General features: G+C 39.1%; 1 protein-coding gene across 1 annotated transcript; it reads left to right on the plus strand.

The window, feature by feature from the left end:
* Positions 1-3,758: 3,758 nt before the first annotated feature.
* On the plus strand, positions 3,759-48,017 carry LOC113756903. The gene is made up of 2 exons (XM_027300374.1): positions 3,759-4,249; positions 47,762-48,017. The coding sequence occupies exons 1-2, from the start codon at positions 3,759-3,761 to the stop codon at positions 48,015-48,017; spliced, it is 747 nt and encodes a 248-aa protein (XP_027156175.1).
* The last annotated feature ends 23,589 nt before the right edge of the window (positions 48,018-71,606 follow it).

Below are 71,606 nucleotides of genomic sequence, written 5' to 3' on the forward strand. Positions count from 1 at the left end.
TAACCATTTTTGCTGAAGAAGATTGCATTGTAATTGCCGATTCCGAGCCTGAGGAGGATGGTGACCGAAATGCCTCTGTGTCTTCCTATCGTGCAGCTGATATTATCTCCGTGAGTTGGGTAACAAGTGAGGACTCAAAAGACAAAATGTTTTTGCCAGCCGCCAGTGTCATGATGGCCAAAAAGATGATTCGCGGAGGATATGAATTTGATAAAGGGTTGGGACGCAATCTGCAAGGCATGCTGAAGCCTGTGGAACTCATCGAAAAGAATGACCAATTTGGTTTGGGATTCCATCCAACTGCTAGGGATATACAAGAGATGAAAGCGCACAAAAGGGCAGAAAAGGAAGGCAAGTTAGGTGCTTTAGACATTCCGCCATTACACTATACCTTTCCAAAGCCAGCTGAAGTCATTACATCTGAGTTTAGCCCAATTGACGAAGTGGAGACGAGTCTGACTCATTTGTTTGTGGGGGCAATATCCGACAATGGCCCGTCAGATGGTGCCGAATTCCCAGACATTCCCCAAGGAGCTATACAACTGGACCGCCGAGTACTTCCCCGTTCAAAAGGAGTTTCGATAAATCTACCGGGGGTTGTCATTTACTAAAGTTCATGAAAACTTTTCTTGCATATGTAAATAGTTCAATGAAAGTATCTTTTGCACTTATGTTTTAGCTTGTTTCCGTTTTTGATTTGGAGTTTTATGAAAATGCATAGTTTGTTTTATCATTCCATTCATTCATGTGTCTATTTACTTATTGTCTCGAATTTCTTAATTCTTTCAGATGGCCAAAAGTAAAATTATTTGACCCTTTGGATATCACTGTTCTGGAATCCAATGATGACAATCTCTATATCACTCACAATTTGGAAGTTACGGAATCCGAATTTCAAAGCGAGAGTGATAGTGAGGAAGTGTGTGATTCTTTTTCAAAGGATCTTGAACAATATGAGGAAAAATCTAAACCGAACCTGGAAGAAACAGAAGTTGTTAACATTGGTACTGAAACTGAGGTTAGGGAAATACAAATCAGCATTCATTTGAATAAAAAGCAAAAAGAGGAGATGATTGAATTTTTGTCTATGTTTCAAGATGTGTTTGCATGGTCTTATGATGATATGACTGGCATTTCGACCGATGTAGTGGTGCACAGATTACCCACAAACCCAGCTTTTCCACTAGTAAAGCAAAAACCCCGTAAATTCAAACCAGATATGAGCCTCAAAATAAAAGAGCAAATTGAAAAGCAGCTTAAGACTAATATCATCATTGTATCCCATTACCCTGTTTGGCTCTCGAACCCAGTCCCTGTTCCAAAGAAAAATGGAGAAGTACGAGTCTGTGTTGACTATAGGGACCTTAATAAGGCCAGCCCTAAAGATGACTTTCCTTTGCCAAATATCCATATCATTTTAGACAACACTGCCGGACACGAAATTGAATCATTTTGTGATTGTTTTGCTGGGTACCATCAGATCTTAATGGCTGAGGAGGATAGAGAAAAGACTGCATTTATCACCCCTTGGGGCACCTTTTGCTATAGAGTAATGCCGTTTGGTTTAAAGAATGTCGGAGCTACTTATCAAAGGACTATGACTACTTTGTTTCATGACATGATCCACAAGGAGATGGACGTCTACGTGGATGACATTATAATCAAATCCAGGAAAAGTCGAGGACCACTTGATGGATTTAAGAAAGCTGTTCGAAAGGTTGCGAAAGTACAATTTGAAGCTAAATCCTGCAAAGTGCGCCTTTGGAGCACCAGCTGATAAATTGTTAGGTTTCATTGTCAGGAAGAAGGGCATAGAGATAGACCCGGTAAAGATCAAGGCAATTCGAGACATGCCAGTGCCGAAAACGCAGAAAGATGTGAAAAGCTTTTTGGGGAAAATTAACTTCATTGGAAGATTCATTGCCCAATTAACCGCGACGTGTGAGCCACTATTCAAGTTATTAAAAAAGAATGTGCCATTGCATTGGAATGAAGAGTGTCAACAAGCTTTTGACAAGATTAAAGATTATTTGTTGCAGCCCCCGGTCCTAGTGCCACCCAAACCGGGCCGACCTTTGATCATGTACTTATCTGTGCTCGACGGAGCAGTAGGGTGTGTTCTGGAGCAGCACGATGACTCGGGAAGGAAAGAGCAAGCCATCTACTATCTTAGCAAGAAATTCATGCAGTATGAGGCTAATTATTCATTTATTGAGAAAAGCTGCTGTGCATTGGCTTGGGCAGCTCAGAAATTAAGACACTACCTGCTAAGTCATACTACCTACCTTATCTCCCGCTCCGATCCTTTGAAATACCTCTTGGAGAAGTCGATGCCAACTGGGCGTCTGGCCAAATGGCAGATGATTCTTTCAGAATTTGATATTGTTTTCACTTCGCAAAAGGCCGTCAAGGGGCAAGCTATAGCCGATCATTTGGCAGAAAATCCAAAGGACGATGATTATCAACCGCTCCATACCTATTTCCCGGATGAAAAGGTTTTATTTGTTGGTGCCGTAGAAGATATGAGCGAGCAGTGCCCTAAGTGGAGATTTTTTTTTGATGGTGCAGCCAATTCTTATGGGGTCGGAATAGGAGCAGTCTTTGTATCCCCGGAAGGGAAGCATTACCCTGGAGCCGCTAAATTGCAATTTGCTTGCACAAACAACATGGCCGAGTATGAAGCATGTATTTTTGGTCTTAAAATGGCTTTGGAAATGGAGGTTAAGGAGTTAATAGCCTTCAGTGATTCGGATTTACTTGTGCACCAAACGTTGAAGCAATGGGTAACCAAAGATTCAAAAATCCTGCCATACCACTGTAATTTGCTCAATTTGGCTAAATAATTTCAAAGCTTGGAGTTCAGACATCTCCCACGAGCCCGAAATGCATTTGCAGATGCCTTGGCCACCCTATCTTCTATGATACAATATCCGGACGAATTAGGAATCGAGCCTATCCGGATTCAGCTCCAAGGCAAGCCTGCTCATTGTTGGGTCATACACAATTCTTCTGGCAATAGCCCTTGGTACAATGATATTAAGGAATTCATCAAAACCGGGTCTTACCCTCCAGAAGCTAGTACGAATGACAAGGGTTTCCTGCGCAGAATGGCCTCGAAGTTTTTCTTAAATGGAGAGGTATTATACAAAAGAACCTTAGATTTGAACCTCTTAAGGTGCGTCAATGAAGATGAAGCTCAATACATGATGAAGGAGGTGCATAGTGGTGTCTGCGGCCCTCACATGAATGGACACTTGTTGGCGAGGAAAATCATGAGAACCGGGTACTTTTGGCTTACAATGGAACGCGATTGCATAGATTTTGTCCGGAGATGTATTAAATGTCAAATGCATGGCGACGTCATACGCGCTCCTCCTACAGAGTTGCATAGCATGATTGCTCCGTGGCCTTGGTCAATGTGGGGTATGGATGTGATTGGCACAATCGATCCTCCTGCTTCAAATGGACATCGATTCATATTGGTGGCAATTGAGTACTTCACCAAATGGGTCGAAGCGGAATCATTCAAGCACGTGACTAAGAAGGTGGTGGCGAATTTCTTAAGGGATCACATCATATGCCGATTTGGGGTGCCGAAAACATTGATTACAGACAATGCCAAGAATCTCAACAATGACATGGTGGACGGACTATGCGAACAGTTCAAAATCAGACATCGCAACTCTGCCATCTATAGACCGCAGATGAATGGAGCTGTGGAGGCCGCAAACAAGAATTTGAAGAAGATCATTCGCAAAATGACTAAAAAGCATCGTGACTGGCATGACAAGCTCCCTTACGCACTAATGGCGTATCGGACTTCTATCCGAACATCAACTGGGGCAACACCCTACTCGCTCATGCATGGAATGGAAGCAGTGCTGCCTGCCGAAGTCGAAATCCCTTCATTGCGTATTCTAATGGAGACCAAGTTGGAGGAGGCTGATTGGATAAAGCAGTGTTATGAACAACTATCTTTGATTGATGAAAAGCGGCTTGATGCTATTTGTCACGGCCAATGTTACCAAAAGCGCATGGCCCGGGCCTACAACAAGAAGGTTCATTTGCGTACATTTGAGGAAAGCGACAAAGTGGTGAAGCGGATTTTGCCAGTGCAAGATGAGGCCAAAGGCAAGTTCGCTCCAAATTGGCAAGGGCCATTCATTGTTCAAAAGGTACTACCTGGCGGAGCCCTCATTCTGGCAGAAATGGACGGACAAACTTTTCCTCAACCTATCAACTCGGACATGTGCAAGAAATTCTTCATTTGATTACGCAAAACTTCTTTTAGAAAATTCATGCAAAGGATGAAATGCAAGTCAGGCCATCTTCTTTCCCATTTGAAACATTCAATCCCTAGTTGTCCCTTTTGAGATATCAGACTAATAATTTTCGTTTGGCAACCCCTGAGAATTGCAAACCCCACACCGGGGCAGATTTATTGTGAAAAAAAAAGAAAAAGAAAAAAGGAAGAAAAGAAAAAACAAAAAAAAAGCAAAAAGGGTGGGGGCAACCTTGGTGAAAACCCGAAAGGGCGCCAAGGTAGAGTTCTGCAACAAACAAGCACGAGGAGGAGCAGCTGGTGACTTGGTTCATTCGGATTTCTCTTCGTTTTGTAACACTTCCGTCAATATTGAATTCCGGAACAAAGATATCCAGAGATTCGAATGTGACATCTGTTAGCCAAAAGCTGCGTCTCACTTTGAATAGATATTCTTTTGCAAATACATTCTTATAAAATTCATTTTCCCTCAATTATTCGCATTCATGACATTTTCATTGATCGCGTTTGCGTCCTTTTGCATATTCATCCCTGCATGATATGTGAATTTATCTTACATACATCATTTGTTTAATCATTGAGTTTTAATAAATGACAATCCCCGTGATTTGTGTGAAGCATACTTTGGATTCAATCATCTTTTGGAAATGGACGTGATTCAGCAGGGCCCAGTACACAGATTTCATAATATGGCTAAAGGCATTCCCAGTCAGTCTGAGAAGAATCAGAAAGCCTTTGAAGTAATAAGTCCAACTAAATCAGATACCACAGCAAAAGTTGACAGAGGCATCAAAAGACTCATGTTTACACGATTCTCAAAGGGAACCGGATCAAATGATGGTGGCAATTTCTTTATTCTTTCATTTGTGCAGAAAATTTCATGCATAGAAGGAAACAAACACATCTCACACTGGAGTCGGTATCGGAAAGTTTTCCGGCAAACAAAGGTGGATTGGACAAGTTGCAAGCAAGTTTCATCAAAGGCACAACCAAATGGTAAGCATACTGGAACTTTTCCAACTGACAAATTCATGTCTCGGGTCAGTCCCGATTTTAATTTTTCTGTTTCGCCTGTTTCGGGTCAGTCCCGATTTTAAATTTCATGTTGGGGTTAGTCCCCTCGGGTCAGTCCCGATTTTAAATTTTGTGTTGGGGTCAGCCCCCTCGGGTCAGTCCCGATTTTAAATTTCAGTCTCGGATAAATCCCGATTTTAAATTTCAGTCTCGGATCAGTCCCGATTTTAAATTTCAGTTGGGGTCAGTCCCATCGGGTCAGTCCCGATTTTAATTTTAATGCTGGGATCAGTCCCCTCGGGTCAGTCCCGATTTTAAATTTCTGTTGGGGTCAGTCCCGATTTTAAATTTCTGTTGGGGTCAGTCCCCTCGGGTCAGTCCCGATTTTAATTTTCATGCTGGGGTCAGTCCCCTCGGGTCAGTCCCGATTTTAAAGTCCCCTCGGGTCAGTCCCGATTTTAAATTTCCTGTTCGGGTCAGTCCCGTTTAAATTTTCTGTTTGGGTCAGTCCATTTTAAATTTCTCGTCCGAGTCAGTTCTCATTAAAGAGGTCAGCCCTCGTTTCAGTAGTGACAATCATTCGAGTAGCTGCAGTCGAATAACACAGGTAAGTATTTGGTGTCTATTTCTTTGTCTCAAGTTTTCCAAAACTCAGACAAAGAGGGGCAAACTGTAGACACCAAATTTTAAAAATAAATTTTATCCTAATTTTTTTTTTATTTTATTCCATGATTTTTAGTTCTTAAACTTTTAGCATTTATATAGCACTTTAGTATTTTTTAGATTATTATTATCTATTATTTTTATTTTTATTTTATTTTTAGTTGTATTTTGCATTCATTTTTGCCCTCTTAGCTATTTATTTATTTATTTTTATAAGACTTTTTAGCATAAATTTTTGCCAAAAAAAGAGAAAATTAGGAAAAAATATGTTTTATTTCTTTTTATTGAAAAAAAAGAGAAAAAAAGTAGAAAAAGAAGAAAAGAGAAAAATCGTAGCTTTTTATTTTTTATCTTTTGGTTACTAATTTTGTACATTTTATTTAAGTTTGTTTAAATTGTTATTGTTATTTATTTAAGTAATTGAAAAAAAAGGAAAAAAAAGGAAAAACCACGTTTGGTTTCAGCCGCAGCAGAAGAAAATTGCAGCTGCGTTTTTTCAGCTATTTTCCTTGTTTTTTTTAGCTCCCTTCGATCATGTTAGTACTGTTACACCTGGCTTTCATCGACAAGCCAAAGAACAATTTAGAAGTTGAGGCCAATCCGATGGCTGAGAGAGAAACGATGACCTGAAGCTGTTTATGAACCATCGAGATGAGGTTTTTAGGGTTGGAGTCTGATATAAAGAGGGAGCTAAGGGTTTAGAGGAGCGAGAGGGGAAGGAAGATAGAGGTGCGGCGGCGGAGTTTGAGAGAAAAAGAGGAGAAAGGAAAACTGAAAAGGGGGGGTTCTTTTGAGAGGCAAAAAGAAAAGTGCAGCTTTGAGCGTGAAACAGGAACGAAGGGAAGAAAACATAGCAGGAAAGGAGAGGTTTTCGTTGAGACTAAACCTGAGGGAAACAGAAGAGGGAGTGACGGCTAGAATCTGCAACAGATAGAGAGGCCGAAAGAGCTTCGGGTGGAGAACAGTTTGGGTAAAGCTGCGAAGAAGGAAAACCAGTGGAGGAAGCAGATCTGGTGCTGTTTTTTGAGAATCAGCAAGGAAGTGCAGCGGTTCTCAAGCTCACGTATTCACCATCATCATCTGTACAACTTTGTAAGCTATTTTTCTGCCTTCAAATTTCAGTTTTTAAGTATGGATGCTTGAGGCTCTCTGTCATGTTTTTATCGCAGTTTCTTGGTGATTTTTCTACGTTTTTCTGAAAAATTACTGTTTTATTTGAGTGGGTGGAAGTTTTCTGGGTTTTCTGATAATTTTAAGACTAACCGTGACTTCCTTGGAATGGAGAAATCTGTGAAACCTTCGTTTGGTGTTTTGCCGTGAGGATGAGTGATGTCTACTTTGTTTTCTTGAGAATAATGCTTACATTCCTTTTGTTTTATGTTTGGAAAAACTGGTAAATAAGATGAACACCTAGCCTGGGTTCCGTGAAATGTTTTGAAAAATGCATGTTGTTGGCCCCTCCCTGTTATAGTTCTCTTTGTTTGCATGGTCAGCATTGTGATAGTGTTGGTGGTAAAAAAAAAAAGTGCTTAGTTTGTTTCAAACTTTCCTTGGTTGCTTGTTGCGAGTTTTTCTGGTTTGTTAAAGCAGCAGACATTACCATGTAAATGCTGAAATGTTGGCCGCTCCAAGCTTAGGTCCTTTTGCGGCCTTTTACGTTCAGTTCCATTATTGGAATTTCCGTGATTAAACCATTGCATTTGGATGATAATTAACAAAACGGGTAGAAAGCTACAACTTTGAGCTTTGGGTCATCTTTCTTGCCTTAATCTCGCCCATGCAATGCTTTATCATCGGATTTTGTTAAAAATGGTAATCTGGAATTCTTGTTTGAAGCGAGAAAAGCTGCATTTCATGGTCATGTTTTTGTTGTTTTTTCTCCTTCCCGCAATAGCCCACAAAAAAACTGGTTTTGGTCATCTATTGTGCTAGCTGAAATCTGATGTCTAAATAATTAATGATGAAGTTACATGTTCTGATCTGAAGCTACAAAGGTTTTGGTGTGACTGTTTCACGGGTTGAGGCTACGCAAATAAGAAAATTGCAGAAACCTAAAACCAGTTACGAGGAAGGATAGATGATTGTATTTGGGTGATGTTAATGACATTGGGTTGAAATCTTTGCATTTCGGTTTGGGCTGTCAAATTCGTAGAGTTTGTTTGAGTTCTCACGCACAAACATATCTAGGCCGAAGTAGAAAAAGCTGCCGCATTCATTCTCATGTTTTGCTGCATTCATTTCTTCCCGTAACCGCCCACAAATCTAGTTTAGTCATGCTCAAGCTAGTAACAATGATAGTGGTAGATGATTTGACGAGGTTTGGGTTGTGTTTTGAAGCTTTTGCCCTCTTTTCTGGTTGCCAATAAGCTGCAGAGTTCGCAGCAGGAAATCGCAGAAGCAGTAAAAGCTTTGGTCACCAAATATCTGTTTGCATGCATGGAATCTTTACAAAAATCATACTTTAACCCCCCAAGTCCCTTTTTGTTATACTACGACCTGGAAATTTAGGAAAAACGGTCAATTGAGTCCCATAAAAATCTAGTTTTGATTGGTATGCTTCAATTTGTTTTTTGCATTGAATATCTATGAGTCTTGGGATGAGATTTTGGAGATTTGACATTTTTGGTAATCTTTATAGTCCTGATTTGAATTTTTAGTAGAAACTTGGAATTTTCGTCGTGTAACATAGAAAATGGTCTCTTATTTTCATGTTTAATCATTATTTTCATGTTTAATTTTTACTTCATTGATTGTTAATTAAGTGATGCCTTGACCTTTTTCTTCATTTTGGAGGGTAAAATAAGTAATTTTCATCCCACTAGGTCGTCAATTCAAAGGAGGTACACTCTATCCCATATTTTACTTTATTTGACCCTATGTGTACTTATGTGATTTATGTGTTTAATTGCATGCCTTTTGAATGTTTCCATTCTATTTATTTATTTATTCGCTTTGGCCGTCTTAATTTCGTATATTTATTTTAGTTTATTTTGATTATTTTGAAAGGCACTTGAATGCCAAAGTTGTAATAGTTAGGTTATTATTTTTATTATTCCGTTTCCCCTTTTAGATTGTAGCAGGCCTCCCCCTCTAAAAAATGTAATAGTTATGGCTTTAATTGCTTTATGTGTTTTTGCATGCTTAGGTGCTATGTGTTTAATCGCTTTCTTAGGTTTTTGGCATCTAGATATGCATGCTTATGTGTTATGTGAATTACGTGCTCACATGTCTACTTGCTTTAATTATGCATATTACTTATATACGTGTATGATGGATGTAAATGCACGTAACCGTGGCTAGTCCAATGCTAGTCATGGTTGTCCACTCGAGCTCTTGCAAGTCCAATGCTTGTGAGAGAGCGCTAGTGAAGGACTAGTCCAATGCTAGATCCAATAGAGCTGTCCCTCGCTAGTACATTCGCATGCCTTCATCTCATGCATATTTTTTCACTTTTTAGGGCCTTTTTCACCATATTGCATGACACTTTCCTTATATATGTATACCCCTTTCCCCCATATTTTCCCTTATATGTATATTACTTGCCCCTTTTGTGTGAAACATGACATTAGACTCGCATCCCATTTAAGAATTAGAACTAGGCTAGTACATTTGCATGATTAGATTAGGGAAATAGACCCCTTGGATATGGGATATGGACGAGTTGGGCTTTTTCTAGCCTTAGCACGCTCGTATTCCCTCTATTAAAAGGGAAAATTAAGTTACGAACATTAGTCCCCCGCACCCGACATGATGCATTCCTTTAAGACATGTATATTTGTATAATTATTTTATTTCTTTTCTTTTCTTAGAGTCTCATATTTTTTGCATTATTCGTGACTTCTCCAAAGGGTCATTATTGGGCATCACAACTAATGTGATTGGCACCACTCGAGTTTTGAAGAGAAATTTTGCCCCCGATGCCCCCCTAGGTCTAGGTTTTTGCATTCATATAGCACATCCAAATGTGATAAATTTCTTGGTTAAAATAAGAAAATCTTTGACTAAATCACGCAACTAGTCTTGGCTAGGTCGAAGGGGTGCCTTGGATTTCATCCTTGCCTTCCCCTTCGTCAAATGTGACTCCCGAACCTTTTTCGTTGGTTTACGTAGACTAGGAGTCATTTAAAAGGGGTTTCTTTCTATCTTTTTCCTTTAAAAAATTCATTTTTAGGTGACTTGGTACACCTTAACTCTATACCAAGTGGTGACTCCGATTTTTATTTTAAAAACCCTTTTTAAACTATATTTTGGGTCAAATCGTCGCATTTTCAAGTCCCATTTAGACCCACTTTCTTTGTAAATCAAAAATCATTTTTCAAATCAAAAATTCACTTTTTAAACCATTTATTTATTTATTCATTTATTTTTCTTATAAAAAATGGGGCGCGACAATCTGAAGTCAAGAGAGTTGCGGGTTGAGAAAGAAGGTGAGAAGCCGAGAACTCCATCAGAGTAGGCAATTCGCTTTTGGGTGGTCCTGCGGCGTTGCTCATCCAAGGGTGCTCACGGTGATTCGACTCCCAAGGCATCAACAGAGGTAACACTGAGTTCTCCTCTTGTACATTTCTCTCCCTGAGGTTTTTGTTTATCTGCCGGGTTTGTAATCGTGATTATGCAGGCTACATTCTTTCTTAGCTTGATCAGGGTTGCACCATAATAAGTCTAGATTTGGTCCGTTCTTTGTTGTTATAGAGTAAGGAGAGACAAACACGCAAATAATTTGATTAGGACTGCATTTCCTTTAGCTTTACATGATGGCTGTCTCTGTTTTTTTATCCTTCCCCTTCGCCTGTTTCATTCTGTCCAAAGATTTGTTTTTTTATCCGTGAGTGGAGAGCCCAGATGATGCTTGGCAATCTTGTTAGCAGACTGTATAGCTTTTGGGTTCAGTGCGTTTGCAAAAGTTTTAACCAAAAACTAAGAAGGAACTTGAGGTTTTGATGTCTTCCTTATGTTTCTGAGCTTATATTCTGCTATACTTTCGACTTGGGGTTCATTTTGATTCAAGTTGAAGATGCATGCCTTTGGTTTGTGTTTTAGATTCGGTCTTCAACCTCATTAGAATGATTGGATTTGGCGCTTAAATTACTTGGTTTCTAACAAAATGGATAACGCCGATTTTTCTGTGCTTGATTAAGAAACCGAGAATTGCAGAAATTTTATTTCTAGTTTTGCACGCTTTCTCTTCCTGAATTTTGTGTTTCAAATCCAAAAGTTTTATGTTGAAAATAGGAGAAATGTTTGATAATCCTGTTGCCTGGGTTCAGTTTGCATTGCGCTTAAATTTGCGCATACAAATCTGCTGCAACAAGCTAAGCTTGAAGTTCTCGGCTTGTTGCAGCAGCATGGACAGATCCTGTTTCTTTTCTTTGTTTGTTAAAGTCTTGGCTTGTTTGAAGCTTGTGAGTTCTGTAGTGTTCGGTTTGGTATTCGGTGTGCATATTTGCCATGAGTTTTTCTCCTTGCGACTTTGCTGCATATTTCCATTCAGTCACATGTTGGAGCATGGAGTTTGTTATTCTTGGTTTTGATGATCACAAAGGACTTTGAAATGTTTATCTAACTCTCTTCAAATATAAGTGTTTTTTGCCTATCAAAGAATCAGGTACGAATATGTCAAGAAATGAAAAAGAAGAAGCAAAAATAGGACACTCATGTCGGACGTCCTAAGGAATCGGTTGGACGTCCGAAAGGATAAAGATCATTAAGAAGAAGATTCTGTCGGACGCTCGTGAGGAAGCATCGGACGTCCGGATGGATCGGACGTACTCCTCGGACGCACATCGAACGTGTCGGACGTCCTAAAAATTCCACAAAGTGTTGATGACTCTCTGCCAAGACTCTGTCGGACGCTCGTAAGGAAGCATCGGACGTCCTGAAGGATCGGACGCATGCTTCGGACGCACATAAATCTCATCGGACGTCCTAAAAATTCCACGAAGATTTGATAACTCTCTGGACGACGTTCGGACACAGATGCTCGGACGATAAAATCCCATCGGACGTCCGAACAACAACTTGACTGATTTTCGGACAATGGGATCAGACGATGACTAAGCCGTCGGACGTCCGACAGCTCCAACGGCTAGCTGACTCTTCATCTGCCTTCTATCCGTTGGAAGTATTAATGAAGTCCATTTTTGGCTCCCTTTAAATACAAACGATTCTGATTCAGAAAAGGACTTTTGCACACTTTGTTTACAAGATCTCAAGAGATATTTTAGCTAGAAAATAGTCTCCAAAGCTAGATTTGTTCTCCAAGTGGTGTGAATTTCTTGTGAGCATTTCTCTTGTGGTTGAAAGTTTCATTAGTGTAGCTTTGTTGAGGGTTTTCTGAGTCATTGTAAAACTTCTTAGCTTGTCTAAGTGAGGCTTAGGGCAAGGAGGAAGTGCTCCCTCCATTGTACATCTAGTTGATCATCTTTCATCAAAGTGAAGTTGCTCAACCTAGTGATTGGTCTTCAAGTTTGAGGAAAGCTTGGTAGACAATCGGTTTGATATTCTATCTTATTCATTTTTGTTTAATAAAATTCTCATTGCTGATCTATACTTGTTTTTCGAATCAATATTGCTCTCTTCTTCTAATCTACTTGATTGATCATTACTAGAAAAGAAGGTAAATTTTTATTAAGCAAAAATTGCATAAATTTGATTAAGATTTTAATCAACCTAATTCACCCCCCCTCTTAGGTTGTCTTTGGACCTTACAATTGGTATCAGAGCTTGGTTTCCTAGAGATTAAGCTCAAACGGCTTGGAGTAAAGATGACAACCTGTCATGCTATGTTTGTTGAGGGGCAATCTGTTACTAGGCCTCCCATGTTCAGTGGCTCCAATTATGTTAGCTGGAAAGAAAGGATGATTATCTTTTTGCAATCTATTGATATTGAGCTGTGGTTTATTGTGAGTGAAGGACCGCATGAAGCTAACTTTCTTGATGCAGATACAGGGTTGCTTCGACCAAAAACGAGAGCTGAAATGAATGCTCAAGATAGGACTAATCTCACATTGAATGCCAAGGCCATGAATGTTCTTTATAGTGCCTTAGATTCAAATGAATCAATTAGAGTGAAAGGCTGTAAATCGGCCAAAGAAATGTGGGATAAGCTAAGAGAAATCCATGAGGGTGGTGACAACGTGAGAGAACAGAAAAAGGCTATCTTGGTCACAAAATATGAATCATTTAAAATTGAACCTCTTGAGGATATTGACAAAATGTATTGCAGGTTCAATGACTTGATCAAAGATCTCGAGGTGTTGGGCAAAGAGTACACCTTGGGAGAGAAGAACAGGAAAATTCTCAATGCATTGGGCAAAGAATGGGAAAATAAAGTGACTGCAATAGAGGAGGCTAAGGATTTAAATTCTGTGCCCATTGAATCTCTCATTAACTCACTAACCTCTTATGAGTTGAAACTGAAATCTAAAGTGCAGGAGGAAGAGGATGCTAGAGCAAAGAGAAATATTGCTCTAAAGACTACTCAAAGTGAAGATGATCCAGCTCACTTGGATGATGAAGACTCGGATGGTGATGATAATGATCTTGCTCTCATCACAAGAGGTTTCAAGAGAATCTTGAATAAAAGGAAGTTTAGAAAGGGAGGACCTAGCAATCAATTTCAAAATTATTCATCAAATGCAAGGAACAAAGGAAAACAAGAATTCAACAAGAAGCTAGTGGACAAATGCTATGAATGTGGACAGCCTGGACACTATGCAAACGAATGCCCCATGAAGAAAATGAAAGATGGGAAAAGCTGATCGAAAGCCAAGATTCAACAACTTCCAGATTACTTGGAATGAATGCAACTCTGAAGGGGAAGTTGAAGAAGAGGAAGAATCAGCTCAAATGGCCTTCATGGCTATTGGAGATAATGAGGTAACTTCCATACACTCTCAATCTGAAAGTGATGATGAAAAAGATGATGATCTTGAATCCTTTGTTGAAAAACTGCATAATGCCTTGAAGGAATCTTATGATAAAAACAAGCAGCTAAAACAGAAAATTACTTTTCTCATTCATGAAAATACAAGTCTTCTCCAACAAAATAAGCAACTAAAGACTGACAATGATTGTCTTGTAAGAGCCGGATTTAATGTTCAAAATGAGCTTGATAGAAAGACAAATATTTGTAGAATGCTGAAGGAAAGACATGGTGATTTGAAGAAAAGAATGGACAACTTGGATGAGACTTTGAAAGCAAGAAAACAAAATTTTCTCAAAAAGAACATGTCATCTACCTTTCTTACTGCTTATCAAAGAACATTAGCACACAACAAAAATGCACATGGTTTCACTACATATAGAAGAAATGGATTGAGATATGTCAAACCAGTACATGTTAAGGACTCTTCCATTATGTGTGATTTTTTGTTGTCAAAAAGGGCATTTGAAAGGAGATTGCTATGTGAAAAGAAATCTGAACAGAGGGATGAAATGCATGTGGTTAGTGAGATACAATGCTAACTATTATGGACCCAAAAATTAAAAAGGGTACCAAACATTTTCTTTTTTCAGGAAAAAGGCTCAAACAAGTCCAAATGGTTTATTGATAGCGGCTGCTCAAGGCATATGACCGGTGATCCCTCTTTGTTCATAAAGCTAAAATCAAAATCAAGTGGAAAGGTGACATTCGGTGATGATGTGAAAGCTAAGACAATTGGAATAGGTGATGTTGGTAAGGATGGTGAAACTTTTGTTCATAATGTGCTCTTAGTTGATAATTTAGGTTATAACTTGCTTAGTGTTAGTCAATTGTGTGACAAAGACTTGAATGTGTTGTTTAAAAAGCATGAATGCATTGTGCTTGATTCCAAATATAATGTTGTGTTCAAAGGTAAGAGGTTTAACGACATATATATTGTGGTTCTTGATAAAATTGATTCTTCTAGCCTCAAATGTCTTAAAGCTTCAAATGAAGATCCTTGGTTGTGGCATAGGAGACTTTGTCATTTTAACATGGATTTACTAAAGGAAATTTCGAAAAAGGAGCTGGTTAGAGGCTTGCCAAAAATCTGTTTTGAAAAGGATAAAATTTGTGATGCATGTCAATTTGGAAAGCAAACAAAAGTTTCTTTTAAACCAAAGAAGTGTGTTTCAACTTCTAAACCTTTAGAACTCTTGCATCTTGACTTATTTGGTCCTACTCAAATCACTAGCTTGGGAGGTAAGAAATACTGCTTTGTGATTGTGGATGATTATTCTAGATATACTTGGGTGATATTTCTTGCTCATAAGGATGATGCCTTCAAGAATTTCACTTCATTGTTTGCTAAAGTGCAAAATCTGCTTGGCTTAAAAATTGTTAGGATTAGAAGTGATAATGGAACAGAATTCAAGTATTGTGGTTTTCCAGATTTCTGTGATCATAATGGCATAACACATGAGTTTTCAATTGCAAGAACTCCACAACAAAATGGTGTTGTAGAAAGGAAAAATAGGACACTACAAGAGGCTGCTAGAACTATGTTAAGTGAATGTAGCTTGCCAAAATACCTTTGGGCTGAAGCGGTAAACACTGCATGTTATGTGATGAACAGAATCCTTTTGAGACCCATTTTGAATAAGACATCTTATGAACTGATTTTTGATAAAAAAATCTACGGTTGGATATTTCAAAGTATTTGGTTGTAAATGTTTTATTTTAAATTTAAAGGAACATCTTGGTAAGTTTGAGAAAAAATCTGATGAAGGAATATTTTTGGGTTATTGTGAGAACAAAAGAGGATATAGAGTCTTTAATAGAAGGACTCTTGTGATAGAAGAAGCCATTCACATAACATTTGATGAAACTAATGATGATAATTCCAAAAGGTCGTGTGAGGATGATGATGTAGGTGTTCGTGAAGGAATGGAAAAGCTGAAAATTGGTGATGAAGGAATTTCTAAACCAGCAGCAATGGAAATGATGGATGAAGCTCATAATGATCAAGAAAAGGGTGATGAATATGAGAATGATGATTCAGTCAAAGACCTTCCCAATGCTTGGAAATTTAGCCAAAATCATCCAAGAGAGCTTATAATTGGTGATCCATCCGAAAAGGTAAAGACTCGTTCTTCATCTAGAAAATTGATAGACAATTTTGCTTTAGTTTCTCTTTTTGAACCCAAAAATATCAATGATGCTTTAAAGGATGATAACTGGATTTTGGCTATGCAAGAGGAACTTAATCAATTTGAGAGAAATAAGGTTTGGACACTTGTTGATAGACCTCAAAATCAACCTATCATTGGCACAAAGTGGATATTCAGAAATAAATTGGATGATAAAGGTGTTGTTGTAAGAAATAAAGCCAGATTAGTTGCTAAAGGATATGCACAAGAAGAAGGAATTGATTTTGATGAAACATTTGCTCCCGTAGCAAGATTAGAATCTATTAGAATGCTTCTTGCTTTTGCTTGTTTCAAAGGTTTCAAATTGTTTCAAATGGATGTGAAAAGTGCCTTTTTAAATGGTTTTATTGATCAAGAAGTATATGTGGATCAACCCCCCGGTTTTGAAAATACAAAATTTCCAAGTCATGTGTTTAAACTATCTAAAGCATTATATGGTTTAAAACAGGCTCCAAGAGCTTGGTATGAAAGATTAAGTGGTTTCTTGATTGAAAATGGTTTCAAAAGAGGTATTGTGGACACCACACTTTTTACTAAGCATGTGTTACATGACCTTCTTATTGTGCAAATATATGTTGATGATATTATTTTTGGTGCTACTAATGAGTATTTATGCAAGGATTTTTCCACCACTATGCAAAGTGAATTTGAAATGAGTATGATGGGAGAATTAAATTTCTTCCTTGGTCTTCAAATACATCAAGCCCTTGAGGGAATTTTTATAAATCAAGCAAAATATACCAAGGAATTGCTGAAAAGGTTTGGCATGGAGGACTCAAGGCAAGTTGGAACTCCAATGTGCACTTTTACAAAACTTGACAAAGATGAAGAAGGTAATCATGTGGATGAAAAGCACTATAGAGGTATGATCGGAAGCTTACTCTATTTAACCGCAAGCAGACCTGATATTATGTTTTCTGTTTGCTTGTGTGCTAGATTTCAATCTTGTCCAAAAGAATCACATTTAAATGCTGTTAAAAGAATTTTTAGGTATTTGAAAGGTACATTGGACTATGGTCTTTGGTATGCTAGATCTTGTGAATTTGCTTTATATGGATATTCGGATGCGGATTTTGGTGGTTGTCGTGTGGACAGAAAAAGTACTAGTGGAACTTGTCACTTTCTTGGTAATTGCTTAGTTTCTTGGTTTAGCAAAAAACAAAATGCAATATCTCTGTCTACAACCGAAGCGGAATATATTGCTGCTAGTGCATGTTGTGCTCAACTTTTATGGATGAAGCATACCTTGAATGATTTTGGATTGTTATATGACTGCATGCCTATATTCTGTGATAATACTAGTGCTATTAATTTGACCAAAAATCCAATTCAACATTCTAGGACAAAGCATATAGATATAAAGCACCACTTTATTCGAGATCTTGTTCAAAAAGGTGAAATTTGTGTAAATTATGTTTGTTCTAAAGATCAATTTGCTGATATTTTTACCAAAGCTTTGCCATTAGATCAGTTCATTCATCTAATATCAAAATTAGGAATAATCGAAAAATCATCTTAAAATTTCTTAAAGTCTTCGGACGTCCGATAATGTAATGTTCTTCAGCTATTTTTTTGAAAACACCTGTTCGGACGAAGCTGTCGGACACACGACTTCGTTCGGCCGTCCGACAGTGCAACGGCTCACTTTTTAAAATAACTTTCTCCCTCAGTTGCTTCAAACTCTTCTTCTTCTATTTCCTCTCGGACGAAAACTCTCTCATTTCTCACTCTCAAATTCATACCATTATGAAGCTCTCATTCCCAAATTGACTCAAACAAATCTTTTCCTGGTTGATTGCGATTCATTTCTCCTGATCATTTCACCGAATCGCATAACAATTCGTAAATTCCCAAATTTCCCTCAAAACCCTACTTTCTCATAACCGCTCTGTCAAATCTTGTTCAAGGTCTTTTTGTCCCAAAATTTCTGTGCGATTCACTTCCCTACTACTGTGTGCATCATTTGCATCCTTCATTCCACACATTTCGCACAATGGTGAATCTAAGAGGAGGAAAGGTTACTGCCGGATGCAAGCATCCACTCAGGGATGAGGATGAGGATCTTCCTACGGTCAAACGTTCATCCAAGCGCTTCAAGAGAGGAGCCGTAAAGGGTCAAATGTCACGACCTACTCCACAACCCACCTCTCAGCCTGAATCTGGACAGGGAACCTCTTCTCAACCGCCTCCAAAATCAGCCACACTCCCTACATTCTTTGATGATGCTGCTAAAGACAAACACTCCTGGATATCCCAGAAAGGTGTCATCCCTCAACGCACCATAAATCCTTCTGAATTTCGCCAAATAGGTTTAGAATCCATTCTGAGTCTATTTGGTTTGCAGAAATGGTCACATCTCATTTCTATGCCCAATGTCTATTATCCTGAATTGCTGCATCAATTTTTTGCCAATCTTAGGAAAGGCACTGACCAAACTGAGATTAGGTCCAGGGTTAATGGGGTAGACTTAGTATTTGATTCTGAATTTGTGAATGATATTTTAAAAACTGCTATTGAACCTGGATGCAAAAATAAAATTGCAAATTTCTTTTCCTATGAAGAGCATCCTACTGCTGATAATCATTTTGATGGGGCTAAGATGTTGACTTATTTTAAAAGAAGTTTTTCCTCCCCTGCGGATGCTAAACTGAATGATCTTGCTCCTGTGAATCTAATTGCCTTTTCAATCATTTCAAACCTGCTTGTACCCACTGATGGCCATAGAACTGATGCAAACAAAATGGAGTTGTATCTCTTTTACTGTTTTCGAGAAAAAATTCGTATTGATTTTGGTTTTGTCATGTGCAAGTTTTTACTTCGCTACGCCACTGATTCTCGCAGAAAATTATCTTATGGAAAGTTTCTTCAAAAGATCTTTGAGTTTTACAAAGTTCCAATTCTAGGTGTTTGTCCCAAAGAAGCATCTTCTTATGCCTTTACCAAAGGATATTTTGAAAGGAAAAATCTTGTTTTTAAAGATAATCTGTGGGCTTATAAGGGGGCATCATCTAGTGAACAGAGGTCTAAGACTGTACATGATCCTTCATCTGTTTCACTCACTCCCATTCATCCCAGGAAGTCTGCCACTAAAGCAGCTTCCTCCTCCAATGATGAAGTGATTGAGTTCCTTCGTGAACTCAAACAGCATGTTCTTCTTCTAGAACATGGTCTAATGCTCACCATGTCCTCTGAGCAACAAACAGCCTTCCTAGACAAAAAGAACCTTCTTTTTCCCCCACCTGTGGTTGAGGAAGTTTCCCATGACAAAGAACCACACCCCACTGATCCAAGCTCATCAATTCCAGACCCTGGTTCATCAACTCCTGTGACTCCTCATGGCCCTTCCACATTAGATAAAGGCAAGGCACCAGTTGAAGAGACTGCTGCAGATGATGAAGAAACTGAAGAGGAGGACCTCTCCCAATATCAGCTCTCTCGAAGAACACCTGGATCCACATAGTTCACCATTTAGGACATTTGCATTTTATTTGTCTATTTCATGTGTTTGTGGTTTTCAACAATGGATATGTAGATGAATTCAACATTTGGTTATGATTATGTTTATGTTTCTTTTGGTACTGTTTAAGTATTTTGAATGATGATTGTGTGGATGTAATGAATTTTGTGGATGATTGTGTGGATGTTCAAGTATTTTTGAATGATGTTTGTGGATGAGATGGATGTGATTGATTGCCCTTTTGTGATGACAAAAAGGGGGAGAGGACTGGATTGATTGATGATTGATGATTGATTGATTGATGATTTGATTAAATTTGGATTGGCTGATGGATTGAATTGGTAAAATGTTGGATGTTGGCTGCTTAATTGTCATATTTTGGATAATTGTTTAAATCGGTTGGGCAGCCAAGTGAGGGGGAGTTTTTCAAAATTTTTTATGATTCACTAAGTAAGGGGGAGTTCTTGTCTATTGAGAAAGGGGGAGTTTTTATTGCAATCATCAAATCTCATTTCAAACCTTTGTTTTGTCATCATCAAAAAGGGGGAGAATGTTATTCTTGGTTTTGATGATCACAAAGGACTTTGAAATGTTTATCTAACTCTCTTCAAATATAAGTGTTTTTTACCTATCAAAGAATCAGGTACGAATATGTCAAGAAATGAAAATCAACCAAAAGAAGAAGCAAAAACAGGACACTCATGTCGGACGTCCTAAGGAATCGGTCGGACGTCCGAAAGGATGAAGATCATTAAGAAGAAGATTCTGTCGGACGCTCGTGAGGAAGCATCGGACGTCCGGATGGATCGGACGTACTCCTCGGACGCACATCGAACGTGTCGGACGTCCTAAAAATTCCACAAAGTGTTGATGACTCTCTGCCAAGACTCTGTCGGACGCTCGTAAGGAAGCATCGGACGTCCTGAAGGATCAGACGCATGCTTCGGACGCACATCAATCTCATCGGACGTCCTAAAAATTCCACGAAGATTTGATAACTCTCTGGACGACGTTCGGACACAGATGCTCGGACGATAAAATCCCATCGGACGTCCGAACAACAACTTGACTGATTTTCGGACGATGGGATCGGACGATGACTAAGCCGTCGGACGTCCGACAGCTCCAACGGCTAGCTGACTCTTCATCTGCCTTCTATCCGTTGGAAGTATTAATGAAGTCCATTTTTGGCTCCCTTTAAATACAAACGATTCTGATTCAGAAGAGGACTTTTGCACACTTTGTTTACAAGATCTCAAGAGATATTTTAGCTAGAAAATAGTCTCCAAAGCTAGATTTGTTCTCCAAGTGGTGTGAATTTCTTGTGAGCATTTCTCTTGTGGTTGAAAGTTTCATTAGTGTAGCTTTGTTGAGGGTTTTCTGAGTCATTGTAAAACTTCTTAGCTTGTCTAAGTGAGGCTTAGGGCAAGGAGGAAGTGCTCCCTCCATTGTACATCTAGTTGATCATCTTTCATCAAAGTGAAGTTGCTCAACCTAGTGATTGGTCTTCAAGTTTGAGGAAAGCTTGGTAGACAATCGGTTTGATATTCTATCTTATTCATTTTTGTTTAATAAAATTCTCATTGCTTATCTATACTTGTTTTTCGAATCAATATTGCTCTCTTCTTCTAATCTACTTGATTGATCATCACTAGAAAAGAAGGTAAATTTTTATTAAGCAAAAATTGCATAAATTTGATTAAGATTTTAATCAACCTAATTCACCCCCCCTCTTAGGTTGTCTTTGGACCTGACAGAGTTGCTGATGCTTGTAGTCTACTGCATCTCTTGCTGTTGTATGTGTTTTGTTCATCCCTATTGCCTTTCTCTTGCATGTTTACCAAGTTTTTGGATGATAAGCTTATGTAGAACTTGGGATTGTTTCTGGTTTGAGGTTATTGTATTAAAATTTGTCGTATGAAATTGCTGAAATCTCAAAGTAGCAGAAAGAAAACCCATGAACTGTCCAGATTTGCATGCCCTTTTGTCCGACTTTTGGTGTTTAAATCTAAAGTTTTATGTTGCAAAGTGAGAGAATTAGGTGGTTGTCTTGTTACTTTAGTTCATATTGAATTTGAGTGTGTTTGAGAGCTGCGGAGAGCTTGCGGATAAAAATTGCAGAAGGATAGCTTCATAGCTTGAGTTGCAGAAATAAGAACAAAGAAAGCCTCGTAGCATGCATGAAAAACTTTCCAAAATTGCAGTTTGATCCCTCAATTTTCTCTTTATTTTACTATGGCCCAACTAATTAGATAATTTCGATCATTTTTGTCCCTTTAACATGCCATTTTTCTCTAATATGTCTTAGCATGATTTCTTGAATAGATTTTAATGAGTCTTAGAATAAAGTTGAAGGTTTTTAAGAACATTTTCTAGATTTTCGTTTTGATTTGGATTCTTAGTGAAATTTTGTGTATTTTGTGCTTTGAATGTAACAAATTGATTTTCATTTATTTTTTTGTTAATTTTATCATTCGATTGGAGGGTTTCACTTTAAGTCCTTAATTTTAATTTATTTTCTTTTAGACCCCTAGTATTTATAATAATAAATTGACCGCCTAAACTTTATTAATTTCGCAATTAAGTCATCGCTTGTTTTAATTTCTTAAATATAGGTCATTTACATGATTCAATTGATTCAATTTCACATTCATTTTCATTTTTTATGATTAATTGTTAATCAAAGTGATGCCTTGACCCCTTTTATTATTTTGGAGGGTAAATAAGTAAATTCGTGTCATTAGGGCCCCAACTCAAGGGAGGTACATTCTATCCCTTATTTTTACTTTATTTGACCCTATGTGTGCCTATGTGATTTATGTGTTTAATTGCATGCCTTTTGAGTGTTTTCATTTTATTTATTTATTCGCTTTAGTCGTCTTAATTTCGTATATTTATTTTAGATTCATTTTGGTTATTTAAAAGGCATTTAAGTGCCAAGTTGTAATAGTTAGGTTTATTTTATTTTATTTATTTTCATTTCCCCTCTTAGATTGTAGTAGGCTTCCCCCGAATGTAATAATTAGGGCTTTATTTGTTTTACTTGCCTTATGTGTGTTTTGCATGTCTATGTGCTATGTGTTACCGCTTTCTTAGGGTCTTGCATCTAGATATCATGCTCGTGTGTTATGTGCTATTTGTGATTTATGTGTTTATATGCTTTTATTAGGTCTTACATGATTTATTAGATTATAACAAATGTATGTCGCCACCACACTAGTCCAACGCTAGTTGTGGCCGCCTTTCCCGAATCCACACTAGTCCAATACTAGTTGTGGCTCTTTGTTCCGATTGCCCACTAGTCCAATGCTAGTGAGGATTCATAGACATGGGCTAGTCCAATGCTAGACCCTTAGGGACCTCCCTCGCTAGATCATGTTTGTATGATTACATTACACTTCGTGCATATTTTTCCATTTTTAGGATCTTTATCATTTTCACATAATATTTCTCCTAATAAAATATCCCTTACCCCTATGTATATATAACATTTAGATTTGCATCTCATCTAGAAAATTAGGGGATAGATTAGTGCATTTTGTCTGATTAGACTAGAGATTACCCCTTGAGTATGGGATATGGACGAGTTTGGCCCTCTGGCCTTAGCACGCTCGTATTCCCTCTATTAAAAGGGAAAATTGACTCACGAACATTAGTCCCCCGCACCCGACATGATACATTCATTTAGGACATGTATATTTGTATAATTATGAATATTCTTATTTTTCTTTTCTTAAAGTCTCATGTTTCTTGCATTATTCGTGACCTCTTCAAAGAGTCCTTGTTGGACATCACAAATTAATGCGATTGGTACCAATTGAGCTTTGAAGAGAAATTTCGACCCCCCCGATACCCTCTTAGGTCTAGGGTTCGCATTCATATAGTACATCCAAATGTGATAAATCTTTAGGTTAAAAAATAAGAAAATCTTTGACTAAATCGCGCAACTAGCCTTGGCTAAGTTGAAAGGGTGCCTTGGATTCTTATCCTTGCCTTCCCTTTCTTCAAATGTGACTCCCGAATCTTTTTCTCTGATTTTCATAGATTTGGAGTCGTTTAAAAAGGGGTTTTCTACTTTTTTCTTTAAAAATTCATTTTTAGGTGACTTGGTACACCTTAACTCTATACCAAGTGGCAACTCCATTTTTCATTCAAAAAGCCTTTTTTTAAACTATATGTTGGGTCAAATCGTCGCATTTTCAAGTCCCATTTAGACCCATGTTTTTCATTTTCTTTACCCATTTTTCTTTTAAATCAAAAATCACATTTTTAATCAAAAATTCACTTTTTTAAACCATTTATTTATTTTTTCAAAAAATGGGGCGCGACAGAGAGTCATAAGGTGATTTTTGGTAATGTTAAAGTAACATTCACACTACTAGAGCGAGTTAAAGAAGCTCAGAAGGAAGATGCAATGGTACGGAAGTGGGGAGAGAAAGTGAAAAAAAGGGAATTATCGGATTTTAACTTTAGTCCCGAGGGGGTTTTGAAATACTGAAATCGAGTAGTGGTGCCAAAAAATGAAATGTTAAAGAAGGAGATTTTAGAGGAAGCTCATCGGTCCAAGTATCCGATCCATTCGGGTAGTAGCAAGATGTACCAGGACCTAAAAGGAGCCTACTGGTGGGACAACATGAAGAAGGAAATTACTCAATACGTGCAAAAATGTCTCATTTGCCAACAAGTTAAAGCGGAGCATAAAAAACCATCGGGCTTGTTACAACCTCTTGAGATACCCGAATGGAAGTGGGAAAACATCACAATGGATTTCGTTTCAGGTTTGCCGCGAACACAACGAGGACATGATGCCGTTTGGGTAATCGTCGATCGGTTAACCAAATCGGCCCATTTCTTGCCGATAAGCATGAAGTATTCTATGGACAAACTGACTCAGTTGTTTATGGACGAGATCGTAAGGCTACATGGAGTTCCTGTGAGCATCGTTTCAGATAGAGATCCCCGCTTTGTATCTAGGTTTTGGCAGAAATTTCAAGAGACTTTGGGGATTAAGCTCAACTTAAGCACCACCTATCACCCTCAGACAGATGGGCAATCCGAGCGAACTATCCAGACCCTTGAGGATATGTTAAGAACTTGTATATTAGATTTTGGGGGTAGTTAAAGCCAACACATGACCTTGGTAGAGTTTGCCTACAATAATAGTTACCACTTGTCGATCCAAACGGCACCTTACAAAGCACTTTATGGGAGAAAGTGCAGGTCACCGATCTATTGGGATGAAATTGGCGAGAGGAAGGTCCTAGATCCAACGGCTATTCCATGGATGGAGGAGGCCCGAGAAAAAGTCAAATTGATACGACAAAGACTCCAAATAACTCAAAGCCGACAGAAGAGCTACGTGGACAATCGAAAAAAAGATCTGGAGTTCGAAGTTAGGGACTGTGTTTTCCTTAAGGTCATACCATTACGAAGTGTCACAGCGGGTAGAGGAAAGAAACTTCAACCGAGATTCGTCGGACCTTTCAAGATTCTCCAGAGGGTTGGTAAAGTAGCGTATCGACTTGAACTACCGTCAAGTCTATCCAAAATTCACGACGTCTTCCACGTCTCGATGCTTAAGAAGTATTATCCCGACCCATCTCACATCTTACAACCGGAGGAAATTGAGATAGACAAATCACTCACCTACGAAGAGAAACATGTACAGTTGCTTGACCGAAAGGTTAAGGAGCTGAGAAACAAACAAATTCCTTTGGTAAAGATCTTGTGGAGAAATCATGGGATAGAAGAGGCTACCTGGGAGGTGGAAGAAGAAATGCAGAAGAAATACCCTGAACTGTTTGTGAATTAAGCTGAGAAATTTCGAGGACGAAATTCTTTTAAGGGGGAGAGAGTGTGAGACCCGAAAATTTTCTAACTTTCTAGGCTTTATTTTATTTAATTGCACACTTTTCTACATTTTCTTTATTAGAAAAATTTTCTAGATAATTTTTATGAGTAAATATAGTTTTTAAATTATTTTTCTAGTAGCAGTTAGTTTTTGAGAAATTAAGAGTGTATACCGGATGTGGGACCCGCTAGTGCAGTAAGTGCGGTAAAATTTGGCCAATTAGGTTAAGTTTTGTATACCGGGAGTAATTTACTAGGTGCTAAGAGATAATTAGAGATTACCTAGATGGATTAGTATTGGAGAGACAAGAGGATAAGTTTAAGCTTAAAAGGTGACAAGTGTCACCATCCTATTCAATCTTAGACTTTGACCATTTAACTTTACCTTTACCATATATCAAAATTGACCCAAAAATCATTCTTATTTCAAGCTTCTTTGCCCGGCTCTCTCTAGGAAGAAAAGAAAAGAAACCTTCAACTCTTTTGCTCTCAATCTTGCTCAATCTTGCAATCCAACCGATTAATCTTGAGATTACTCCATAAAAACCCTTAGCTAGGTAGGTTTGAGGAAGTTGATGGGTTGTTTGGGAAGCAAGAGACCTAAGCTACAACCTTTTGGGAGGTATCAAGGTATGGTGTGCAAAGATTCCTTGTTTGGTTCCAATAATGGCTAATTCATGACTTATGGTGGCTAGTTATGTGATTTTGTGGGTTATTTCATGACTTTTGGTAGAGATTGTGGAATTTTTATATTTATTCATAATTTTTCTGTTTTATATGTTTAATGTTGGTTGGCCATGGATGATGGCTTGTTTTGGTCTAGAATGAAGCTTTGGTACGCTAATTGTAGCTATTTGCGAAAAATTTCCGCTTTGTACGGAAAATTTCAGATTTAGGGTTTTGAATTGGGGCTTTTCTAGGGTTGCTATAGAACTCTTGAATTGGCTTTATTTAAAGGGTATTGTGACCCTAATAAGTTGTATTGAGTATCTTATGTCTTGCTATGGTAATTGTGGTTGTGCTTGAGAAATATAAGTGATTGATTGTAGGATGGAAAGTTACAATTTTAAGGGGAAATGCTGTCCAAATTGTGGGTTCTTAGGTTTTATTGGATTTGGGTTGTTTTAGGGGTAATTAGAGACCTTAAGGTGGTCAAAAACCTTAATACCGAGTGATCCTTATTTTGTTTGCAAGTTCTTTTGGTTGTACATTAATGATGTGTGGTTCGGATTTATGACTCGTAATTGAGTCTCATTGTATTTGCTTGAATGTTTTAGGGCGTGACGTGGACTCAAGACGCTCATCGGGTGGAAATTTGTGAAACTCCCTTTTGTTTGATTGGTGGGTTTATTACTCACATACTTGTTACTTCATGGCTTCGCTATACTTGAAATCTATGGCTTGAATGCTTGTGTGTACTGATGAGTTAAGGGTGTACTTTATCACTCTTACACTCAATGGCTTATGTGACTGTTACTGTATCAACTGAATGTCTTTGAACGTACTTGAATTGGTGTCGTTTGGACGTGTATCCAATGACTCTTATTGTTTACTCTGAGCTCAACCCTATTGGCGGTTGATTGACTCGAGCCAGCAAGGGCATGGTCGAGGAGATTGATAAGCCGTAGGGACTGTTTCTATGGAATCATTGGGTATGAGACCCTTGATTCCGGTATACTCGAGTATTACCATTGTAAACTAAATGGAGTTCGGGCCCGGTAGGGGTATGTGAGATGGATGGAAATTGGAGAAAGTGGGGTCTACGGTATTGGTTATTTCCTTAAGCGTTGACGGAGGGTCAACGGGGTGAGATCAAGTACGGCAAGCGAGGAAAAGGGCTCTTGAGAGCCGTCCGTATCCTTTTATTGAATTTAAATGTGATGTTAGTTCGGATTACTTGTTGAACGTTTGACTGAGCAGCTTTGTATTTATGTGAACTTTACTTATCTGCATGAGTGTACCTCATTGGGCGAAAGCTCACTCCATTGCCTTTGTTTTCCTTACAGGGATGTGAATACCTTTTGGAAACTGTGAATTTGAAGCCGAGTTGAGCTAGTTTAATATACTTTTGTATAGCTCCTCGATGGTTGGAAAACCTAAATGTATTTTGTTTTAACACTATCTTTTGAGTTATTAGTTGGGAACCTTACATGTATAAATGTGATTGGCACTGTTCATGTGCGGCTCTGATATTCCATTTTCGTTTCGTGGTTTTGATCTGTTTGAGCACGCTAATACCTTCCGGAACGTTTTAGGCTGTATATAACCGTGCTAGTAGTCTTGGCGAGACCTGGGCAGGCAGTCTGCTAACCCCTTTGGTACGCCTTAGGGGAAGGTGGGGCTGTCACAGATTGAGTACACCACTTGAACACCACCTTATTATCTTAATCCTCTTGTTATTATTGCATAAATATCATCCCTTAATCAGCCAAGAGAGGGCCGAAATTGTTGACCAAGAAAGAGGGGAAAAAAAGAAAAATTTGAGCTTTGATCTTGAGGCGACACTTGGCAACCATCCATGGGTTGTTTGACCAACCAATTTCCTTCATTTTTATCACCAAATTCACTTCCTTTCCTCTTCATTTCTGTATATTCTGGCCGAGCTTAAGGGAGAGAAAAACCTAGTGAGCAAACTCCAACTTTCACCTTGAATCATCTTCATTTGAGAGAAATCACCCAATCCAAACCGATTAAACTTTCATTTTAGTACTTAGGAAGTTTTGTGTGGTAAAAGTTGTGGATGAAAGCGGTGTGGTTCTCATCTACAAGAACTTTTTGGAAGTTATCATGGCTGTCTTTCCTTTCTCTTCCTTAATCTTGTTTAAGTTTGGATAGAAACTCATATTCTTGGCTTATGATGGTTAATTAGTTAGTTTTGAATGATATGTTGAAATGTTTGGCTAGGGTTTGATATTTACAGTTGTAATTATTGTTTTCATCTAGTATATGATGTTGATGAGCTTGGATAGGGACTTGGGGTAGTGATTCAAGACATAAATCTGATTTTTCGAGTATTGAATCATCAAATTCCAAAAATTGTAGGCCAATCTGTCCTGTTTCTGACCTGTAAATTCGAGTATGATAGAGGCTGAATTACGCTTAGGGAAAAACGTAAAAGTTTTAAGGAATGGAGTTATATAGCTGCCTGTAAAATTTCAGCTCAATCAGAGCATTGTAGCTTATGAAATGACTAAAATACTCCTGACTGCAAATGCACTGTTTCGCGGACAGTTTTTTGTTTTCTTTGAGATTTCACATTTTGACCTTGAAAATGTATGATTTGGGGGTTGATGTCTTCATAGGAAATGTAGTTCTCTGTTTTAGCTTCAAAACGGTATAAAGTGTACCCCAATCCGATAAGCGTAGCTTCAGTGGTGATCGAAACACTAAGAGACGTCAAACCTGTAACTTTGGCTCTGTTTTTCACTTTGATCCGTATCAAATCAGCATTTGGTCAAAACACGAAAATTTTAGTTCTATGTTTCAGCTTTCCCACGCATATTAAAGTGCCTCAATTGGACTTTTTTAGCTTGAGTTAATGCCATTTGAATCCAGTGCAGACAACCAGACTGACAATGAAATTCTGGTTCTGTTATCTGTAAATTCGACCCGGATCAACTATGAACTGGGTTGACTTGTGTTCATGAAAGTTGTAACCCTTTGTCTTAGTTTCGAAACGCTACCTAGTACACCTTAATCCGATAGCCACAGCTCCAGTTATGGTCCAAACTGTGCAACCCGTTCTCTTACCATTTTCATTTCCGAGCACGTGCACATGCATTTAATTGCCGTTTTTGCTACTTTGCCGTTTTAGTCTTTATTTCCATTGTGATGGTTGTTTGACTGATAGTTGAGTATAATCTTCTATTACAAGCAGTGACAACCCAGACGGAGTCGGTGGACCTGTATAAATTGCCTTGGTTTACGTGCTAGTTATTTTGGGTGAGTAATTGGATATGTTTATCTAATAAATTGTCAAAGTACTTTGTATATGTTAATGGATACTTAGGCAAGAGTGTACTTTATCTCACTCGACCTAAACCCATTCTCTGTTCTTGATTCAATATGTGAAGATACATGCCTTGTGTTGAATTGAACCCCTTGTGCTGTGTGCTGTTGGGGTGATTACTTGACTTGAGTATTTTGATGAGTACTTTGTTGAGAGATATCCTTTGTTGAGAGATTGGATATCTCAGAGCTTGATTTCAGCCCGGTTCTAAGGGTAGACGGACTATTCGAACCGGCCGAGACTTGGTTGAAGTTAGTCCTATGCTAACCTTGGGATTTTATTTTTTGTTAAAGCAAAATGATTTTGCTTTTGCTCGAGCTGTTGTGTGCTGTTGACTGGCCAGCGGGGGTGGATAAGGTGAACGGAAAAAGTAAGTGGAGTCTACGAACTATGAGTATTTTGGTTGACGGAGTGTCAACAGGTGGTCAAGCTCGGGGAATTGAACTGGTTTTGAAGCCACTTGTATCCTACCATTGTGATGTTGCATTTCAATTTATTGATGCTAAATATCTTGGTTTACATGTTTATTTGGATGTGATTTTATGTTTTTATCCCCAATTATTCACTAAGCATATAGCTTACCCTATTCCATTTGTTTTTCTTAGCAAGGGCCGACGCGGGGATCGCTCGAGAATGTGTATAGTATATGTGACTTTTGGTTTATAGAATAGTTGATTTTGCCCTAATCTTGTTATAAGTTGACTAGTAAGATATATATATTTGTTGTGGTGGTTATAGTTAGTAGCTTTTCTAGGGTTTACTTTCTAGTACTAGTGGTGTGTATGGCTTGATGTAATAGTTTACACAACTTTTGAAGATGTAATAGTGTAAATAGAACTTTCTTTTAGCGTAAAATCTATTTTCTCATTTTTGGTATCGAGTCCTGACGCGAGTTAGGCAGACAATCCACTAAGCCCTTTGGTACGCCTCTGGGTTGTGAGAACCCTGAAAATATATATACAAATATCATTGCATATTTTATTTGCACTTCTAATTCTTTAATAAATTTTAGCATTTAATCTAATTGTTTTTAAATAAGTGCGTAAAAATAATTTTTATGTGCAAAATAAAAGAATTGTGTTAACTATTAAATTCCTTGGCTTTATTATATTAAATTAATATTTCGAAGGTAAATTATTTCATTTATTTAATAACTAATTTCTCCGAATTCTGTTAGCTAAACTTTAATCGTTAATAATGTTCAAGGTTAATAGAAACCTTAGCATTAAGATGCAATCAACAAATTATAGATAAACATGACACAGGTATACTAAACATACTTAAGACATAAAATTTCGATAACTGAAGCCTTGCAAAATTAGTGTATTGTTAGGAGCTTAATTTGGATTCGAGATAAATTTTGGGGTTAAGTTAGAACTAAGGAACTTAAGTGGATATTAGAAGGAGATGTGAAAGACTAAAATGCCCTCCATACAATCTCAAAATGACCATGCAACCCCAAAACCAATTTTCGGACAACATTATAACCAACCTCTCCATTCGGCCAATGCAAAATTTATCCACTTCAACACTCAATCAATCACACACTTCACCTCCCTCAATCGAGCACCATCTTCTCTCCAGTACCTCACTTCAGCTTCGCACCACCATTTCACCACCCTACCTCACCTCGTGAGTACAGACGAAAGAAAAGAAAGGGAGCCGCGTGAGAGCTGCAATATTTCAGCTCTGTCCGAGAAGGAGAAGCGAGAGAGAGAAAGGAAGAGAGGACTGTGCGTGAGTTTCATTCTGCACCCTTCACCTTCACCTCCACCAGTTGTGACCAGTCTCAACCGCCATCAGCTGCGATCATCTATCCACTTCAACACCCCAGCTGCAACATCAACCAGAACCAAACCTGCGCGCGAGCCGAGAGAAAATTTTGCAGCTTTCTTATGCGTGAGCTAAGTTACAAGCCGAGGTACATCTTGGATTTAGATTGCTTAATTACGAGTAGGAGATGATGTTAAGGAGCTTGCATGTTGATCTTAACCGTTCGGATGATGATTTAGGAAAGAAAACCTGATGTGCGCAAAAAGAAATGGTTCGGCCGAGAGCTGATTAAGAAATGTAGGACTTAATTTGCTTTATTGTGATAATCTGAACCTGCCATTGTGATTAGCTAACTAAAACTTGGATGATTAAGCTGGTTATGGCCGTGCATGTTGAGCTTATGCATTCGGATGATGAAATTGAAACAAGAGAAAGTCTGATTTTGGGAAGAAATGGAATGTGCCGTGAGATGATCCAGAAATGTAGCTTCTAACTTGTTAAATTCCGATAATCTGAGCCTATAGTTGTGATTAACTAGTTAATAACTATGTATTTAAGCTTTGCATGCAGTTAATCACCTCGGCTAAAGAAAAAAAAAACAGAAAACTGCTACATGCATGATCAACCAAGGCCAGCTGAAACCATTTCTGGAATTTGGATGACTTTTGTTGTTGATCGAATTTAATTTCTGAACTAGATATGTTAATCAACGAGTTAAGCGCTTGTATGTTGGATTTGAGCACTTAAAAACTCTGTTTTAGCCGAGGAAAAGTTAGATTAAGAACATCTAAGTGCTGGAAAATTTTCAGTTTAGTCAAGAGAGGAAGAAAGGAATTTTCCCAAATTTCTTTTGGTGAATTTTAGTTCTAAAAATGCTGTTTTGAGCTGTAAAATATTTCAGGCTTATTGACCCCATTCAAGAACATATTAAGAGGGCCGTGCATGTGAAGTTTGGGGTGACAATTTGATTTTATCATGGCTACAAGGATGAGTTGAATTTATCGGCATTGGAAGGAATAATTTTAGAATATAATTATTGAGAAATGTCTAAATCTGCATTTGGTTAAGTGTAATGAGATTCTGGTTGAGATCTTGGACAAAATATGATTGCAAATCTTGCCTTACATTCATATACCTGTTAGTGATTCTAAACGTTCGAAATTCTGGCTCTATTGTAATAATAAATAATTGTTGGATGCTAAGGGCTAATGATTGATGAAACCCTTGGCCATTTGAGTGATTTTCACAAGTGTTAAAGCTTTGATAATAGCTACTGGTTATTACATCTATTTGGATTAAATCGTGATTTGATATAAGCGTGCCAAAACCAAGAGCTAATGATTGACGAAGCCTTGGTTATTTGTTTTACTTTTGATCAAAAATGAATCTGTTGAAACCTAGGGCTAACGATTGACAAAGCCCTAGTGATTTGCTATTTGAAATGTGATTTTGGCCATGACGGCAAATCCGAGTTATAATGCGCTTGTGAATTGGAATCGAGAAATGCGTTTCGACCCTGTGATCTTGAGTAACTTTTGATCAAGCGAATTAAAGATATTTTGGCCCTGGTATTGAACGATAAAATTTAGTATTGAGTATGTTCGCCTTAAACACTGCCAACTCGACATTTTCCCCTTTAGCTTAAACTAGCTTAATATTTATAGAAAATGATTTTTCTAGTTTTTAAAACCCTAAATCTTGTCTTATTTCCTTTTCTTTCTTTAAGATTTGTCCTTGGCTAGTTACCTATAGGAAAAGTTCCAAAATGCGAGTTTTACTAACTTTAACTAAAAGCATAGAAAACTTGTTCGGCAAGAAACCTTCTTTCACGTAAAATAGTTCTAGTAACATTTTTACAAGAAAAAGTAACTTTAAGGAAACTTTACAAAGTATTTTTCTAGTTCTAATATTAAATGGTTGTCGACTTATTTCAAGAAAATAAATTAGTTATACATACGAGTAATTTTCCTACGTAACCCTAGAAATGGTATAGCCAACTTATAGTTTCAAAATTTAAAATTTTAGGGTTTAGCGAGGACGCGGATTTCGATTCCCAACTTGATCTGTAACTTCACTCTTGGTGAATGTCCCTGCTTGTTCTGTGCTTACTTGATTAAAGCGCTTTCGTGATATCATATGTAATAATGGCAAAATGATTTCTGATCCATCGAAGTGAGCGGTGTGTACTTTATCGCACCAGCCTTTCGAGTGGTGACTTGTGTGAAATGTTTTCGTGATTATCTCAGTGTTGTAACGTCGTTGGGTGAATCCCTCGACTAGTGAATCAGTGTGAATCAGTGAGGTATACTCGAGTATTACCGAACTACAATTGCGGTGTGCGGGCCCGGTAGGGGGTTGATTGGTGGACGGAGATCGGTGAAAATGGTGTGCGGGCCCGGGACAGGGGTATGATTGGAGGGCAGGATTAAGAGGAAGAATGAACAGATCTAAATGGACTGTAGGTAGTGAGAGTTGACGGGGGGTCAACTACGATAAATTTTGGCCAAGCACGGAAATGGCTCCTGAGAGCCCTGTATCCTACCTTGTGCTGTTATCCGCTTTCTTAATTGTTGAACTTAAATACTCGTTACTTGCCTTATGTGATTGCATGTTTTGGGGCACCACTGAGCTTTAGTGTGAGAACCCGTAAAACCCTCATTATTTTCCTAGGGTTTATTTCCCCTTAATTGCATGTTTTCTGCATTTTCTGGCTTAGACATATTTTCTTAGTGGATTTTATGAGCAGTTATAGTTTTAAGATGATTTTTCTAGCATTGGTGAATTTTTAGAAAATTAAGAATCTATATTGGACGTGGGACCCACTAGTGCGAAAAGTTCGGAAAAATTCGGCCAATAAGGTTAAGTTTTGGATACTGTGTAAAATTTGTCGGGTGTTAAGTGATAAGTAGAATGTGTGAAGTGATTGATGTGAGAGAGAAAAGAATGATAAGGATGCATTTAATAAGGTGACAAGTGTCACCTCCTCATTGGTTGCACTTTAAGAATTACTATTCAATTTCTTGACTTTTTTGACCCAAGGATTAAATATCAAAAAAATGCCCAAAAATCACCATTTTTCTTCTCTTGTTGGCCGGCTCTCTAAGCTCAAGAAGGAAGGAGAAACTCTTCAAGTTCTAGCTTCTACTTGGTGCAAATCAACCCAAAACATTTGCTTCCATCCATTTCATTCCATAAAATCCTATCTTCTAGTGCTAGTAAGGGTTGTAGTGAAGTTTGTTTGAAGCTCTAAGGTGTCCACAATCTCTCTTTCCCTTGTTTCTTGGTAAGTGATGCTACAACCTCTCCCCTAAACCTAATGAGGGTTATATTATGCTTAATGGTGGCATGAGTGAAGGAATATATGATTTATTTCTTGATTTGAAGAGTTTTGGTGAATTTTTTATTTTATTGGGAATTTTTCTGGTTTAATATGAATGGGATGTTGTGGCCTTGTATGATGAATGGTAATGGCTGATAATGGCTCTATGAGGTGTATTGGATAAGAAAATGTAATCAATTTTGGATTTGGATGGAAAATGAAAAGTTAGGGTTCATATTTTTCCCAATTCTGTCCGGTTTTGGATCATAGGGTTAGAGGCCGAATTGGACTTTTCTCAAAACATGAAAGTTGTAGGTATTGATGAGTAGGAGGTTCCTGAAAAATTTCAGGGCAATTGGACAAGTGTAGAGTGAGTTATGCCGTTTTTACTGTTGCTGTTTTTGGTGCACAGAATGTCCGAACTGCGATATAAATTTCCTGTTTTGACTGGAATTGGTTTGGATTTTGAAGTTGGTGTCTTCTGAGGAAATGTAGCTGGATGTCTTAGCTAACTTATGCCTTTGGAATTTCGGCATTTGGACCTATGTAGGCTGAGATTGACGTATTACAGTTTTCTGCGTTTTGCAAACCTGTTTTGGGAATTCTGGTATAGTATTTCGTATATTTGACCTAGTTGTGTTAGGAACTGGATTGAGTGACCTTCTACATTGTTGTAGTTCTGTTTCTTGGCTTCGAAATGGTGGGTCTTACACCCCCATCCGATAATTGTAGTGAGAGTTGTGCCATTACCGCATTATGAGGTCAAATCCGGTTTTCATATCAAGGCCTTAGTTAAAGCCCTTTCTTCATTTCTGGTTTCCTTTAATGTTTGTAAATGCTTATGGAACTTTATTGGGGTCATGTTTGGCCTTGGTTTATGACTCGTTAGCGAGTCTTATTGTATTTGTTTACATGTTTTTAGGTCGTGACGGTGGTGCAACGTTCTTTTGACTAAAGTGCTTGAAACTACATTTGCTAGCTTGGTGAGTGTATTACTCACTTATGTGCTATTATATGGCTTTGATATTTGAACTTGAGAGGTTGAATGTTAATTAATTGAAGTGAGAGTGTACTTTATCATTCTCACTTATTGTATCGCATGTTATTGAAAAGTTATTGGAATTTTACATGAAATGTTATATGAAATGAAATACATGACTTCAAATGTTATCCATGAGCTCAACCCCATTGGTAGTTGATTGAATCGAGCCAGCAAGGGCTTGGTCGTGACAATTAATGAGCCTTGGGTAAGGTTATATGGAATCGTGTAGTATGAGAGACTCTCGATTCCGGTATACTCGAGTAATACCACAATGCATGCGTTTGGATTTCGGGCCCGGTTGAGGAATGTTAGGAGGAAGGGAATGGAAGTTAAGTGGGTCTACAGTTGGTTACTTTTCAAACATTGACGGAGAGTCAATGAGACCGATCAAGAATTCAAACGAGGAAAAGGGCTCTTGAGAGCCACCCGTATCCTTTTATCCTCATTATTAATGTGTGGCTTTATTTATTTTGGTAAATTGGACTGTTAAGCTTGATGTATCCATGAACTTGGTTGCTTGAGTTGTATTTTCACTGGGCAATTAGCTCACCCCGTTCCTTTTGTTTTCCTTACAGGAATATGACTCTTTTGGAATGAATTTTGATAAATGGTTGCCGAATGAACTAGATGAATGACTCTTTTGTATTGTATATAAAATGGGACCCTAAATGTATCATTAGGGCCGTTTTCACTTTTGTTTTGGCAAACCATATATGTAGCGACTTTTGTATCACTTTTAAATGTCATTTTTGGTTTGTAAAAGCTAAATGTTATGTGGTTTATGTAATTCGATGTTTGGTTGGGTTCGGACGAGTCGGTTACTATTCATGGCCGACTCCGGATTTTGTTTCTTTTATTTTGGGTTATTTTGCCCTTTTGCCTTATTTGCGCGCGTTATAAGTTCCGGAACGTGAAAGATCGCTCTATACTGCACCGTTAGTCCTGGCGAGAGCTGGGCAGGCAGTCCGCTAACCTCTTTGGTTCGCCTTAGGGGAAAGTGGGGCTGTCACAGGTGGTATCAGAGCCACTTCGCGTGGTCTCTGCGCGGAGTGAGCCTAGGGCCAAGTGGTGTTATGGTCCTGATTTCATGGAGATGTCTAAGTGCTCGTTTGAGCGTAAGTTATGAATGGGGCATGTTATAAGTGTAAAAATCTTTATTATGCAACGTTGAGGAAGATAGATATGTATGTCGGGTAGGAATCTATAATATGGATGATTTACGCTTGGGACCGGCCGGCTCGAGTTGTGAATTATCTTAAATGGGATTCTTGCGCCCGGATACGAAAGACACGAGAGTCTAGGTTAGAAAGAATGGGACGAAATCTAAGGAGGCAGCTCGAGTGTATTCACTGGAGCCACAACAGGTCCCCGATTCTCCTGAGAGTGAGGAAGGTACGATTGCGGTATTTCTGCGGAAATATTAGTAGATCCCGGTGTTACTCATCCATTTATCAGTCCCAATTCTGATGGATGAAATGGATATCACGCCTACCTGAAAGTAGTAATACTTTGGGGAAAATCATCGTTTGACTCTTGGTATGGTTTGTAAGGATCGCAGGGTTTGGGTAGGAGAGAGAATAGTGTTCGCGAAGAAAAAAAAATCATGGGATAGAAAAGGCTACCTGGGAGGTGGAAAAAAAAAAACAATACCTTGAGCTATTTGTGAACCATGATAAGGAATTTCGAGGACGAAATTCTTTTAAGGGGGAGAGAGTGTGAGAACCCGTAAAACCCTCATTATTTTCCTAGGGTTTATTTCCCCTTAATTGCATGTTTTCTGCATTTTCTGGCTTAGACATATTTTCTTAGTGGATTTTATGAGCAGTTATAGTTTTAAGATGATTTTTCTAGCATTGGTGAATTTTTAGAAAATTAAGAATCTATATTGGACGTGGGACCCACTAGTGCGAAAAGTTCGGAAAAATTCGGCCAATAAGGTTAAGTTTCGGATACTGTGAAAAATTTATCGGGTGTTAAGAGATAAGTAGTGTGTGTGAAGTGATTGATGTGAGAGAGAAAAGATTGATAAGGATGCATTTAATAAGGTGACAAGTGTCACCTCCTCATTGGTTGCACTTTAAGAATTACTATTCAATTTCTTGACTTTTTTGACCCAAGGATTAAATATCAAAAAAATGCCCAAAAATCACCATTTTTCTTCTCTTGTTGGCCGGCTCTCTAAGCTCAAGAAGGAAGGAGAAACTCTTCAAGTTCTAGCTTCTACTTGGTGCAAATCAACCCAAAACATTTGCTTCCATCCATTTCATTCCATAAAATCCTATCTTCTAGTGCTAGTAAGGGTTGTAGTGAAGTTTGTTTGAAGCTCTAAGGTGTCCACAATCTCTCTTTCCCTTGTTTCTTGGTAAGTGATGCTACAACCTCTCCCCTAAACCTAATGAGGGTTATATTATGCTTAATGGTGGCATGAGTGAAGGAATATATGATTTATTTCTTGATTTGAAGAGTTTTGGTGAATTTTTTATTTTATTGGGAATTTTTCTGGTTTAATATGAATGGGATGTTGTGGCCTTGTATGATGAATGGTAATGGCTGATAATGGCTCTATGAGGTGTATTGGATAAGAAAATGTAATCAATTTTGGATTTGGATGGAAAATGAAAAGTTAGGGTTCATATTTTTCCCAATTCTGTCCGGTTTTGGATCATAGGGTTAGAGGCCGAATTGGACTTTTCTCAAAACATGAAAGTTGTAGGTATTGATGAGTAGGAGGTTCCTGAAAAATTTCAGGGCAATTGGACGAGTGTAGAGTGAGTTATGCCGTTTTTACTGTTGCTGTTTTTGGTGCACAGAATGTCCGAACTGCGATATAAATTTCCTGTTTTGACTGGAATTGGTTTGGATTTTGAAGTTGGTGTCTTCTGAGGAAATGTAGCTGGATGTCTTAGCTAACTTATGCCTTTGGAATTTCGGCATTTGGACCTATGTAGGCTGAGATTGACGTATTACAGTTTTCTGCGTTTTGCAAACCTGTTTTGGGAATTCTGGTATAGTATTTCGTATATTTGACCTAGTTGTGTTAGGAACTGGATTGAGTGACCTTCTACATTGTTGTAGTTCTGTTTCTTGGCTTCGAAATGGTGGGTCTTACACCCCCATCCGATAATTGTAGTGAGAGTTGTGCCATTACCGCATTATGAGGTCAAATCCGGTTTTCATATCAAGGCCTTAGTTAAAGCCCTTTCTTCATTTCTGGTTTCCTTTAATGTTTGTAAATGCTTATGGAACTTTATTGGGGTCATGTTTGGCCTTGGTTTATGACTCGTTAGCGAGTCTTATTGTATTTGTTTACATGTTTTTAGGTCGTGACGGTGGTGCAACGTTCTTTTGACTAAAGTGCTTGAAACTACATTTGCTAGCTTGGTGAGTGTATTACTCACTTATGTGCTATTATATGGCTTTGATATTTGAACTTGAGAGGTTGAATGTTAATTAATTGAAGTGAGAGTGTACTTTATCATTCTCACTTATTGTATCGCATGTTATTGAAAAGTTATTGGAATTTTACATGAAATGTTATATGAAATGAACTACATGACTTCAAATGTTATCCATGAGCTCAACCCCATTGGTAGTTGATTGAATCGAGCCAGCAAGGGCTTGGTCGTGACAATTAATGAGCCTTGGGTAAGGTTATATGGAATCGTGTAGTATGAGAGACTCTCGATTCCGGTATACTCGAGTAATACCACAATGCAAGTGTTTGGATTTCGGGCCCGGTTGAGGAATGTTAGGAGGAAGGGAATGGAAGTTAAGAGGAGTCTACGGTTGGTTGCCTTTCAGACATTGACGGAGAGTCAATGAGACCTGATCAAGAATTCAAACGAGGAAAAGGGCTCTTGAGAGCCACCCGTATCCTTTTATCCTCATTATTAATGTGTGGCTTTATTTATTTTGGTAAATTGGACTGTTAAGCTTGATGTATCCATGAACTTGGTTGCTTGAGTTGTATTCTCACTGGGCAATTAGCTCACCCCGTTCCTTTTGTTTTCCTTACAGGAATATGACTCTTTTGGAATGAATTTTGATAAATGGTTGCCGAATGAACTAGATGAATGACTCTTTTGTATTGTATATAAAATGGGACCCTAAATGTATCATTAGGGCCGTTTTCACTTTTGTTTTGGCAAACCATATATGTAGCGACTTTTGTATCACTTTTAAATGTCATTTTTGGTTTGTAAAAGCTAAATGTTATGTGGTTTATGTAATTCGATGTTTGGTTGGGTTCGGACGAGTCGGTTACTATTCATGGCCGACTCCGGATTTCATTTTCTTTTATTTTGGGTTATTTTACCCTTTTGCCTTATTTGCGCGCGTTATAAGTTCCGGAACGTGAAAGATCGCTCTATACTGCACCGTTAGTCCTGGCGAGAGCTGGGCAGGCAGTCCGCTAACCTCTTTGGTTCGCCTTAGGGGAAAGTGGGGCTGTCACAGGTGGTATCAGAGCCACTTCGCGTGGTCTCTGCGCGGAGTGAGCCTAGGGCCAAGTGGTGTTATGGTCCTGATTTCATGGAGATGTCTAAGTGCTCGTTTGAGCGTAAGTTATGAATGGGGCATGTTATAAGTGTAAAAATCTTTATTATGCAACGTGAGGAAGATAGATATGTATGTCGGGTAGGAATCTATAATATGGATGATTTACGCTTGGGACCGGCCGGCTCGAGTTGTGAATTATCTTAAATGGGATTCTTGCGCCCGGATACGAAAGACACGAGAGTCTAGGTTAGAAAGAATGGGACGAAATCTAAGGAGGCAGCTCGAGTGTATTCACTGGAGCCACAACAGGTCCCCGATTCTCCTGAGAGTGAGGAAGGTACGATTGCGGTATTTCTGCGGAAATATTAGTAGATCCCGGTGTTACTCATCCATTTATCAGTCCCAATTCTGATGGATGAAATGGATATCACGCCTACCTGAAAGTAGTAATACTTTGGGGAAAATCATCGTTTGACTCTTGGTATGGTTTGTAAGGATCGCAGGGTTTGGGTAGGAGAGAGAATAGTGTTCGCGAAGAAAAAAAAATCATGGGATAGAAAAGGCTACCTGGGAGGTGGAAAAAAAAAAACAATACCTTGAGCTATTTGTGAACCATGATAAGGAATTTCGAGGACGAAATTCTTTTAAGGGGGAGAGAGTGTGAGAACCCGTAAAACCCTCATTATTTTCCTAGGGTTTATTTCCCCTTAATTGCATGTTTTCTGCATTTTCTGGCTTAGACATATTTTCTTAGTGGATTTTATGAGCAGTTATAGTTTTAAGATGATTTTTCTAGCATTGGTGAATTTTTAGAAAATTAAGAATCTATATTGGACTTGGGACCCACTAGTGCAAAAAGTTCGGAAAAATTCGGCCAATAAGGTTAAGTTTCGGATACTGTGAAAAATTTATCGGGTGTTAAGAGATAAGTAGTGTGTGTGAAGTGATTGATGTGAGAGAGAAAAGATTGATAAGGATGCATTTAATAAGGTGACAAGTGTCACCTCCTCATTGGTTGCACTTTAAGAATTACTATTCAATTTCTTGACTTTTTTGACCCAAGGATTAAATATCAAAAAAATGCCCAAAAATCACCATTTTTCTTCTCTTGTTGGCCGGCTCTCTAAGCTCAAGAAGGAAGGAGAAACTCTTCAAGTTCTAGCTTCTACTTGGTGCAAATCAACCCAAAACATTTGCTTCCATCCATTTCATTCCATAAAATCCTATCTTCTAGTGCTAGTAAGGGTTGTAGTGAAGTTTGTTTGAAGCTCTAAGGTGTCCACAATCTCTCTTTCCCTTGTTTCTTGGTAAGTGATGCTACAACCTCTCCCCTAAACCTAATGAGGGTTATATTATGCTTAATGGTGGCATGAGTGAAGGAATATATGATTTATTTCTTGATTTGAAGAGTTTTGGTGAATTTTTTATTTTATTGGGAATTTTTCTGGTTTAATATGAATGGGATGTTGTGGCCTTGTATGATGAATGGTAATGGCTGATAATGGCTCTATGAGGTGTATTGGATAAGAAAATGTAATCAATTTTGGATTTGGATGGAAAATGAAAAGTTAGGGTTCATATTTTTCCCAATTCTGTCCGGTTTTGGATCATAGGGTTAGAGGCCGAATTGGACTTTTCTCAAAACATGAAAGTTGTAGGTATTGATGAGTAGGAGGTTCCTGAAAAATTTCAGGGCAATTGGACGAGTGTAGAGTGAGTTATGCCGTTTTTACTGTTGCTGTTTTTGGTGCACAGAATGTCCGAACTGCGATATAAATTTCCTGTTTTGACTGGAATTGGTTTGGATTTTGAAGTTGGTGTCTTCTGAGGAAATGTAGCTGGATGTCTTAGCTAACTTATGCCTTTGGAATTTCGGCATTTGGACCTATGTAGGCTGAGATTGACGTATTACAGTTTTCTGCGTTTTGCAAACCTGTTTTGGGAATTCTGGTATAGTATTTCGTATATTTGACCTAGTTGTGTTAGGAACTGGATTGAGTGACCTTCTACATTGTTGTAGTTCTGTTTCTTGGCTTCGAAATGGTGGGTCTTACACCCCCATCCGATAATTGTAGTGAGAGTTGTGCCATTACCGCATTATGAGGTCAAATCCGGTTTTCATATCAAGGCCTTAGTTAAAGCCCTTTCTTCATTTCTGGTTTCCTTTAATGTTTGTAAATGCTTATGGAACTTTATTGGGGTCATGTTTGGCCTTGGTTTATGACTCGTTAGCGAGTCTTATTGTATTTGTTTACATGTTTTTAGGTCGTGACGGTGGTGCAACGTTCTTTTGACTAAAGTGCTTGAAACTACATTTGCTAGCTTGGTGAGTGTATTACTCACTTATGTGCTATTATATGGCTTTGATATTTGAACTTGAGAGGTTGAATGTTAATTAATTGAAGTGAGAGTGTACTTTATCATTCTCACTTATTGTATCGCATGTTATTGAAAAGTTATTGGAATTTTACATGAAATGTTATATGAAATGAACTACATGACTTCAAATGTTATCCATGAGCTCAACCCCATTGGTAGTTGATTGAATCGAGCCAGCAAGGGCTTGGTCGTGACAATTAATGAGCCTTGGGTAAGGTTATATGGAATCGTGTAGTATGAGAGACTCTCGATTCCGGTATACTCGAGTAATACCACAATGCAAGTGTTTGGATTTCGGGCCCGGTTGAGGAATGTTAGGAGGAAGGGAATGGAAGTTAAGAGGAGTCTACGGTTGGTTGCCTTTCAGACATTGACGGAGAGTCAATGAGACCTGATCAAGAATTCAAACGAGGAAAAGGGCTCTTGAGAGCCACCCGTATCCTTTTATCCTCATTATTAATGTGTGGCTTTATTTATTTTGGTAAATTGGACTGTTAAGCTTGATGTATCCATGAACTTGGTTGCTTGAGTTGTATTCTCACTGGGCAATTAGCTCACCCCGTTCCTTTTGTTTTCCTTACAGGAATATGACTCTTTTGGAATGAATTTTGATAAATGGTTGCCGAATGAACTAGATGAATGACTCTTTTGTATTGTATATAAAATGGGACCCTAAATGTATCATTAGGGCCGTTTTCACTTTTGTTTTGGCAAACCATATATGTAGCGACTTTTGTATCACTTTTAAATGTCATTTTTGGTTTGTAAAAGCTAAATGTTATGTGGTTTATGTAATTCGATGTTTGGTTGGGTTCGGACGAGTCGGTTACTATTCATGGCCGACTCCGGATTTCATTTTCTTTTATTTTGGGTTATTTTACCCTTTTGCCTTATTTGCGCGCGTTATAAGTTCCGGAACGTGAAAGATCGCTCTATACTGCACCGTTAGTCCTGGCGAGAGCTGGGCAGGCAGTCCGCTAACCTCTTTGGTTCGCCTTAGGGGAAAGTGGGGCTGTCACAGGTGGTATCAGAGCCACTTCGCGTGGTCTCTGCGCGGAGTGAGCCTAGGGCCAAGTGGTGTTATGGTCCTGATTTCATGGAGATGTCTAAGTGCTCGTTTGAGCGTAAGTTATGAATGGGGCATGTTATAAGTGTAAAAATCTTTATTATGCAACGTGAGGAAGATAGATATGTATGTCGGGTAGGAATCTATAATATGGATGATTTACGCTTGGGACCGGCCGGCTCGAGTTGTGAATTATCTTAAATGGGATTCTTGCGCCCGGATACGAAAGACACGAGAGTCTAGGTTAGAAAGAATGGGACGAAATCTAAGGAGGCAGCTCGAGTGTATTCACTGGAGCCACAACAGGTCCCCGATTCTCCTGAGAGTGAGGAAGGTACGATTGCGGTATTTCTGCGGAAATATTAGTAGATCCCGGTGTTACTCATCCATTTATCAGTCCCAATTCTGATGGATGAAATGGATATCACGCCTACCTGAAAGTAGTAATACTTTGGGGAAAATCATCGTTTGACTCTTGGTATGGTTTGTAAGGATCGCAGGGTTTGGGTAGGAGAGAGAATAGTGTTCGCGAAGAAAAAAAAATCATGGGATAGAAAAGGCTACCTGGGAGGTGGAAAAAAAAAAACAATACCTTGAGCTATTTGTGAACCATGATAAGGAATTTCGAGGACGAAATTCTTTTAAGGGGGAGAGAGTGTGAGAACCCGTAAAACCCTCATTATTTTCCTAGGGTTTATTTCCCCTTAATTGCATGTTTTCTGCATTTTCTGGCTTAGACATATTTTCTTAGTGGATTTTATGAGCAGTTATAGTTTTAAGATGATTTTTCTAGCATTGGTGAATTTTTAGAAAATTAAGAATCTATATTGGACTTGGGACCCACTAGTGCAAAAAGTTCGGAAAAATTCGGCCAATAAGGTTAAGTTTCGGATACTGTGAAAAATTTATCGGGTGTTAAGAGATAAGTAGTGTGTGTGAAGTGATTGATGTGAGAGAGAAAAGATTGATAAGGATGCATTTAATAAGGTGACAAGTGTCACCTCCTCATTGGTTGCACTTTAAGAATTACTATTCAATTTCTTGACTTTTTTGACCCAAGGATTAAATATCAAAAAAATGCCCAAAAATCACCATTTTTCTTCTCTTGTTGGCCGGCTCTCTAAGCTCAAGAAGGAAGGAGAAACTCTTCAAGTTCTAGCTTCTACTTGGTGCAAATCAACCCAAAACATTTGCTTCCATCCATTTCATTCCATAAAATCCTATCTTCTAGTGCTAGTAAGGGTTGTAGTGAAGTTTGTTTGAAGCTCTAAGGTGTCCACAATCTCTCTTTCCCTTGTTTCTTGGTAAGTGATGCTACAACCTCTCCCCTAAACCTAATGAGGGTTATATTATGCTTAATGGTGGCATGAGTGAAGGAATATATGATTTATTTCTTGATTTGAAGAGTTTTGGTGAATTTTTTATTTTATTGGGAATTTTTCTGGTTTAATATGAATGGGATGTTGTGGCCTTGTATGATGAATGGTAATGGCTGATAATGGCTCTATGAGGTGTATTGGATAAGAAAATGTAATCAATTTTGGATTTGGATGGAAAATGAAAAGTTAGGGTTCATATTTTTCCCAATTCTGTCCGGTTTTGGATCATAGGGTTAGAGGCCGAATTGGACTTTTCTCAAAACATGAAAGTTGTAGGTATTGATGAGTAGGAGGTTCCTGAAAAATTTCAGGGAAATTGCACGAGTGTAGAGTGAGTTATACCGTTTTTACTGTTGCTGTTTTTGGTGCACAGAATGTCCGAACTGCGATATAAATTTCCTGTTTTGACTGGAATTGGTTTGGATTTTGAAGTTGGTGTCTTCTGAGGAAATGTAGCTGGATGTCTTAGCTAACTTATGCCTTTGGAATTTCGGCATTTGGACCTATGTAGGCTGAGATTGACGTATTACAGTTTTCTGCGTTTTGCAAACCTGTTTTGGGAATTCTGGTATAGTATTTCGTATATTTGACCTAGTTGTGTTAGGAACTGGATTGAGTGACCTTCTACATTGTTGTAGTTCTGTTTCTTGGCTTCGAAATGGTGGGTCTTACACCCCCATCCGATAATTGTAGTGAGATTTGTGCCATTACCGCATTATGAGGTCAAATCCGGTTTTCATATCAAGGCCTTAGTTAAAGCCCTTTCTTAATTTCTGGTTTCCTTTAATGTTTGTAAATGCTTATGGAACTTTATTGGGGTCATGTTTGGCCTTGGTTTATGACTCGTTAGCGAGTCTTATTGTATTTGTTTACATGTTTTAGGTCGTGACGGTGGTGCAACGTTCTTTTGACTAAAGTGCTTGAAACTACATTTGCTAGCTTGGTGAGTGTACTACTCACTTATGTGCTATTATATGGCTTTGATATTTGAACTTGAGAGGTTGAATGTTAATTAATTGAAGTGAGAGTGTACTTTATCATTCTCACTTATTGTATCGCATGTTATTGAAAAGTTATTGGAATTTTACATGAAATGTTATATGAAATGAACTACATGACTTCAAATGTTATCCATGAGCTCAACCCCATTGGTAGTTGATTGAATCGAGCCAGCAAGGGCTTGGTCGTGACAATTAATGAGCCTTGGGTAAGGTTATATGGAATCGTGTAGTATGAGAGACTCTCGATTCCGGTATACTCGAGTAATACCACAATGCAAGTGTTTGGATTTCGGGCCCGGTTGAGGAATGTTAGGAGGAAGGGAATGGAAGTTAAGAGGAGTCTACGGTTGGTTGCCTTTCAGACATTGACGGAGAGTCAATGAGACCTGATCAAGAATTCAAACGAGGAAAAGGGCTCTTGAGAGCCACCCGTATCCTTTTATCCTCATTATTAATGTGTGGCTTTATTTATTTTGGTAAATTGGACTGTTAAGCTTGATGTATCCATGAACTTGGTTGCTTGAGTTGTATTCTCACTGGGCAATTAGCTCACCCCGTTCCTTTTGTTTTCCTTACAGGAATATGACTCTTTTGGAATGAATTTTGATAAATGGTTGCCGAATGAACTAGATGAATGACTCTTTTGTATTGTATATAAAATGGGACCCTAAATGTATCATTAGGGCCGTTTTCACTTTTGTTTTGGCAAACCATATATGTAGCGACTTTTGTATCACTTTTAAATGTCATTTTTGGTTTGTAAAAGCTAAATGTTATGTGGTTTATGTAATTCGATGTTTGGTTGGGTTCGGACGAGTCGGTTACTATTCATGGCCGACTCCGGATTTCATTTTCTTTTATTTTGGGTTATTTTACCCTTTTGCCTTATTTGCGCGCGTTATAAGTTCCGGAACGTGAAAGATCGCTCTATACTGCACCGTTTGTCCTGGCGAGAGCTGGGCAGACAGTCCGCTAACCTCTTTGGTTCGCCTTAGGGGAAAGTGGGGCTGTCACATTTAGCTCACCCCACGGTCATTTATTTTCCTTGACAGGTCCTGGCTCTTGAGCAAGACTTGAAATCTGATTTCACTTTTAAGCATGTAGTTTGAGTTAAACATTGTGTCTTCTATTTTGGATTGCCTCTTGAAGCTGGAGAAGTGTAAAACCTGGATTTGTTGTTTGGCTTGTACTAATGTATTTGGATTGTATGTTTTTGTTGCCTGGTTTGTAACGCGTGAGGCATTTAAGAATCGACGATTGGCTATCTTATAAATGTTGTTATCTTTGAAGTTAATGATGATTTAGTTATCAGTCTATTTGGAAGGAAACTGTGTTGTAATAGTTTAGTTTATTCTTCGGAAGGATTTGGGCTAGATCGCTTGCGTGAGTCCTGGCGAGAGCTAGGCAGACGGCCCTCCAACCCTCTGGTTCGCCTTAGGGGGAAGTGAGGTCGCCACAGGTGGTATCAGAGCTTAGGTTAGAAAAGTTATTCGAAAGACATATTAGATGTGTTAAAAAAAAAACCCTAATCCTTTCTAGAGGTAAGGATTGAGACTATTAGCTATACCTCAAGTGATATCTGAACCCGTTAGCCATTTAAGTTTTAACCCTTGGGTTTTAATTATTTTGCTGGTATGGAGAATGGTAACGGACAATGCTAACGGTACTGGAGCGTCTAATGGACATGTAGAAGCCGCTTAGATCCATTTCCTATTGGCCACGAGGCAGGGGAGATCGAGTACGATACTCACCTGTTGATAGATACCCTCGCTGCCAGTGTAGGGCATGTACGCGTAACCCTAACGACTTGGTGCTGATCCTTAGATGATGAGGCACCGCCATTTGTGGGATGCTAACCACACCTGACCAGGATGTGGAGGAGCTAAGTATCATGGTGGATACCAGTTGACCGTATAGCCGATCGGAGATTAGGCTAGCTGCTGAGCATAATAGGTTGGAGGCTGCTCGTTTGGAGATTGAGCGACAGAGGTCTAGGGTGATTCGACTAGCTAAGGGGATCCGTGATAGGAGTGCCGGTATCAGGGTCGATGCCGCTATGTTGATGGACGAGGCCACTAGTTTTCTTCAGGGTAACGAGCAGGCAGACCCGGAGGAGGATCCGGAGGAGGATCCGGCGCAGGACGTTGCTCCTGATAGCCCTGCTGAGGGTTAGGCTAGGATCGACTTGATTATACTAGATATGTAGGGTTAGGAAAGGGGGACATTAGTTAAGTCATCAAATTTTGTCTAGGTGGATGACTTGCTTCCGAGGCACCATATCCCTAATTTTTTTTGTTTAAGGGATTATTTGTATGTATTTTGTTAACTCATGTGCCTTATTTTTTTGAAAATGTCCCAACCTGTTATCTGTATGACTTTCACACGCGAATATATGCTAAGTGCTTTATTTTCTTTTCCCTCCATTTCCAAGTTGATTTTAGTTACAAAGAGAATAATAATAGTTATAAATAAATAATCAACTCGCCTAATTGCATTACTTTTCATAATAGGCATAATTAAACTATGGACCGCCAAGTGATAGGAAGGGGACGTGGGAGACCTACTAGACAACACCCAGAAGCGGGTAGTGATAGGGAACCCTGTGACGGCCCCACCTCCCCCTAAGGCGAACTAGAGGGTTCGGCGGGCAGCCTGCCCAGCTCTCGCCGGGACTCAAAATTTTAAAACAATAAAATTAAATAAACCCACAAGCATACCATTCACAAGATATCTAACGCCAAAAGAGTTCTATTTACATCTTCAAAAGTATCGAGTCAAACCACTCTAATACATTAGAATAACAACCAGCAGAAGGTGGACCCTATGGAGGGTTCTTATACAAACCACCAAAACAAAAACAAACATCCTAACTGTTCGACTGTTACAATCAAACCTAACTATACTAGTGTATGTGTCAAAAGTCCCCGCGTCGGCCCCTGCTAAGGAAAACAAAAGGAAAGGGGTAAGTTATATGCTTAGTAAGTAAACAGGGGCAAAAGCGTAAATCTCACGTAACAACAATTGCACAGTAAGAGTAAAGCAAAAGCAGAAAAGTAACATCACATAATAAGGATACAGGTGGCTCCAAAGCCAAGTCATTTGCCATGCGTGATCTCCTGTCGACACTCCGTCGACCATAAATAAGGTCCGTAGAAACTGCACTTGTACACCCACCGAACACCTTATCACCCTCACTGGCCAGTCACCTCACAAACTTGCCCGGGCGAACGAAATCACAAACTTGAGCTTGAGTCACAAGCTCAGGTCACAAACTTGGTCCACATTCTCGGTGAACCGGATTCACAAACTTGGTGACCTCAGACTAAGTTGGACTGGCTTCGACCAAGCCCTGACCGGCTCGAATAGTCCATCTCGGTCGGAAGATCAACCCCAAACTCACAAACTTCACAAAATTATTCAAAAGTCACCCCGAGCCACAAGGTCAAGGGGTTTAGTTCCAAAATGATTCATATACATATGCCATATACAAATGTGTGCGTAAATTAGGGTTTAGGTCGAGTGCGATAAAGTACACCCTCGCCTAGGTACCCTTTTCATACATATCAAAACACATAAGCAACTAACACATAAGAGCGGCCTGAATACTTACACAATGAACAAAAGAGCAAAAGTACGAAATTCGTGCCGCGAGGAGTAGCTAGTAGGCCCCACCGGCTCCACCTAGCTCACCAACGTCTGAAATTGAAGATTGTGTCACAATATATCACAAACGGCTACTAACATACTTAAAACAAGCAAAACGGCAAAATCGGCACATGCAAGTGCGGAAACGGCAAAACGGGTGCACGCGCCCGCGCGGAACGGCAAATGGAAATGGCCAAATCTGCCTTCTCAAACCGTTTTGATCAAAAGTTAGCCTAGGAATGTCGGATCAATGTACATGAGGTACCGTTGCGAAGCTAAGAGGAAGGGCTACTATTTTCATGAAGACACCTAAGTCTGGATCTGAACAGAAATAGGTCGAAAGTATGGAAAATCGTTCCAGAAATTCGCACTTTAGAGTGACGAACAGGGTATGTTGACTGGACCATAACTCCCAGCTCACAAATCGAAATCAGGAAATTCCAAAGGCATTTGAAAGCTGAGACATAAGGCTAAAACTTTGATGTTTTGGCCAATACCTGAATCCATTCAGAACAGAACGAAAATTGAGTGCCAAAGTACCCGTCAGAACTGTCCAGATCAAAGGCAGTTCTGACGATCAATCTTGTTTTGGTCATAACGGAAGCTACGGAACTCGGAATTCGACGCACTTTATACCATTTCGAAGCTAAAACCAAGATATACATTTCTTATGAAGGAGTTGACACCCAGATCGTACAGGATCAAAACCGAAAAATGCACGGTCAGAGGCTGAAATTCAAAACGTACACAATTTCAGGGTACAAAACAGGTGCGAGTGTTTTAGTTATAACTCGAGCTACAAAGATCCGTTTGACCGGAAATTTTGCAGATATATTCAGGACATAAGAGGGTACAATATTGAAGAAGGCCACTCAGTCCAGTTTCGAGGTTAACTAGGTCAAACATGCAAGAAACTACACCAGAACCGGAAAAACAGATTCACAAAATGCATTCCAGCGGAAACATAATAAATCAGGCTATCCAAGTCCAAATCCAGAAATTCCAAAACCAGCTGAAAGCTAAGAAACAGGGTTACATTTCATCAGAAGATCTCAACAACCAATTCGGAAGCAATTCCAGCCAAAACAACCAATTACAGGCGCAATTCTTACATTTGGGTAAAACCAGAACAGCAATAGTAATTTCGACTTTTCTCACTCTACACTACTCCGATTGACCTGAAATTTTGCAGGCACATCTAAAATATCATTTCCTACAACTTTCATGTTTTAAGCCAAGGCCAATTCGGCCTCTAACTAGGAGCTAAAAATTCGGGCAGAATGTTCCTTCACAAAACCTAATTTTCTGAAATTTCTTCCAAAACAGAAATTGATTGCAATTGTCCACTTTTTCCACCTCCCAGAGTCATTATATACCATTTCTAATCATCATAGATAGCCACACAATCATGCTTATATTAAAACATAAAAATCCCCAAAAATAATAAAACTTCATCATTTCAACCACAAATCAAGAAATAATCCATAAACTTGCATCTCATACTACCACTAAGCATGATTTAAGCATCAATTAAAGAAGGAGGGTGGTTCTTCACAACTCACCTTAGAAACAAGAGAGAGAGAGCAATTGGTCACCTTAACTTTCCAAATAACTCCACAAATCAACTCACTAACACTAATTGAAGAGGTTTTATGGAACAAAGACAAGTTTAAATGGTTGGTTTAGTGATTTGGAGCAAGATGGAATCAAGAAATTGAAGAGGTTTTCTTTCTTTCCTTGCTTAAGAGATTCGGCCAAGAGGAAGAGAAGAATGAGGGATTTTTGGTGAATTTTTAAGATATTTAAGTCAAGTGGTAAGACATGCAATAGTAGTCAAATGGTCCAACCAATAGCCAAGTGACACTTGTCACTTAATTAATGCAAGTCTATCACTTTTGTCTCTCTTATACCAATCCACTTAGCCTCCTCTAGTTATCTCTTAACACCCGGTAAATTAATTCCAGTATTCAAAACTTAACCTAGTTGGCCGAATTTTTCCGAACTTTTCGCACTAGTGGGTCCCACATCCAGTATACGCTCTTAATTTCTCAAAACCTATTCGATACTAGAAAAATCATCTAAAAACTATATCTGCTCCTTAACAATATCTAGAATTCTTTTCTAATCACGAAAATGCAGAAAACAAGCCATGAAAAATGCGAAAACCTAGAAAATGCAAATTACGGGTTCTCACAAACCCGAGGTCAATCAAGACCAAGGGCAAGAGGGTGTGGCCGGAGATCGAGTGGCCACCGCAATTAACCGTATCACTGATGTCTTAGAGTGCTTGACTGAACACCAAGCCTCTGGACCAGTGCATCACCAAGTAGGTCCGGCCGATACTGATGATCGGGCACTGGAGAGATTTCTGAAGTTCGGACCCCCCAAATTCTACGGAGGACCCGAACCGGAGGTAGTTGAAGGATGGTGGGAGAGAATCTCCGACATCTTCGCAGCTTTAAACTATACGGATGAGCGACAAGTGATTTTCGCCGCATTCCAGTTTGAGGGAGCTGCTCGCTCCTAGTGGAACCTGATGAGGGTTAACTGGGATAGGAACCATACTCCGAGGACTTGGGCGAACTTCACGAGTGAGTTTAACGCCTAGTTCCTCCCACCTCTCATCCAAGAGAAGAGAGAGGATGATTTCATCAAATGCAAGCAAGGGGCGATGAGTGTCGCCAAATATGAGGTCCAATTCACGAAACTGTCCCGTTTTGCTCCGGAACTGATAGCCACGGAGCAAAGGCGTGTCAGGAGATTCGTGCAGGGATTGAACGTGGAAATACAGGAGGGACTAGCCGCAGTTCGGATAGACACTTTTGCCGAAGCGATTGAGAGAGCCCAACGGGTTGAAGTAGCTAGAGCCCAAGTGAAATCTTTTCTGGCCAAGAAAAGATTTGCTCCTAGTAGTAGTCGGGAGCCGAATTATGGGAATGCTCCACCAGCCAAAGTAGGACGAGGAGCGAGTGGAGTGATTAGTCCTGGAGCCCCGCGAGGCGCTATAGCAAGAGGAGCTGGGGCCAGAAATGCAGGGGGTAGAGATAATGGGACTAGAGGAGGATCAAATGGAAGAGGTCAACCTAGGAATGCCTCGCAAGGAAGTCGTGCAATAACCCCACAGACAACTTGTGTGTACTGCAAGAAACCTGGCCATACTGTGGATGGTTGCTGGAAGAAGCAAGGAAAATGCTTAAAGTGCGGAAGCAGTGAGCACCAAATTTCCGGTTGCCCAAAAATGCAAGACGGTGGTATCCTGAATGCTAACACAGCCAACTCTGGAGGGAGCAGGCCAAAAGTTCCTGCCAGAGTATACGCTATAGATGACCAACCTGTACTTGACTCCTCGGAAGTTGTGGAAGGTACTCTTCCCATCTTTCATCAATTAGCCAAAGTATTAATTGACCCTGGTGCAACTCATTCATTCGTAAATCCAACTTTTATGTCTGGAATTGATATGAAACCCATTAGATTACCCTTTGATCTTGAAGTTAGGACACCAATGGGCAATAAGAATGTAATCACTAGCTTAGCTTATAGGAATTGCGAATTTTGGATCGGAGAGCGAAAAATGCTAGTGGATCTAATCAGTTTGGACATAAAAGGTTATGATGTTATCATAGGAATGGATTTCCTTGGCCACCATCATGCTAAGCTTGATTGCCGAGCGAAAGTGGTAGAATTTTGTATAACTGGAGAAGCAACCCTGAGGTTAGATGTTAAAGGTAGGTTAGCATCGTCCGCAATGATCTCAGGAATACGGGCGAGGAAAATGTTGTCTAAAGGAGCGCAAGGTTTCTTAGCCTTTTTGATTAATGCTCCCAGTGATCAAGTGAAGTTAGAGGATGTACCAGTGGTACGGGAATTTCTGGATGTGTTCCCCGAAAAACTAAAGACTTTACCGCCGGAGCGAGAAGTGGAGTTCAAGATTGACTTGGTGCCGGGAACGGCTCCGATTTCTAAGACTCCGTACCGAATGGCTCCTGCCGAGCTAAAGGAGTTGAAAATTCAACTGCAGGACCTGTTGGAGAAAGGTTTTGTGAAAGAGAGTGATTCCCCATGGGGAGCACCCGTTCTATTTGTTAAGAAAAAGGACGGAAGTTTGAGGCTATGTATCAATTATCGAGGGCTAAATGAGGTTATAATTAAGAATAGATACCCTCTACCGTTGATTGATAGCTTGTTCGACCAACTGCAGGGATTAGTAGTTTTCTCTAAGTTGGACTTGAGGCAAGGGTATTATCAGTTAAAGATTAAGAAGGAGGATATACCCAAAACTGCTTTTAGTACAAGATATGGACATTTTGAGTTCGCAGTCATGCCTTTTGGATTAACTAATGCACCAGCTGCTTTTATGGATTTGATGCAGAGAATTTTTAAGAGGTACCTGGATTAGTTTGTAGTGGTGTTCATTGATGATATTTTGATATACTCTAAGACTCGAGAGGAACATGTTAAGCACTTGGAGATAGTTTTGCAGATATTAAGAGAGCATAAGCTATATGCCAAATTCAGTAAGTGCGAGTTTTGGCTGGAAGAAATTTCATTTCTAGGACATAAGGTTTCTAAAGACGGAATTGTCGTGGATCCGGCAAAAGTTGAAGCCGTTATGATGTGGAAACAGCCAGGAACTCCAACTGAAGTTAGAAGTTTCTTGGGATTAGCAGGTTATTATAGGCGGTTTATCAAGGACTTTTCGAAGATTGCTGGACCTATGACCGAGCTAACCAAGAAAGGGAACAAGTTTATCTGGACTCCGAAGTGCGAGTTAAGTTTTCAAGAGTTAAAGAAGCGTTTAACCTCCGCTCCTGTCTTAGTACTACCTGATAGAGGAGAAGGTTATGCCGTGTACTCCGATGCTTCTAGAGAAGGTCTAGGATGTGTTTTAATGCAAATGGGTAAGGTAGTTGCATATGCTTCTAGGAGATTGAAGCCCCACGAACAAAATTACCCAACACATGACCTAGAACTAGCTGCAGTGATTTTTGCCTTAAAGAAATGGAGACATTACTTGTATGGCGTGACTTTTGAGGTTTATACGGACCATAAGAGTCTCAAGTACTTGTTCTCCCAAAAGGAATTGAATTTGAGATAGAGGAGGTGGGTGGAATATTTGGAAGATTATGACTGTTCGATTAACTACCACCCAGGAAAAGCCAATGTGGTAGCAGACACTCTAAGTAGAAAGGCCCAAGTAGCAGGGTTAATGGTTAAAGAATGGGACATGTTAGAAGAAGTCAGTAGTTGGAACCCTCGTTTGGAGAAACTGAAGATAGTATTTGGGAACTTGACATTGAAATCACCATTATTAGAGCGTATTAAGGAGACCCAGAAAACGGACCCTATAATCCAGAAGAACGTGGAGAAACTGCAAAAAGGGGAAACCCTAGATTTCAAATTAGGGTCGGAAGGTGTGTTAAGGTTTCGAGATCGAATTGTGGTTCCAGCAGATGAAAAGTTAAGAAAAGAAATTTTAGAAGAATCACATCGATCGAGGTATACTATACATCCAGGAGTAAATAAGATGTATCATGATGTGAAAGAGTTATACTGGTGGGACGGTTTGAAAAAGGACGTGGCAGAGTTTGTACGAAAATGTTTGATCTGCCAACAAGTAAAAGCTGAACATCAGAAGCCCTCTGGTCTGTTGCAACCATTAGAAATCCCCGAATGGAAGTGGGAACATATAACAATGGATTTTGTAACGGGATTACCTCGAAGTCAAAAAGGATTTGATGCGATTTGGGTGATAGTTGACCGACTTACTAAGTCCGCATATTTCCTACCTGTGAGCATGAGCTTCTCTTTGGAGAAATTGGCCAAGTTGTACACAGAAGAGATCATGAGATTGCATGGTATTCCTGTAAGTATTGTATCTGACCGAGATCCAAGATTTGTCTCGCGTTTCTGGCAGAAATTTCAAGAATTATTGGGGACCAAGTTGAAATTTAGCACTGCATATCATCCCCAAACCGATGGGCAGTCGGAAAGGACAATTCAAACTTTGGAGGATCTGCTGAGGTCGTGTATATTGGATTTTGGAGGTAAATGGAGTCAATATATGACCTTAGCAGAATTCGCATACAATAACAGTTATCAGGTCTTGATTCAGATGGCACCTTATGAAGCTTTGTACGGGAGGAGGTGTCGATCTTCAATTCATTGGGATGAAGTTGGAGAAAACAAAGTTGTAGATCCAACAACGATACCTTGGATAGTAGAAGCCCAGGAAAAAGTGAAATTGATTAGAGAAAGGCTTCAAGTTGCCCAAAGTAGACAAAAGAGTTACGCCGACACTAGGAGGAAAGATCTGGAATTCGAAGTAGGAGACAAGGTTTTCCTAAGAGTTAAACCCTTGAAGAGTGGAGGAGTATCCAAGAAAGGTAAGAAGCTAAAGCCAAGATGTCGCGCCCCACTTTTTGATGTAGTGAAAGTAGTGTGTGGAATATGTATGTGAACGTGTGTGAAAATGAAAATAAAAGGCCGTGAGACTTGAAAATGCGACGATTTGGCCAAACAAAGTTCAAAAAGGGTTTTTTAATGGAAAAGAGAGTCGCCACTTGGTATAGAGTTAAGGTGTACCAAGTCACCCAAAAAGTGATTTTTGGAAAGAAAAGTAAACAAACCCTTTTTAAAGAACTTTTAGGTTTACGTAACCAAAGAAAGGGATCGGGGGTCACATTTGATAAGGGAGAAGGCAAAGGCAAAGCCTAAGGCGCTCCCTTACCCTAGCAAAAGCTAGTTGCGTGACTTAGCCCTTCTTTTCCTAATTTCTTCTACCCAAAGTATGTTTTGCATGTTGGACATGACTAATGGATGTTAAAAAGATGCAATCCTAAATCTAAAATGTCTCTTATGAAGCTTTTTGGTCCCAACCACATGAGTTGTGGTGGCCAATAAGGAAAAGTCCTCATAGAGGTCACGGGCAATGCAAATGAAGACTCAAGTATGCGTGTAAGTGTGCAAATGTAAGAAAAGTGCAAGTGTGCAAATGTAAGAAAAGTGCAAGTGTGCAAATGTGAGAAAAGTGCATGTGTGCCAATTGAGAAAAGTGCATGTGTGCCAATTGGGAAAAGTGCATGTGTGTCAATTGAGAAAATAAAGGTGTTTGTATGCTAGTGGATGAAAATATAATAGTAGATACATATAAGTGCAATTGGGTGCAATTTGTGAGGTAGAAAATAAATGATAAAAGAAGAAAAATGTACAAACATGGCATGTGGATTGAGAAAAATATGAGTTGTGGAAAAAAGGTGGATAAAAGAGTGAGGAAGTGATATGATAAGAATGAGAGTGCATGAACCTAGAGGAATGCATCAAGTCGGGTACGGGAATGACTCCTAATTTCACGACTTTAATTTTCCCTTTGATTAGAAGGAAGAACTAGCGTGCTAAGGCTATTTTGTAGCCACACTCGCTCATTTCCCTTATCGAAAGGGGACTCTCAAGCAAATGTATCCTATAACTAGCATGATGATGCAAAAACCTAAAATGAAGGGGAAAGGATTGGAGGAGCATGCCAAATGCTAGAAAACTAAGAAAAACGCATGAAATGTAGTGAAACATGCAAGTATGAACTAGCGAGGGAAATCCCTAAGGGTCTAGCGTTGGACTAGCCCATATCTATGAATTCCGACTAGCGTTGGACTAGTGGAAAACGGGATAATGAGCCACAACTAGCGTTGGACTAGTGTGGTGACGTGCATTCATCCATTACATTCATCTATGACTATAGAAAGCAAGTAGACATGCCAATCACCTATAAACACGTAGCACATAACACTTAGCATGCTCGACTAAATGCAAGAGCCTAATAAAGCAAATTAACACGTAGCAACAAAAGCAAGCAATCAATCTAATGGACCTATTACATTTGCTAACTAAAACAAAAGGGGAAGGGGAAAAATGGACCAAAATGCTCTTCAAGCCCTATCTATTACAAGCCAAGAGGTGTACACATACCCCATAAAGAATAACTTAACAAAAGCAAAAGTAAATGACATAAATGAAAGGAATTAAGGAAAGGCAAGGAAAGCAAAGTAGGCATGCAATTTTCACTTAGCACGTTGGATCACATAGGAGAGACAAAAAAGGATAAAAGAAGTTATACCTCCCCGTTTGTGATGTTAGTAAAGTGAACAAGACTCAACTTGGGCTAGAGTCACCAAAGAAAGAGATAACTTGGGCTAAAACCATCAAAACAAAGGATTAATGCACCAATTTAACGGTAAAAATGTAAATAAGACAATTTGAATCCACCAAAGCATCGAATCCTTCCTCAAGGGCAACTTAAATGAAGCCAAATAATGCACGAAAACCAAGGAAACGGAATAACCCATCCAATTCCCAAATATAGCATCTACTAGGGATCCAAAAGCAAACATTACTCAATCATTCGAGTCCAATCGAAACATTTAAGAATTTTAGAAGTTCAAAAGCCAAGAACGGGTCAGGTAATCACAAATAATCACATAAATGTTAAAGCATTTAAACAACTTAAACATCCATGTTCGCAAAGCTGGGCCTAATTGAAAGGAAAAAGGAAGATTGAAGGGTCAATTTGATGGATTTTTCAATTTCTTGGGCCATAGTAAAACAAAGGGAGACTTGGGGGCCAAAGTGCAATTTTCAGAGGATTATTTCATGCAAATTCATGCAAGCTACGTGGGCAAACATTCTGCAACAAAAGACACAAACAAAACTGCTGCACTATAACGGGTTTCTCAGATGCAATCCCAACGTAGCTAGAATATCAGCCAAACAATCAAAACCGCAACACTAAACCAAAGACAACCACAACCCAACAGGTCCACAACTAAAAATGAAATCATGCAAGTTCTGGCAACATAAAGAAAATTCGGAACTTTCTTGTTCTCTGCTGCACTTTTCATTCAACAATTTTTGCAACTCCAAGAAACTTTCGGCCAGCCAGATTCATGCCAAGCCTTGACTTCCAACATGGCTACAACTTGATAACAATGAGATTCTTGGAAGACTTTCATGCAAGTTTTATGCAACAAAAGAAAACAAGAAAGTTTCTGCAACTAGAGCTCACAGGTTTCTGCAACCGAAAAAACATCACTGCAACCCCATTTTCGTGCACAAAACAACAATCTTAAACATGAATTTGATCAGAACTTTTCCGACCAAACATCCCAAAACTTAATCTAAGCCATAAGGCTCACGATTTCAGCATCCAAACAAACCAAAACATAAAAGGGAATTTGCACAAAAATGCTAGAAAATGGCTCGGTCACTCCTGGTTTGTCCATTTTTCAGCAGGCATCGAATCATGACTCAAGTGTTTTTGAAGACTCAAACGTGCAAACTTCACACAAAATCAATCATTGCCCCTTTCCACACCAAGTCAACTATCAAATTAGGATGGCCAAAGTTTGGTGAGTGGTCACGGAGAAGAACACAGCAAAACAGACGCAGTAGCCTACCGTGTTTCATAACCAACCCAAACATTAACTTTTGAGTCAAACGATCACAAGACACTCCCCCAATCATCAACCAAGCCAAATATCACATTTTTATTGCAGGATTAGGAAAAAAAATCTGACTTGACGACTGTCAGGGATATAAGAAATAACAGAAAAAGAAAGACGTAAAATGCAGCACGCGTTTTCTCTGTAACTTTGCCATTTATTAACAACCCCTGGAAGATTGCAAAGACTGTAAACATAACTTCGGACCCAACCACCACTAAACAATAAGCGAAACTCAGACGAACAAGATTTCAAATCATTCCAGAAGCTTCGGTAACCCAAAGATCGAATTTTTATTGACATTGCAGCAACGAAGTTGAGCATTCCAGCTCTATTGCAGCAAGTTTTGGCTCCCGGTAAGGGTTCCAACATATTCAACTAAGAAAGACCCAAGACAAGTTCTAACTTACACAAACATAAAGTGCAAGAATTTAGGGCAAAGGAGAGAGGGAAGATTTAACAGGGCTCATGAACATGAAATGCAGCAAGTAATGGAACAGATTCTCCTAATCCCGGACGAAGTTCAACAACAATGCAAAGTGATTATGAACATTCTACTTCTCTGACCACTAACTCAAAACTTCAAGACAACATTTTAAAACCCAAGGATGACAACAAAACTCACAACCTACGGCCCCTACCTGAAAAACAGAAAAAGTTGAAGGCTTTTTGGTTCACAAGCTCTCATTCACATGAATTCAAACATAACTAGGGTAGCCGAAAGACTTAGCCTTTTTCCACAGACAAAGCCACAGATTCATAGTGAACATTAAACAAAAGGGAAGGGAAAGAAAATAGACGATAAAATAGTACACATCCCATAGACAAAGATGCTGAATACATGCTTCAACAGACTTGAGCATCTGCGCGTGAGGATATGCTGAAGTTTAAAGGACAAGACTAACTTACAGGGCTCGTGCTCTCTCTCTCGGTGGAGATCTATGGCTGATGATGGCGTGATGAAGTGATCAAGCTCCTCGCGTGAGAGTCAGCAGCTCTCTTTTTCCTTCGTCTTTTTTCTAAAGCTTCCTGCTTCAGTTCCTCTTCTCCCGCACTTCCTTCTTCCCATTTTAGTCCACCCTCTTTTTTTGTTTCCTCCCCAAACTCACAGCCCAAGTTCCTTTTTCTCAGCTCCACCCTTTTCTCCAACCTAGCCGTCATGCCTTATGTTCTCCCTCAAATTTTTCCGTAGCTTTTCTGGTTCCAAAGTTTCTCTACGTTTTCCTCCCGCCGCCCACTCAAAAACCTCCTCTTTCTCTGCTGTTTTCTTTTCTTTTATATGGAGAATCATACCCCTAAACCCTCACCTCAAAGGTGAGGATGAAGGGTTGATTACCATATACAATTCCAGCCATTCGATCCAACCAAAACCTCCCATGACAAAGGACCATTTTATGCCGCTGCATGTGCGGCCTTTCCTTTTTTTTTTTTTTTTAAATAATAATTTAACACAATATAAATAACTAATTAAGAAAAATAACTAATGAAGAAAGATTGAATAAAATGAGCGGAACTAGGCATAAAAAGATAAAAATGAAATGCTAATTTTTCTTTCTTTTTCCTTCTTTTTTCCTTTTTTCTTTTTTCTTAAATAGCCCAAAACCCGCAATCGGGTTTCCCCCTTTTTTCATTTTTCATATTTTCCCAAGAAAACATTGAATTTAAATCAAAACAACTAAAGCATAATTTTTGAATGCTTTTCCTTTTTTTCCGAGAAATTCTATGCTAAAACTTAAAAATAAAATAATAAAATAAAAAACTAAAAACTGAAAAGTGAATAAACCTAGCATGACAAATAAAAACAAAGGTAAATGAAATTACACTGAAAATTTGGTGTATACAGTTTGCCCCTCTTTGTCTGAGTTTTGGAAAAACTTGAGACAAAGAAGTAGACACCAAATACTTACCTGCAAACTTATCGACGACTGTTCATTTGTTGAAATGAGGAATGACCCTCTTTGATGAGACTGACTCGGACGAGAAATTTAAAATCGGGACTGACCCGAGACAGGAAATTAAAAATCGGGACTGACCCGAACAAGAAATTTAAAAGGGAAGTGACTCGAACAAAATTTAAAATCATGGGACTGACTCGAACAAAATTAAAATCATGGGACTGACCCGAATAAAATTTAAAAGTCATGGGACTGACCCGAATAAAAACTTAAATCATGGGACTGACCCGAATAAAACTTAAAATCATGGGACTGACCCGAATAAAATTTAAAATCATGGGACTGACCCGAATAAAATTTTAAAATCATGGGACTGACCCGAATAAAATTTAAAAGTCATGGGACTGACCCGAATAAGATTTAAAAATCATGGGACTGACCCGAATAAAATTAAAATCATGGGACTGGCCCGAATAAAACTTAAAATCATGGGACTGACCCGAATAAAATTTAAAATCATGGGACTGGCCCGAATAAAACTTAAAATCATGGGACTGACCCGAATAAGATTTAAAATCATTCCCGAATAGGAATTTAAACGGGATAGACCCACGGGATAGATCCGAACAGAAATATAAATGGGATAGACCCGGACAGAAATGTAAATGGGATAGACCCACGGGATAGACCCGAACAGAAATGTAAATGGGATAGACCCAGACAGAAATGTAAATGGGATAGACCCACGGGATAGACCCGGATAGAAATGTAAATGGGATAGACCCGGACAGAAATGTAAATGGGATAGACCCGGACAGAAATGTAAACGGGATAGACCCACGGGATAGACCCGGACAGAAATGTAAACGGGATAGACCCGAGCCTGCCTTTGATGGAATAAAACACACACGTTAGTGAGATAAACTCGATGCTAACGATGGTAGAATAAAAACGCACACGCTAGTGAGATAGACTCGATGCTAACGGTGGTTGAACAAAAAATGCACACGTTAGTGAGATAGACTCGATGCTAACGGTGGTTGAACAAAAAATGCACACGTTAGTGAGATAGACTCGATGCTAACGGTGGTGGGATAAAAACGCACACGTTAGTGAGATAGACTCGATGCTAACGGTGGTGGGATAAAAACGCACACGTTAGTGAGATAGACTTGATGCTAACGGTGGTAGAATAAAAACGCACACGTTAGTGAGATGGACTCGATGCTAACGGTGGTGGAATGAAAACCAAGCCCAACGTGACTTTTGTGAAGTTGGCGGCACAAACTCCAGGCCCAACGTGATGTTTGTGAAGTTGGTGGCACGAAAACCAAGCCCAACGTGAACTTTGTGACGTTGGCGGCACAAAATCCAGGCCCAACGTGGTATAAGCGGTCAGCGGGATAGAACCCAGTTCTGCCGAGGTTGGCGGGATAAAACCCAGTTCCAACGTGATATAAACGGCCAGCGGGATAGAACCCAGTTCTGCCGAGGTTGGCGGGATAAAACCCAGTTCCAACGTGATTTTTGTGAAGTTTGTGAATGGTCAGGAAATTGAATTTGATTTGTCAAAAAACCAGAAATTAAATTTGATTTTCCAAGAAACAAGAATTTGAACTTGATTTTTGATTTTTGAATTTTGAATTTTTTTGATTTTCCGAGAGAATCTTTTTCAAAAATAATTTGCCCCAGTTTCCACCAATTATTAAACTGATCAATTGATTTGTATTACGGCGTGGTCGCTCCTCCTTGAGGCCTTGATTCGTAAGATTTTGACTTACGCTCCTTCGTCAATTTCAGCCCTGGATACCTGCACAGGGGGCTTACCAAAGTATGACATGCACTTGAATTTCATAAAAAGAAACAGCGTGATTGATTTGAAAAATGCATTATTTGATTCTTGGACGAAATCCTCAATTGGACTACAAAAAATTTGCCCCTATGTGGGCTTATTTTGCTAAATCTTACAAATAAAAATTTTGCCCCAGTGTGGGCCCGTTTAATTGCAAAAATTGATTTGGATGCCTCTCCATTTATTTGAATAAAGTAAGAAACTGTGTTTCCTATATAGTGTGAAGAAAATGGAACGTCTTGCTTAACTCATACAGAAAATTTCATGATGAATTTCTCAAAATAATGCCGAAAAAGATTTCTTCCTCACTTTAGCATCGATGCTTTGGGTAATGGGTCACTATTTCCTGTTGGCTCTCTTTTAGGACCAATCAAGTGGGCGTTATGTCTGATTTGGCAATGGGAGGTCAAGATTTGTCTTATTCTTGTGCCCAAATGGTATGTAATCCCTTCAATACCATATCTTAGTGAAAGCAAATAGTTTGCCACCCTTATTTCTTAAGAAAACTTAGTCAACGTATAAGCTTTATAAGCTTGCAACGTATGGACAGAAATAATAGCTAAACATACGAAAACTGGTTATACCCTTATGATCATGAGTGATCGACGGATTTCTTATGAGCATAATCCTCACTTTGGGTTGTCATGAAGGAATAAGTCAATGATGGACTTTATGAGCTTGTAATGTAGCTTGAAAACGATAGTTAAAGAATAAACTTTCAAGGACATTGCACCGAAGATCGCATTTTTCCAAAATGACTCTTATTTCATACTCAAAGATCTCGGACTTTGTTTGCATTTTTCTCATCATTCACCAGGGACTTCAGCATCGAATTTTCCTGCATTTTCTTGTATTTACTTTTCTTGCTTTGCTTTTTGCCTCTTTTTCCTTTCCCTCAACTTGGTGGGTTTTCACATGGTGAGTAGCGTCAACCCCATACCCAGGCAATTCAGAAATACAGCTAAAATTTTCCGGCATCAGAACTTTTCTTGCCAGGGCCATTGCAAAGAACAGAAGTCAGGACTTTCGGCTTTTGTAATGGGGTCAGGTGGGGTGTTTAGAAAAGTTAAGGCTTGAAAACGGATTTCAAAGCGGTTTGAAGAATCCGAGATCGCATTGTCGCGCCAACCCTATTTTAGGGTTAAATCAGGATTACCCCAGTTTATGCTCACTTGAGGCTTTTTCTGTGAGAACCCGTAAATTGCATTTTCTAGGTTTTCGCATTTTCATGACTTGTTTTCTGTACTTTCTGTATCCGGAACATTTTTATGAGTAAATATAATTTTTAGATGATTTTTCTAGTATCGAATAGATTTTGAGAAATTAAGAGCGTATACCGGACGTGGGACCCACTAGTGTGAGAAGTTCGGAAAAATTCGGCCAATTAGGTTAAGTTTTGGATACTGGTTGAAATTTATCGGGTGTTAAGAGATAAGTGGAGGTTGCGATGTGATTGATGTGAGAGGGACTTAAAGGATAGAGATGTTTTAAAGGAAGTGACAAGTGTCACCTTAAGAGTGGTTGTAACTTATGACAACTATTCACCTTTTTGACTTATTTGACCAATTGATTAAATATCTCAAAAATTACCACAAAAATCACCATTTCTTACCTCCATTGTGGCCGGCCACCTTGAGCAAGGAAGAAAGAAAAACTCTTCAAAGTTTGGCATCCATCTAGTGCAAATCACCCAAAGCAATCACTTAGACTTGTTTCTACTCCATAAAATCTCTTCTTTAGGTGTTAGTAAGTGGTTTGGTGAAGTGTTTTGGGAAGCTAAGGTGACAAACAACTCTTCCTCTCTTGTTTACTAGGTGAGTGGTGATTGAACTTTCTCCTTCACTTAATGAAGCTTAATTAGTGCCTAGTGGTAGTTAAAGTGATGAATTTTGTGGTTTACTTCTTGGTTTTGGATGAATTGATGAAGTTTTCAATTTATTGATGAATTTTATGGTTTAATATGAATGTGATGTTGTGGCTATCCTTGATGATGGGAACTGATGTTTAATGACTCTAGGAGGTGGAAAAAATGGAAGATTGCAATTAATTTCTGTTTTGGAAGAAATCTGGAAAATTAGGGTTCTTGGTTCTTCATTCTGTCCGAAATTTTTGGTCCTAGATAGAGGCCGAATTGGCCTTACCACAAAACATGAAAGTTGTAGGGAATGACATTCTAGAGGTTCCTACAAAATTTCAGGTCAATCGGAGTAGTGTAGAGTGAGAAAAGTCGAAATTACTATTGCTGTTCTGGTTTACCCGAAATTGGGATTTGCGACTGTAATTGGTTGTTTTGGCTGGAATTGCTTCTGAATTGGTTGTTGAGGCCTTCTGATGAAATTTATCCCTGTTTCTTAGCTTTCAACTGGTTTTGGAATTTCTGGATTTGGACTTGTAGAGCCTGAGTTATGATGTTTCCGCTAGAATGCGTTTTGGTGAATCTGTTTTACGTTGTTGATGAAGTATCTTGCATTTTTGACCTGTTTCCACTCAAAATGGGGTTGAGTGACCTTCTGTGATGTTGTAACCCTGTCGTTTAGCTTCGAAATGGTGGGTCTTTCACCCTCATCCGATAATCGTAGTGCATTTGGTGCTATTACCGCAAAGTAAAGTCAAAACCTGTTTTTTTCAGGGCCAAAGTTAATTGCATGTCCGAAATTTCTGGTTTTCTTTAATGTTTGTATATGTTTATGGAACCCTATTGGGGTCATACTTGGCATTGGTTTATGATTCGTTATCGAGTCTCCTTGTACTTGTTTGCATGTTTTAGGGCTTGCTTTCATTCCGGTCATTTCCTAGCTAACTTTTGTACTTGTACTACTTTGAGCCTCGTGAACGGCTTTTGGGAAATGAGATGACTTTTGTGTGAGATGTTGGGACTGATTTGAGGAAATAATGAAGCCTTAATGGCTGGAAAAGTAAGAAATTTAGGGGAAGTGCTGCCCGATTTTCTAGGCCGTTTGGTTCTTTTAAGTTGAATTTGCCTTTTGGTAGAAATGAAAGGGCTTTTGGGTTGTTGAACCTAGGTCTTCATGTTATCTTTTTATTCCCAAAAATCATGTTTTGTACCCTTGCATTTGTAATTATTTGGCGAGGCATACGACTAGTAGTCGAGCCTCATGTGCATTTTGTTTACTCGATTATGGATGTGAAACCTTCAATTGGTTTATTTTGATTATTTTAGGGTTTCTTGGCGATTAAGGCCAATCTGAAGTAAAAACTTTTGAAGTTGAATCGGTGAGAGTATCACTCCCCTCCATTGCTGTTTAACTTGATTTCTGCTCTGCAATCTGTTTATTTGTTCGAGACGAGGGTGTACTTTATCACACTCGTTCTCTTGTCTGTTCATATGCCAATTTACTATACAAAATTTGAATCTGTTATCTGTGTCTGCATCTATTCGGATTTCTATGACCTATGAGCTCAATCCTGTGGCTAAGTTATTCGAGTCGGGCCGGCAAGGGCCTGGACGATTAGATAACGAACCACGGTAGTCTGTTCGGGGATTTTGGGTATTGAAACCCTTGATTCCGGGTATACTCGAGTATTACCATTTATGTTCGAATACGGTGAGCGGGCCCGGTAAAGGGGTGTTTGGTGGACGGAATTCGGTGCGAAGTGAGGTCTACGGACGCGTTGGTTCTATATACGTTGACGGAGAGTCAACCGGTTTGGATCAAGTATTGCGCTGGAAATTTGGCTCCTGAGAGCCACCTGTATCCTTCTGATTTGAATCATTAGTTACTTTACTTTACATCTGGCATGTGTATCTGATTTGTTAAATGTGAAATGCCATGATTTTCTGATTTATGTTTGGTACCTCATTGAGCGCAAGCTCACCCCTTTCTGTTCCTTTTTGTTTTCCTTACAGGAAAATAAATACTTTTGGACTGGATTTGACAAATGGTTGTCGAATTGAGCTAGTTAGACATATCTTTTGTATAGCTCATTGAGTTAAACCCTAAATATACTTTTGGGACCGTTTCTCTTTTGGATTTGGCAAACCGTACATGTATCCACTTTTGAATCACTTTGGTATGCCCTTTGGGTTGTATATGCTAACTTTTGAGATGTAAATATTTGCTTGACGTTTGGTTGGATTTTGCCATGTCGGTTCCTATTCATGGCCGACTCCGATTTCGTTTTGTTTTATTCTGGGATTTTGACTTGTCTATGCGCGTTGTACGGTCCGGAACGTATTCGATCGCTCTAATCTGAACCGTTAGTCTTGGCGAGAGCTGGGCAGGCGGTCCACCGAACCCTTTGGTTCGCCTTAGGGTGAGGTGGGGCTGTCACAGTTGGTATCAGAGCCTGCTTCGCGTGGTCTCTGCGCGGAGTGAGCTTGGACTAAGTGGTGGATAGGTATGAAGGATTAAATGCTCGTTTGAGCCTAAGCACTGAATTGTGAATGTTATAGGCTTTAAATTTTCTTGTGGTATGTGAGGACCATAGATAGGTACGTCTGGTAGGAATTTCGATTTTTGATGATTTACTCTTGGGACTGGCCAGCTCGAGAGGTGAATTGTCTTAATTCGGATTCTTGTGCCTGAGTACTCCAGAGTTGAGGCGGTGTTCTTAGGTGAGAGTTGCATTTTGGGAACATGAATAGGCTTTGTTTGACTGGAATGAGTACAAGAGGTTATTGGATATCTAGTTTGCATAGTAAGTGACGTGAGGGATCGGACGGGGTTATTTTAATTGGGTCTGGGACTATATCGCCTTTACTCTTGATTTGCTTTGATACCGCTATGACATAACAGTGGTTTGAGTATGGTGCATAGGATTATCTGTCTAATTTGGCATGTATTGGTGTATTTGATTAACCGTTTTCTTGATACATGGTGTGTCATATGTGTATATGTCATTGGTGTAATTGGTGTGCTAGAATCTAATTACTTTTGTCACTTTACTGTATTTATGCGTTGAATTACCTTGGGGAAAGGGGAAAAAAAAAGGGGAGGAAAAAAAAATATCTATATATGAGGAAGCGGTAGTCGTGGACGTGGTCATGGCCGTGGAACTAAGCGCGGCCAAGAATCAAGAGAAGAAAAGGGAAACAATAGCTGGACAAGGACCGAGAGTGCCACTTGTACTTAGGAATGTATTATGACCCATTGTTTTGCCCGACAGGCTAGCATCCGAGTTCCAGCACTTCCGTAAGATGACACATTGGGTTGATCCGTATCCGGAAATTTCGGTTCTCCGAGATGAAATAGAGGTTCAAAGGAGGCTGACCGAGTACTGGGAAGGGCGATGGAAGCAAGAATATTCAGATAAACTTGAGCTCTTACACCAAAACATGGAGTTAAAGAGGAAATACGAAGAGATTTCCAAGGAGACCGTAGCAATGGCACAAGGTAATACTTCTAGGGGGACTCCAGAGGAAGCTCAAAGGACGGGAATTGCAAGGCCACAACTGAAGATCTTTCATGCAAAGAAAAAGGGTAAAGCTGGTAGATCAATTGCTAAGAAGGGCCGTGGAGCGGGTTGTGTGACAATTTGTGGTTATTGTAGAAAATCCAATCATATTGAAGTGGATTGTTGGAAAAAGGGAAGGAGATGTCTGCGCTGTGGGAGCGCCGAGCATCGAATTGCTCATTGCACGATTAAAGCGCGTGAAAAGAAAGGAACCCATCAACCAATCAAGACCGACCCTGGACCGTCAAGTGGAGAAGGGACTGGAATAAAGAACCTCGTTTCTTCTGACTCTGAAGACGGAGAAGGTACATGCCAATGGTTACTTTAAATTTTGAAGAGAAAATTTCGAGGGCGAAATTTCTTTAAGGGGGAGAGAGTGTGAGAACCCGTAAATTGCATTTTCTAGGTTTTCGCATTTTTCATGACTTGTTTTCTGTACTTTCTGTATCCGGAACATTTTTATGAGTAAATATAGTTTTTAGATGATTTTTCTAGTATCGAATAGATTTTGAGAAATTAAGAGCGTATATCGGACGTGGGACCCACTAGTGTGAGAAGTTCGGAAAAATTCGGACAATTAGGTTAAGTTATCGGATACTGGTTGAAATTTATTCGCGGTGTTAAGAGATAAGTCGAGGTTGCGCATGATTGATTGATGTAGAGAGGACTTAAAGGATAGAGATGTTTTAAAGGAAGTGAAAAAGTTGTCACCTTAAGAGTGGTTGCTAACTTATGACAACTATTCACCTTTTTGACTTATTTGGACCAATGATTAAAATATCTCAAAAATATACCACAAAATCACCATTTCTTACCTCATTGTGGCCAGCCACCATTGAGCAAGGAAGAAAAACTCTTCAAAGTTTGCATCCATCTAGTTGCAAATCATCCAAGCCAATCACTTAGACTTGTTTCTACTCCATAAAATCTCTTCTTTAGGTTAGTAAGTGTTTGCGTGAGATGTTTGGGAAGGCTAAGTGACAAAACAACCTCTTCCTCTCTTGTTTACTAGGTGAGTGGTGATTGAACTTTTCTCTTCCACTTAATGAAGTTAATTAGTGCCCCTAGTGGCTAGTTAAAAGTGATGAATTTTGTGGTTTACTCTTCGTTTTGGATGAATTATGAAGTTTTCCAATTTATGCATGGAATTTCTGGTTTTTAATATGAATGTGATTTTGTGGCTATCCTTGATGATTGGGAACTGATGTTTAATGACTCTAGGAGGTGGAAAAAATGGAAGATTGCAATTAATTTCTGTTTTGGAAGAAATCTGCGAAAATTTAGCGGTTCACTTGGTTCTTCATTCTTGTCCGAAAATTTTTGGTCCTAGCATAGAGGCCGAAATTGGCCTTACATTCAAAACATGAATGTAGAATTGACATTTTTAGAGGCTGCCTTACAAAATTTCAGGTCAATCGGAGTAGTGCTAAAAGTGAGAAAAGTCGAAAATTACTATTGCTGTTCTGGTTTACCCGAAATTGGGATTCGACTGAATTGGTTGTTTTGGCTGAAAAATTGCTTCTGATTGCGTTGTTGAGGCCTTCTGATGAAATTTATTCCTGTTTCTTAGCTTTCAACTGGTTTTGGAATTTCTGGATTTGGACTTGTAGAGCCTGAGTTATGATGTTTCCGCTAGAATGCGTTTTGGTGAATCTGTTTTACGTTGTTGATGAAGTATCTTGCATTTTTGACCTGTTTGCACTCAAAATGGGGTTGAGTGACCTTCTGTGATGTTGTAACCCTGTCGTTTAGCTTCGAAATGGTGGGTCTTTCACCCTCATCCGATAATCGTAGTGCATTTGGTGCTATTACCGCAAAGTAAAGTCAAAACCTGTTTTTTTCAGGGCCAAAGTTAATTGCATGTCCGAAATTTCTGGTTTTCTTTAATGTTTGTATATGTTTATGGAACCCTATTGGGGTCATACTTGGCATTGGTTTATGATTCGTTATCGAGTCTCCTTGTACTTGTTTGCATGTTTTAGGGCTTGCTTTCATTCCGGTCATTTCCTAGCTAACTTTTGTACTTGTACTACTTTGAGCCTCGTGAACGGCTTTTGGGAAATGAGATGACTTTTGTGTGAGATGTTGGGACTGATTTGAGGAAATAATGAAGCCTTAATGGCTGGAAAAGTAAGAAATTTAGGGGAAGTGCTGCCCGATTTTCTAGGCCGTTTGGTTCTTTTAAGTTGAATTTGCCTTTTGGTAGAAATGAAAGGGCTTTTGGGTTGTTGAACCTAGGTCTTCATGTTATCTTTTTATTCCCAAAAATCATGTTTTGTACCCTTGCATTTGTAATTATTTGGCGAGGCATACGACTAGTAGTCGAGCCTCATGTATTTTGTTTACTCGATTATGGATGTGAAACCTTCAATTGGTTTATTTTGATTATTTTAGGGTTTCTTGGCGATTAAGGCCAATCTGAAGTAAAAACTTTTGAAGTTGAATCGGTGAGTGTATCACTCCCCTCCATTGCTGTTTAACTTGATTTCTGCTCTGCAATCTATTTATTTGTTCGAGACGAGGGTGTACTTTATCACACTCGTTCTCTTGTCTGTTCATATGCCAATTTACTATACAAAATTTGAATCTGTTATCTGTGTCTGCATCTGTTCGGATTTCTATGACCTATGAGCTCAATCCTGTGGCTAAGTTATTCGAGTCGGACCGGCAAGGGCCTGGACGATTAGATAACGAAACACGGTAGTCTGTTCGGGGATTTTGGGTATTGAGACCCTTGATTCCGGGTATACTCGAGTCGAATACGGTGAGCGGGCCCGGTAAAGGGGTGTTTGGTGGACGGAATTCGGTGCGAAGTGAGGTCTACGGACGCGTTGGTTCTATGTACGTTGACGGAGAGTCAACCGGTTTGGATCAAGTATTGCGCTGGAAATTTGGCTCCTGAGAGCCACCTGTATCCTTCTGATTTGAATCATTAGTTACTTTACTTTACATCTGGCATGTGTATCTGATTTGTTAAATGTGAAATGCCATGATTTTCTGCTATATGTTTGGTACCTTATTGAGCGCAAGCTCACCCCTTTCTGTTCCTTTTTGTTTTTCTTACAGGAAAATAAATACTTTTGGACTGGATTTGACAAATGGTTGCCGAATTGAGCTAGTTAGACATATCTTTTGTATAGCTCATTGATTTAAACCCTAAATATACTTTTGGGTCCGTTTCTCTTTTGGATTTGGCAAACCGTACATGTATCCACTTTTGAATCACTTTGGTATGCCCTTTGGGTTGTATATGCTAACTTTTAAGATGTAAATATTTGCTTGACGTTTGGTTGGGTTTTGCCATGTCGGTTCCTATTCATGGCCGACTCCGATTTCGTTTTGTTTTATTCTGGGATTTTGACTTGTCTATGCGCGTTGTACGGTCCGGAACGTATTCGATCGCACTAATCTGAACCGTTAGTCCTGGCGAGAGCTGGGCAGGCGGTCCACCGAACCCTTTGGTT

This window comes from Coffea eugenioides, unplaced genomic scaffold (assembly GCF_003713205.1).
Source record: "Coffea eugenioides isolate CCC68of unplaced genomic scaffold, Ceug_1.0 ScVebR1_252;HRSCAF=894, whole genome shotgun sequence".
Classification (NCBI taxonomy): domain Eukaryota; kingdom Viridiplantae; phylum Streptophyta; class Magnoliopsida; order Gentianales; family Rubiaceae; genus Coffea; species Coffea eugenioides.

Bases quoted from the DNA above. Each gene is read 5' to 3' on its own strand.
- LOC113756903 (XM_027300374.1), top strand. From the start codon at position 3,759: ATGACTAAAAAGCATCGTGACTGGCATGACAAGCTCCCTTACGCACTA. The intron at 4,250-47,761 runs GTGCAAGAAATT...TTGACCGTATAG, and splicing joins CAACCTATCAACTCGGACAT to CCGATCGGAGATTAGGCTAG.